Source organism: Anarhichas minor, unplaced genomic scaffold, assembly GCF_050575085.1.
Source record: "Anarhichas minor isolate MPS153535 unplaced genomic scaffold, ASM5057508v1 ptg000073l, whole genome shotgun sequence".
NCBI classification, from domain to species: domain Eukaryota; kingdom Metazoa; phylum Chordata; class Actinopteri; order Perciformes; family Anarhichadidae; genus Anarhichas; species Anarhichas minor.
In genome coordinates, this window is record NW_027466519.1 from 6,347,026 (window position 1) to 6,407,973 (window position 60,948).

At 41.7% G+C, this 60,948-nt stretch overlaps 1 protein-coding gene across 1 annotated transcript; it reads left to right on the forward strand.

Moving 5' to 3' along the window:
- The first annotated feature begins 27,022 nt into the window (after window positions 1-27,022).
- lpar1 (lysophosphatidic acid receptor 1) lies at window positions 27,023-60,603 on the forward strand. The gene is made up of 3 exons (XM_076079678.1): window positions 27,023-27,355; window positions 43,404-44,159; window positions 55,858-60,603. The coding sequence occupies exons 2-3, from the start codon at window positions 43,421-43,423 to the stop codon at window positions 56,184-56,186; spliced, it is 1,068 nt and encodes a 355-aa protein (XP_075935793.1). The 5' UTR covers window positions 27,023-27,355; window positions 43,404-43,420; the 3' UTR covers window positions 56,187-60,603.
- The last annotated feature ends 345 nt before the right edge of the window (window positions 60,604-60,948 follow it).

Below are 60,948 nucleotides of genomic sequence, written 5' to 3' on the forward strand. Positions count from 1 at the left end.
GTGTAGTTACTTCAGACCTGCAATCACTGTGCGGCCAAAAGGAGACACTGTGCAAACATTCCGATCCGATCACTTGCAGATGAAATATCCCAGATCTCTGTGATGTGTGCAAACAAGTTGACATGTGAAATCAAAGCGGAGCTCACTGCAGCGTATAATGGGCGGCTGGTGTATCATAGCGGTGCTCGGATGATGTCCGGACATCATCCGTGTGATGGAGGAGCTGTGAGTGAGAGAGAGCCGGTGGCAGCAGGAAAATTAAAGGACCAGAGGAAAGGAGGGAGGCCAGCGGTTGCTTTCCATTCAGCTAACTATGCTGCCCCCCCCGTCCTTCATCCTCGAGCTCCCGACCCGGAGACGGATCAAAGTTTGCCATCAACGAGGAAGTTCTGCTCCGTAAATGTATCTCGGAGGAGACTCGTACGAGAGCTTGGATCGAGGCGTCCTTTGTGGATGTTGTTGAAAGGACAGTAAACACCCATGTGTCTGATGGGACAGTAAACACCCATGTGTCTGATCGGACAGTAAAAGGAACGACTAGGCCGCTGTGGGAATTTAAACATTTTTGAATGACTGCAATACTATATACAGTATTAGAAAAACATGGCAGCACCAACAGCAATTCATGTTTATTTCATAAACAAATTTAGATTTTTTCAAACAATTTTCATCAACTGACAATGTAACAGATTGCATATGGAGGTACAGAGTGATACGCCGAAGTCTCTGGCAGAGCAGCAGAATGAATCCAAGTCAGGAACAGAAGGCTGGCGAGTTTACCGGGAGTCAGCCGAGACGGGCAGATCAGGGGCAGGAAGGGTCGACAACAGGAAATCAGTCCGGGATGTAGCGCTGGAAAGCCTGGCATTCAATAGCAAAGCACAATCTGGCAATGAGTGTTTGAGAGGCAGGAGTCTCTATAGCTGCTTGATTAGTGATCAGAGGCAGGTGAGCGAACATGTGAAGGGAGTTAGACTGATGAGGAGGAAGTGGCTGACATTTAGAGTGAGGAGGGTTTGGAGCTGAACTGTGACAGACAACAGTTCTTCCCCCTTATCCACCAAGTCTTTTTCATTTATCTTTAAGAAATGGTCAGAATACTGTATTTCTCCAATACAGCCACGCAATTGCAGTTATCTTTCGTCCTATAACATCATCCTAATTTAAAAGGACAGACTTAATGTACTTGTTGCCCCACAAACAAATCATATATTTTATTTAGAGCATGCACATTTGTTTTTTTGCTCCGTTACATCTGTACGACACATCTGTGTCATTTCAGTCTCGTCGGTCGTAGAACAGGAGTCATCGTATGGTTACCGAATTATTTCTACACTTACTGTAATAGGTGTAGCCTCTCTCTCTCTTTTGGGAGGAGCTAAGACCTGAGGAAGAGGTGGGGGGGGTGAGGGAAGTGAGGCAAAACAAAAAGCACCCAGGATATAGGAGAAAAGAAGCGGGAATGGGTTAAAAATGAAGATAAATTCAGGTGTGGTATCCAGCTGTTGCATCTCCTGCCAACCCGAACAACAAGCTATACAAACTCTGAGCACGCTTCTCACCATGATTGTGACTTTTACCCAAACGTGAGTAAGGCACTATTACACTGTCCATTACAAGGGTCTAATATTTGGATAAAACTGATACAATTTAATACATTTCACTTACATATATATTCATTCATATTTATTTCTGATCGCCGGATCACAAGTCTGATTGAGCCTTCTTGGTTTTCCCTGATAACATGCACACGTGTATTGGGCACACTCGGGCAGGTGATAATGCACCTGAAGCTGTTTGATAACTGACAAAAGAAGAAGTACAATTTTGGCTCTTTAGCAGTTTAGTGACAACTATTTAGCTGGGGTTCTAACTAAACTAACACAAACACACGGATGACTCTCACGGGTGGACTATGATCGAGACAAAGGTTTTTCTGGGTACGTTCTATCACTTTAATATCACCTTAACATGAAACAGTGGCGAGAAGCAGGTTTCTCTAAGAGGAATGTTGGAATCATCCACCTACAGCTCATAGCCTACTCATGTTATTTGTCTTGAGACCTACGCCCTCAAATTCACAGGCAAGACAGTTTTCTTTTTGATTTCTTTAGACATTGATACCTCCACAGTGGCTGAACGGATATTTACTATTCAAACTGCATTTTAAAGGTAAATCTCCCTTCATTTGTTTTCTCAACTGCAAAGACAGCCCTTACCAATCTCTTACAATGTAAGTTTATATCAGGAACGTTGGACCCTAGGAGCATATGACACTGAGAGCAGATATGATCCTGTTTTTCTTGTCTCTATAGACTCTCACCGCATCGGTCGCACCGATCAGGGAACAGATAATCGCCACAACAGCCCGGTGTGCCCTCTGAATGACCGTACTACGCGTTGAAAGTAGCGAGAGAAAGGTTGCTTATTTTAGTGTAACTTCAGCTGCCACTATACAAGCCACATGACTCTCTGCTGAACAGAAAATGTTGACCGTGTGTGTTTCTCTTGTGTCTAAAATTTAAAGAACAAAAGAACAATTTCCTCATGGCAGAAACTGTTAGCCAGAATATTCAACTGTCTACAGAATGACTGAACATTTTTTTACGACAGAGATCTTTTTGGCGGATAACACTCAGACATGGAGGCAAGCTTGGAGACAGGGCGAGAAAAACAGACATGAGACGACTTTGACAGAAGGGAACGCAGTGTGTGTTTTCCCCCTGACCTCAGACTGAACCAGTGATGAAACCAGTGGTGAAGACCAGCGCGCCAAAGCATTGCACATGACTATGACTGTTTCAAAAAAGGGATTCTAGGACATAAAAAATATTACCTTCAAATCGAAGGCCAGCTGTTGCTGTGGAAATCAAAATTCATCCACTCAAATTGTCTTCTCAGAGACATACGTTTTGGTGTTTCCTTGCATTTATTTTCTCTGATCGCTTTTCGTGTGGTGGACACACAAATTAAACGCATCCTTGTGATTATGCAACGGTCAGCGCCAGTGATGTCCGAATAAATATTGTGAAAGACCACCTATGGTGGACGGATGGGGACATGGTGCAACTCTGACATGCAACATTTCATTATTAACACATTTTGAATAAACAAGCGAACAAGCTCTTTGCAGCAGCAGAGTCAAGCATGTCTTCCACAGTGGGACTTTACAGGCCCATAAGCAGCACTTCGAGGTTCCAAGAAACCAGTGAATGGAAGTAGTGACCATAATTGGACTGTGGGGGAATGACGTAGAGATGTTGTATACAGTTCAAGCAACCTGTCAATAACAAGGTAGCCCTGCCCTAAAGCATCCCCTGCTTTATGGTCTGTTTAACTCTAAATGGACCATAATTTACTAAATGAACATCATGCTGTATTGAAGAAGACTTGAAACTAGAGATTGAGACCATAAACTGACGTTTACAATGTTTACTGAGGTGATAAATCAAGAGAGAAGTAGAGTTATTTTCTCAGAGACTTTTTTTTTTATTGTGTAGAAGTGAGTACAAAACAAGTGCAGACAAGTACATGTACGACCTAAGAATGTATACAAAGTAAGACAGTGACAAAAACAAAGGGGACAAAAGCAAACTGAGGAGAATAACATCGTTTTAGACTGAAGATTATAAAATTGAGAAGCGGAGGTCCAGCAAAATGTATATAGATGGATGTGTGTGTATATGTTTGTGTGTGTATGTGTGTGTGTGTGTGTGTGTGTGTGTGCATCAATATTATGTGTGATTTGATTAATGGGTGAGTGAGGGTTGTCGATTGAGGTTAGGTAGTAATATGGGACACATTTAAATCTACACATAAACATACAAATACTGTACATATACACAAATATCCCTTTAAATTTATACATATATACACAAAAATACATCTAAGGGGGGGGGGGCAAGAGAGTAAGTAGGAGGGAAGAGGTGAAAAAAAAATTAAGAGAAGTGTAATAATAAAACATGAATTCCATACAATGCCACTTCTTTTTCCAACGAGAGAAGTCGCCCCCTGATGGCCATTAGAGAGAATGCAAGTTTAAGGCACTTCAGTATTGGAGGTTGTGTACACATGCATCGCATGCATCTGTATCCCACCTTTTTTCTGTGGTAACTGCTTTTGCTTTACTTTGTCTTCGTATTTTCAACTCCTGCTACTTTATATTCTCGTTGTTTCCCTTTTCTCCCAGGCCCTTGACACAAACATTATTTATTTGAAATAGTGCGATGTATATTTTCATATCACTTCAATACAAAAGGCAGTCCCTAATACTCTGAACACATTTCAATGGTAATGTACACAATGTCAATAGTGTGCAGTGACTTTCAGTATGTTTTCACAAGGAATAATGTACATTCCATGCTTAGTTTAGACCACTGATATTCCTTGCATTGTGCACATGTTTAAAATGTAATACAGTTATTTTAAACAGACATGCAGTGGTATCATTCAAACAAGACAAACATATGGCTCTAAAGAAAAACAATACCATTTTGGAAGAGTTCCAAGGAATTCATGAATACGTATACACTCAAAGACACGTACGTACAGCACACACACACACACACACACACACACACACACACACACACACACATGCAGACCAACAGACAGCTACACAATCAATCACAATCCAAACAAACAAGTGCGCATGCAGAAACTAAAACTGCGCAGTAAACAAGTATTTTCCTCTGGAAATAATGACATACATAAATCTATTATGGTATAGTTTGGGCTAAACAGACTTCCAGGCCAAACGCTCTTCCCAAACACTGAGCTTTGCTGCCCTAAAACAACTTAATCAATTAAACTAACTTTTTGTGTTGGTTAGGAATGAGATGTTTGGGGACAAATGCTCACAGTGGGCTTTTACGGTGTGCCAATGTTTCAATCGTGTAGCTGGGGCCTTTCAAGTGTAAGCAAATATTCAATTCCTAGGTCGACTACAATAACCACTGCTTTTGTGAAAAAGTAGCTTTTCTCCATTTTCACTAGACCCGTTTCCTATCATTAAAAGTGTTTTTTTTTCTGTCTACTTAACTATTAATTTCACTTCAATGTTTCAGTATATGTGATACATTATCAGTTGTTGTTTTATAGGATTATGATGTGCTGAAAGCTGCTCAATCAGCTGCTCAATCAGGGAGAGTGAAAACAGGTGTGCCTCGTTATGTCCCCTCAGCAGGGAGAGGCTGGGCACTGTTAACATGTAGGAAGGTAGGTGAGATGGTTTCTGCGGTAGATGGGATTCTTTCACATGTATTCATTACTCGTTGGTATGTTTGAGTGCCCGTAGGTAAGTAGTGACGTCAGCTGTAACTCAAACCCCATACGTTGATGTTTAACCTCCTCCGCTACCGGGGTTTCTGACGACTCATTTGAAAGTTATTTGCGATACGTAAAAAGCAAACACAAAATACGTTTTCCTCCACACGTAACTCCCACTGGGAGACAGGGCTGCTCTCCACAGGACTATATGGCAGTGCGTCATTGGTAATCAGACACTGATAATGTTTGTTTGAGTTCTGCTCCATTATTTTTTTGATAAATCAGCAGTTACAAAAGTGTGTAAACTATGTCGTTAAGGTAGACAAGCATTATATGGGAATTTATTTCCAGAATTATGAAAACTGAATTGTGTTGAATCATGTTCACATATGAAATCGTAAATTATGTTGTAGAAGGAGTAGATGTTTATTGTCCAGCTCCGTTGAAATTGAACAATGTGTTAATGGAGGTTTGTTTTAGGAAACAGTTGAAGACTCAATAATATAAATGTAAATTAGCTTATCAAACAGACATTTTACAAATAACTTGGTTCTTCTGATAAAGCAGAACTCTTGGTTTAACACACACACACACACACACACACACACACACACACACACACACACACACACACCTCTGTACAGAAGTAGCAGCCGTTGCTCCACAAAAAGCCATAATTGAAAATGTATCTCCTCATCATCAAATTCGCTGACATCAACTTTTTCATAAGTGAAACCATAAACGCTGACTTCAGTGGCCTCCATGTTTACTTCTGTATGACAGCATGCTGTGTGTGTTTAGGACTGTGACCAGTTCACACTGGAATCTGATATCTGCCACATTTCAATGTGAACAACCAAACAAAATCAATATGAAATCTGGACAATGACTCCAAACTGAGCTTTAATCTCTGTAAAGTGCCTACAAGGGTTGTCTTGGATTTTATATTATACATAATACATAGATTATATATTATTATTTTGTGTGTATTTAGAATCCTGTGGATTTGGAGCTTAAGTACACGATTTGGAACCAAGAGACACTTCTTGCAGATATCCAGATGTGTCATGTCCTTAAAGCCTTCAGTGAGTGTGTTTCTTTATATGTAACTGGTAACAGTTGGTATTCCCTCAGGCTAAACTTTTTACAGACAAAATTGATCAAAATGATATGAAATGTTTTGCATGATATATGACATGAGATAGTCGATGTAATTTAAGAGATAAAGAAATGTAACTATTCTATTTCATTGTATATACTGTGTATTTTTGTTATTTCATTTTCTTATATTCTTATATTTAATATGTTCTGCTCTGTTGTTTTATTGTATATATTGTGCATTTTTCATACTTAATATTTTTATTCTGTTACTTTGCTGCTGTAACATACAAATTCCCCCCTGGGGATGAATAAAGTATATATATCTATCTATATATCTACAATTAGATGTGTGATGAGATATGTAAGAAATATTGAATGAAAAATAAGATAAATTGACAAAAGAATTTGAGGTAAGATATAGATGAGATAATACATGGAAAACATGAAACGAGATGGGTAGAAGAAGAGTGATAAAATAAATCAGATGACATTTAGATTAGATGAGAGATGATGTGAAATATGAAAAAAATGTGGGATCCGAAATGTCACAATGATATGAAACACGAGACGAGATATGAGGGAAATATAATTCATATGGGATGAGTTTGAGAGATAAAGTATATGAGATTATATACTCTGCTAAATGACTGTAATGTAATGTAATTATAGAATTTTGATATTAGATAAAATGGTATTAAAAAGGATGAGATGGAGATGAGATGCAAGAAATATGAGAACAGGATGAGAGACAAGCTCTATGAGATTATAAAATACGTGCAATGTTAGATCAGATGATGTATTATGATAATATATATATATATATATATATATATATATATATATATATATATATATATATATATATATATATATATATATGTGTATTAAAATTTACAGAGAAAATTTAAAAGTGTTGAAACCTGCTATGACTCGTTTCTGTACATGAATGCTCATATTAATCTGTAAGTAAAACTCTTCAATTCCACGTGTCTCTCCTGTTCCTTTAATTTAAATGGCAGAAAAAACATGGTAGAGCTCCAGTGAGGAAACATTGTATCACTCTGTGTGTTGCTAATAATGATCATATTGAATTGAACACACAGACAGATTAGTGTGTGTGTTGTGGTACTGGACTTTTGGGGGGTGGCCTTAACATATGGCTGACACAGGAGGGGTCATGTCTGTAACTCTGTGTGACAATCTTTGTGGCATGTTAGGAATGTGTGATAGCACACACACACACACACACACACACACACACACACACACACACAGGAGCTGTTGTGCTTTTACATCAAAGTGGTGACATTTAGCACCCGACTTCAATAAGAGGTCAACCACAGCAGATCACCCACCGCTAAAGCAGCCATGAGAATATCACTCAGTCTTCTGTGTATGTGTGTGTGTGTGTGAGAGAGAAAGGGAGAGTTTGAATGTCAGAGAGAGAATGAAAGAGAGGAACAGAGAGAGCATATGTCTCAGTGTTTGTGGGTCACGGGGTCATGTGAGCCTGTTAGACCCTTCTTTCAATGAGTTGTCCCGACACACTTTGAGGCCTCACCTGCTGCCCCCCGTTCACCCACACACAGACTCAGGCTACATCCACACGAATACATTTGAAGACATCAGTCTCAACGTGTCCTTTTCTTGATTCGTAAGGCCCCTATCACGTCACCCATTTTCCCGAAGAAAACCAACCAAATCGGCCTTGACTACTAGTGGTTAATTCAACATGGGACAACTGGTTCCAGGTGTTGCCGACCCTTTTTCAATGCTAGATGCTGCCGTGCAGTTAAATTCTGCATTTTATAAGTAGTAGTAGTAGTAGTAGAAGTAGCATTTTGCCATTGGGGCGCCTTGGCTTTACAATGACCTGCCTGAGGAGATAAGGAAACAGTAATCTCTTTTAAAATCACTTCTTAAAACCTAATAAAGACTGGCTTTCATGTGATGTTGTCTTTTTACTGTTTTATTTTATTATTGGTGTTTTTTTTTAAATTAAGTGTATTTCTTAATTCTTATCGTATTGATTGGTTTTATTGTTTCATCTATTATACTGTTTTATCAGGGTTTTAAATTTTAAATTATGTTGTGCCTCACTGTGGAGCTTTCTTTTGTTTTATTGCTTTGCTTTGTCTGTCACAGCCCTTTGCAAACTCTGTTTTTAAAAAGGTACTATATATATATAAAGCTATTGTTATTTGATGTGCAGGAAGCGAGCTATCATTGAAGCAACTAGCGACTATTCTCGTGTCCATCCGTGTTACATGCAGCAGAGTACGGGAATGACCATGTGATCTGTGTTTTCAGGCGTGTTGGCGTGGACGGAGATTACATCTGAAATGGTGCTAACGATGTGGAAGCAGCTAAGGAGAAGGATCGCCAAGACTCGCAGCAGCACAACGCGATGGAAGTTTCTGAAATTTTCCCGAGCAAACACGACGGCTCAAGCACAGATTCAGGAGTTATGGGATGTGCAATGTGTTTGTGAGCAAGTTAGTGGAGCTTTATTTGCTACACTTTAATAGAAAAATAAAAAAACAACAGGTCTACTCAACCAGATGTGGGCATATTCTGCACTACTTGATCAGCGGATTACTTTTCTGGAAGCTCTGAAGCTCTTCTGTGGGAAAACACTTCCTCGACTGCTCGCGGCTGTTTGCGGCGTCCCGTCAGTTCATTTGTTTGAGGCCACATCTCGTATTCTCAAAAAGTGAAGGTACAGCACAGAAAATGTCAGAGCAATGGAATGCAGCAGGAAGAAATTCTGCAACACTAACAGATCGTTCATTGGAAATGAATTATCCAGGATTGGCAAGTCACCCATCATGTTCTTCGGCTATGTCATGCCTTTTTGGAACGGTTTATAACTACAGTTTAGATTGCTTGCACAGTTGTTATATCAGGCTGTCTGTCAGGTATCTTGTTCTGCATGAGACGTTCTGTTTCAAATAAGTCTTCTAAGTCTTTGGTGGGGAAGATTTTTTTAAACCCCATTTAAAAAGGGGCTACTCGAGCAATCATTGATGATACTTCCAGAAAGTTGGGGGATTTGTGAGGCTGATGAAAAAACCTCAACAGCACAACATCTCTGTGAACTTTTTTACGCATTTCAAGCTTTTTGCGTGTTGCACTGTTATATTTAGGCAACAACGCTACGGTGACGGCCGCAGTTGGGTTTAGGAAGAACATGCAAATGTAAAGCACGTAACAGTAGAATACGTGACAAATGTCACTAATGTAACTTCAGAAAACAAAACAAAAACACTATTATTATATATATATATATATATATATATATATATATATATATATATATATATATATATATATATATATATATATATATATATATATATATATATATATATATATATATATATATATATAAAGAAATGGCTTTAAAAATATGACACGTCTGGTATCCGCAAGAAATGATAAGCAGGACTGAACTAAAGCGAGCTGAAATGTGACTTTGTTGAAACAGACAAGGGGTTCTTTTACCTCTATGGGCAGGGACCATTTCCTCTCCCTCCCTCCCTCCCTCCCTCCTTTTTAGGGTTTTTATATCTTTCCTCTCCTTCCTCCCGTACTTCTCTATGCCATCTGTCTCTCGCTCGCTCGCTGTCTCTGTGTGACACATCTCTCCCGCGCTGACTCCCTCTTTAGGATTCTGGCAAAGGAACTGACAGTGTGTGTTTAATCCACAGGTCCTCTCTCTCTTTGTGTGTGTGTGTGTGTGTGTGTGTGTGTGTGTGTCTGTGTGTGTGTGTGTGTGTGTGTTAGCCAGAGGTCCTGTGGTCGCTGTGACTTCAAAGCTGAAACCAGAGTCTCTCCACAGTCTGCAGCTTCCCTATAAATCAGACTAACCGTACTGCAGGGGAGACGCACATACACATATACACAGCCACAACAGAGAGCGGGGGAGAGACAAATGAGAGTGAAAGCAATAACAAAAGAAGTGAGTAATAAAAACACTGACAGGTACACATGGAAGATGTGGAGAGAAAGGAAGATGAACTGAATGTGACATTTCAATTTAGGGGTCACAGTGGACTGTAATGAAATAAAGTTCAGATTTTGGACGAGACGGTTTTGAAAGAGTTGAGTAACAGCAGAGGAGGGCCAGCCTTTCATTGGATTTGCCATAGAATAAACAGGGTGTTGCCAGCCGAGCACTAAGTGAATTTATTTTTGTAACTAGATTCTTTCTCCTGTTATATATGCAACTATGCAGTTGAATCCAATTATTTCTCTTGTGTACAGTAACCAAAGACTGAATCGTGATGTCTGGAAGGGGTTTTGCTTCATTTTTGTTTCCTTCGATTTTATTATTTTTCTCGTAAAAGGTGATTCATGTCTTTTTCACAGCAGCTCCCTGCATCACGCTGTAGTTCAGACCCCATATATGGCCTTTGGACCTGGAGATGCCGTCACATGGTGTACATCTCATCAAGCATGAAACCCACGCAGAACGTTCGGCAAACCCCCAAGTAGAAAAAAAAGAACCCCTCCGAAATTGGCTTTTGCCCTTTGCCCAGTAGTTCTAGACGGAGGTGCACCACCATCCGAATATAATGAAGGCATATCATTCAAATGATGGTTAGGTAGTTGGTACAAAGTTAGAGTGGAGTTAGGATTCTGTCTATTAGAGTCTTACATAGAAGAAAGATGACGCTACCATCATCGGACGGAAGTTCTTGATAACTTTTACAAAGGAGCAATAGAAAGCATCCTGACTGGAAACATTACTCACTGGCATGGGTTGTGTATGGCCCAGGACAGGAGGGCTCTACAACGGGTGATTAAAACCGAACAGAACATCTTCGGTACCCATCCATTGAGCATCAGTGATATTGGTGACAAGAGGTGCCTGCAAAGAGCTGAAAGGATATTCATCGACACTCTTCCACCCTGCACATATATTTTTTATTTTTTTAGTTATGTTGCAAAATGAGACCACAATCTGCATTTCCGTGTGCAACCCTGTTGTACAATGACAATAAAATAACCTCGTAACCTTGTCTTCATATTGAAATTGTTCTACTTTTGTAGTTGGAGTTCGTCGGATCTCAACTTTTATCTGTTTTTGCCTAACAACCTTTTAAAACTCAAACACGTTGGACAAAATCTTACTCAAAATTCTCCAGTTGTAACACCTTTGACACTTAAAAGATAACCTCGGTGACCTAAACTAGCCCCAAACTAACATGCAGTAGTTCAGTCTTTTTGAAGCGGATTAACAATTGTTAAACTAGACGTTAGTCAGGAATAGGTTTTTCCAAATAATCTAGTCATTCTGCCCTGCTATCCTGCTCAAGGGCAAACAGTGATGGTGTAGCATCTGGTTTTCGAGTCCTCTCCAAATTTATTTTAAAAGAAGAAGTTCATGCTTGTTTTTGTAGTTTGTAGATAAGACCTAAGCTTGTTTATTTGTAACAAATGTATGGCCATGAGCACAGAAGGTAGTCATTTGTGTAATTGGTGACCAGATCTTGAGAGTGGGGTGAACATTAAACACAGGCACAGCCTCTCCTTTCATAATATTATATAAATAATAAAAGCTTCCCTTTTTTTTTTAAAGAGTTGTCCCTTGGCATCTGGATCATTATTCTTACTCTGTAATAACACATTTGGGAACGGTCCAGCACATGGCTCTGAAGGAGCCGGTAGCATTTCAGTTGGCTCCTGTAAATGATGTCAGCTTGTCCAACAACCACAAAAGGGATTTTGACAGAAAAGCAGGTAAAATACTCTAATAAACTGAAGAACGTACACATTCCAGCCAGTTTTGTAAACTTTAAATTGGACAAGCATTCAGTGCATTTTGAAGAATATATGTATTGAATTTGTATTTCTGCCATCAAGGCAGTAAGCCTACACAGCTGACAACTTGACTGTGGAGATTTGGCTCAATAGGCCATCCGTTATTTAAATTTCTAACGACCTGACCTGGAATTTGGTTTGGACAACCTTGTCTTGGACTTGTGCAGACCAGCGGACCTCCAGCTGCCACCGTGGCTCGAACATGCAGCTCTTTAGAGTCGATTGTCTCTAACGTGGAGTTTTAAGGGCTCATTTTCTTCACACAATGCCTGAGAACCGCCGCTGTCAGCACAGCGTCACAATGGGTGGTAGATCCACATCCTCCCCTCAGCCATTAAAACAAATAGCTCTTTATCCAAGAATGTGTGTGTGTGTGTGTGAGAGCCTACAGGGGAGTGTGTGTCTAAGAGCAGACATGCATGTGTTTACTACTTACCTGATGATACGAGTGCACACACTCAACTGACAACATACTAATACTTAAAATGACTAAAGAGCTAACTGACATTGTTACGCCATGTCAGCGGCAAATGTTGGGATGGATGTTGGTCTGTTTACCAGTTTGGTCCAGACTTAGCCCTCTCAGCAGGCGTCCATGGTCAACAATTATGCTTCAATGCTTCACTATTATTTGGGTTTCTGAGGAAGGATCACTACAACAGTGTGTTACGATTAAAAACACAATACGCAGAAAGTAACACTCCGTAAGTTGGAAATGAATAGTAAACTAAATCTGGGCAAATAAAGCCACATTGAATATCTTTTACAGTCACTCACTGTGTTTCCATTCCGTTGTCAAGCAAATTGGAAGAAAACTTTTAAACTGGAGCTAAAAAAGAAATGCTAAGAGGGCGCGTTTCCATCAACTGGTTTGGAGTGAATGAACTCTGCTATAGCGTTGTTAGGTCAGAACATATAGCCAAAGTACAGGTTTTTAAACTGGGAACAATACAAGTGTCTCTATGTCACTCCTCGGCCAGCCAAATACGGACGTTCATGGGTTGCAAAAAAACCAACCCAGCGATGGTTGTAATCCAAGATTGCCAACTTGAGGCTTCAAAACATCAGTCCACAAACCAGCGGATGACATCACGATGACTACATCCACTTCTTATATACAGTCAATGGTTTACACCCAATAAGGCTACTTTTGATTAAAATGGGCCGGGTAAAGAGTTGGGCTGGTAGATGCAATTTGTGCTGCTTTTGTTTGGCTGGGTCTGAAAGTACTGAGAAAACAATATTACCAAACAAGCAATCACTTTATGGTTAAGATTTATATTTTTGACATATTTCATTCAATCGTTGTTACCTTGACGTCATCATCCCTGACATGGGAATTTTTATTTGGTTGTCTAACTGCACCCTTTGTGGGTTGCGATAGCCTATTTATCTGACATTTTATCTTCAGTTATTGGATGCAGATATGAAACTTTGTAGCTTATGATGTTTTCTATTGCACATGTAATGCTTTTATGTTTTCACACAGCGTTCTGGCAAGGTTGTCATTGGGGCTGTCTTTTATTGAATTGGGCAGCTTTAAGGTTGTGGTTGGGCTGGACTGCTGTGGGACCTACTTGTTAAGGGTTAGGAAGAGATCATGGCTTGGGTTAAACTTCCTTTAAAGTTGAAGCCATAATCCATTTAAAGCAACAACTCTTTTTCCACAAAGGCAAAAAAAACACTTCAAGTGAATGTAAAAACTTTGTTTCTCACAATTGAGGAAGTTTAGATGAATTTTGCTGTTTTATGTACAGGTTTTTTTCAATGCGATGCTTCAAAATGCAAATAAAAAGATGGGAATGGAAATCCAGCTCATGAGACTATATTCTCATGGTATATTACTTCTGTTTATAACGCTACATGTGATACATCCAATACTGTAAATACACTACATTGTGTGGAACTATATTCATACAGATGCAGGCATGGACAGAAATAAACGCGTCGCAGATGAACCTAGACGACAAAGCGAATACAGACTTGGATGTTGACGAACATCTGCAAAATCAAATTGACATGTGCAGATACGATCGCTTGCAAGGAAGAAGCGGACACAGAGATACAGGAAGCAGAAGGAGACAGCGTGACAGAGAGAGAGGGATGCAGAGCAGGAATGAAGAAAAACAGAAAGACAGAGAGAGGAGAGGAAGAGAAACAGAGGGAGGGAGAGAGTGTGTGAGGGTTACCACAACCATGCCACTGAGTGGTGTGTTTACATGGTACCACACCACTGGGCTTTGAACCGCAGACGTGGCACCGCTCAGTGTGTGTGTGTGTGTGTGTGGCTGCAAGCGTATTCTCAGTTACTGAAACGCCAACCGCATGCATGCCTGTGGGACGAGATTCAATATGTAAACCTGTGATTTTACGATGCAAACTTAGTTTCAATGAAATCCCCGACTAATTCAGTTTAGCTGTCAGGTGAAATGTGAACCAAAATCCTTTGTACTCCCGTGCCAATACCCATTGAATTACACAATTATGGATTCCTTTACTTTTTTTTTACAGTATTTACTTATAGGTTGTAATTTTTACTGCCTCAGTAAACGTTAAGCTCACATCCGTACACTCCACGCAGCAGGATAGCTGATCGTGTTTCAAAACTGTACATGTCAGAGTTAAGAGGTATTCTAGCTGAAAGCTTTATAACAAACAAAACAAAGAGACAAAAAATACAACCCTGGACACTGTGATAATTGGTGTTCTTGCAGGCTAGTTGCATGTTGCAAAGGGTCTGGATGCATGAGGTTTGCGCGTACGAGTGCTCAAAGTCGGATTCACCGAGCTCTCTTAACTGCACAGGCTTCACGAGAAGGCTCTTTTTAACTTGATGAATGCCACCTGTTCATGAGGAGGTGCACATTTGGCGAGAATTCAGCATAAATATTGTCCTGCATTGGGCTACCTGATCCACTTTTTGTTTGTGGCCAAGTTACTTTCACGAACGGGAGTAAAAAGAAGACATTCCTGTCGTAAATCAGCAGATGAAAACGGAACAGATTTAGCAGTGTCAGCAGTGGTCTGTACATGACTCGTCAAACGGTTCTGGTCCACTCATCTTATGGAAAAATGCTGAAATAAAAGAAAATCTGCTAATGCCACGAATTCTTCTAAGTCACTCTTATGTACCACTTAGAAACAAATCCGTTCACTAGAGTTGTTCTTGCATGAATCTGTGTGACGCTGCGTGGCATTCATTTTCCGACATGTCAAATTGTGCAATGCATGGTGAATCATAGTGCCACCATTGTCAATAATTGCAAGTACAGAGCCTCTTCTTTGCCAACGTTCATGATGCCTTCTAGCGCCACTGTTATAGACTGACGACCACATTTCATCGTATTGTAGCACCCCGTTACCACAGAAACCCGGTTCAAACACCGTAAAGGCACGTACACACAGGAAGCAGTGCTATAAAAATATAACTCTTTTATTGGTACAAATCTAACTGTGTGGAGCAACCAGTGACAGCTGGTTTAGCGGGCAGGAGGAGTTCACAGACCATGCGCTCAGATCGGCATCACAAACAATTTAAAGCAACAGAAACAAAACAAAAGACCAAGGCAGCGTCTCACTAACTAGAAAAGAAATGAAAACGAAAACATAAGTAATCACAAACAACTGCCAATAAACAGAAAACAAACCCAAAAAGATTGTAATTCAACCCACCGAATGTTCAGCGACCCAGCCACCCCCACTTGGATTCCCCCCCAGCTACCATTGGGTGCACTGCTCAGGAAGCTCTAAAAAACACACATACAACATTACATCTTTCTGAATTGATACCCAATTCCCCCAGCATACGACATACATAAAGAAAAACCCTTCCACTCTAAATATATTTACCCGAATCAGCCATCCCCCAATCACACGCTGTTCCCTCCGTAACGGATGCCTCCCAGACACTGCGCTACCGACGCACCTTCTCATGCGGCCTCACGCTATGTCTCTGCTTGTTGCGGGAGAGCAAGTAGTTGGACTCGGCACCCCCCACTCGTGGCGGCGAAGACCGCGAGCGGACTCGGCACACCCGCTCGTGACACCAGAGAGAACGACAAAGCCCCCGATTTGCCAGCAGGTGCATCTTTTTAGCTAATCAGGGCCCGTGCACCCCATTACCGGTCCGGCGGACCCAATAGTTTCACCCCGTCAGTTCCACTTGGTTACAGTATATTTCTGTTATACAGTTGTGTGAAAAAGTGTTTGCCCCCTTCCTGATTTCTTATTTTTTTGCATGTTTGTCACACTTAAATGTTTCAGATCATCAAACAAATTTAAATATTAGACAAAGATAACACAAGTAAACACAAAATGCAGTTTTTAAATGAAGGTTTTTATTATTAAGGGGGAAAAAAATCCAAACCTACATGGCCCTGTGTGAAGAAGTGATTGCCCCCCCCTGTTAAAACATAAATTAACTGTGGTTTATCACATCTTTGGAAAGCTGAGTTCAATTTCTCTAGCCACACCCAGGCCTGATTACTGCCACACCTGTTCTCAAACAAGAAATCACTTAAATAGGACCTGCCTGACAAAGTGAGGTAGACCAAAAGATCCTCAAAAGCTAGACATTATGCTGCGATCCAAAGAAATTCAGGAACAAATGAGAAACAAAGTAATTGAGATCTATCAGTCTGGAAAAGGTTACAAAGTCATTTCTAAAGCTTTGGGACTCCAGCGAACCACAGTGAGAGCCATTATCCACAAATGGCCGGCCGACCAAAATTACCCCAAGAGCGCAGCGACGACTCATCCAAGAGGTCACAAAAGACCCCAGAACAACATCCAAAGAACTGCAGGCCTCACTTGCCTCAATTAAGGTCAGTGTTCATGACCCCACCATAAGAAAGAGACTGGGCAAAAATGGCCTGCATGGCAGAGTTCCAAGACCAAAACCACTGCTGAGCAAAAAGAACATAAAGGCTCATCTCAGTTTTGCCAGAAAACATCTTGATGATCCCCAAGACTTTTGGGAAAATACTCTGTGGACTGACGAGACTAAAGTTGAACTTTTTGGAAGGTGTATGTCCCATTACATCTGGCGTAAAAGTAACACGGCATTTCAGAAAAGGAACATCATACCAACAGTAAAATATGGTGGTGGTAGTGTGATGGTCTGGGGCTGTTTTGCTGCTTCAGGACCTGGAAGACTTGCTGTGGTAAATGGAACCATGAATTCTGCTGTCTACCAAAAAATCCTGAAGGAGAATGTCCGGCCATCTGTTCGTGACCTCAAGCTGAAGCGCACTTGGGTTCTGCAGCAGGACAATGATCCAAAACACACCAGCAAGTCCACCTCTGAATGGCTTAAGAAAAACATAATGAAGACTTTGGAGTGGCCTAGTCAAAGTCCCGACCTGAATCCGATTGAGATGCTGTGGCATGACCTTAAAAAGGCGGTTCATGCTCGAAAACCCTCCAATGTGGCTGAATTACAACAATTCTGCAAAGATGAGTGGGCCAAAATTCCTCTACAGCGCTGTAAAAGACTCATTGCCAGTTATCGCAAACGCTTGATTGCAGTTGTTGCTGCTAAGGGTGGCCCAACCAGTTATTAGGTTTAGGGGGTAATCACTTCTTCACACAGGGCCATGTAGGTTTGGATTTTTTTTCCCCCTTAATAATAAAAACCTTCATTTAAAAACTGCATTTTGTGTTTACTTGTGTTATCTTTGTCTAATATTTAAATTTGTTTGATGATCTGAAACATTTAAGTGTGACAAACATGCAAAAAAATAAGAAATCAGGAAGGGGGCAAACACTTTTTCACACAACTGTATGTCCTTATTTGCCTATTTGAGATGAAAATATCTTCTCTGCTGCAGATGTAGTTACTGATTTAAATACTCAGTGAAATAAAAAATTACATTTTCCTAATTTTAAATCATGTGGCTCTATGTTGGTAGTTAATTTATCTCTCAAATACATGTCAGTATTGGAGTATTTTTACATTTTCTCTTGTGTAAAACAGATTCAAATGACTCGTCCTGCACTCAGGGGCGTTTGAAAAACAATCGTCCAATCAAATGAGACTTTTTGGGCGACTAGCTAGCGACACTGGTCATATAAAACCGGACTGTTTGTGGCTCTAAATAGCCGACAAAGCAATATGGAGAGAGACAGGAAGAGACGTGTGATTGGATATCCGCGGGCAAAAACATATTTATTAACTTATTTCCAAATCAATGTAGCTGAGTTCTCATTCATTCAATTGAAACTTTGCCGATTTCATCTGCATGTACTGCAGTGACAGAGAGTCACATTTTCCTTTTCATTTCTCACTCGTGCTCCTCCTGATCTGACAACAGGTGAGGGAGGTGTGTGTGTGTGTGTGTGTGTGTGTGTGTGGAGCCAACAGTCCTCTATCCATATCGCACTAAACTCTAAGCCCGCCCACGTTTTAGCGGTCCAATCAAATTCGAAGGATTTGATTGAAAACCTTCCTATAACAGCTCAAATATTCCATTTACACAGCGCACATAATGCTCTGACTTCCGTTCCACTGGGACTTAACTTCTCCATAGTTTGGAGTGTAACTGTAAGGAGAGAGAGAAAGGATAAAGGGGAGACAAAGGGACATTGGTGAAAGGCAGAGGGAGCAAGAGTTTGAGGTTGGAGGGGGGTGGAGGGATGCTAACAAGGGACGGGGATTGGAAAGAGAAACATAAGTGTGGTGCAGAAAGAGCCGGGCACAGGGGCAAGAAAAGAAAAAAAAAAAGTTAGAGAGAGACCATATGAAAGTAAGGTTAGTAGGCAGGAAAAGGGTGGAGGAGAGAAGAGTGAAACCAGATAGAGAGCGAGACAGGAAGGAAAAGGAGGGTTAGCTGAAGAGTGAGCTGCCAGCGAGCGGGAGAAGGAGAAAGAGAGGGAGGAATAAAGGAAGAGAGGAAGGTGCTGTCTTTGGAGGGGAGGGGGGGCACCGAAGAAGGTAGAGGCGGTGGGGGGGTCTTCAGCTGCTTTTTTTTTTTTAGGAAAGCAGTTGAAAGTAATTGGTTCCTGATGTGAAGCTGAGCTTAGTTCTCCAAATAAAAGGCCTTTCTGTCAGCTGTAATGGCTTTTTCATGCTCCGGTGGGGGGGGGGGGGGGGGGGGGGTGACTAGCTCAGTCACGACCTGCTTTGAATTACTAGGTACGCAAAAGAAAAATCCAAATGCACCAGCTGAGTCGGGCCCCGATCGGCATCAGAGGTCAGAGACAGGTTTGAAAGAGAAGTTTCTGCCACAGCACAATCTAATCTACTGGAGGCAGGATAAGAACCCTGTAAGCTGTGCAACAGTGTGCATGACTGCTGAGCATTTTCACTTCACAGCAGCATCCAAGCATATAGCTAATAGACAACCAAGTCTTAACTGACAGCATGTTGTCACATTACTGCACACTTCATCACTAATTAGAGGTGGTGTGTAATTTGTTGGGAGATTAGCTTCCTCACTTTCTCGCAGAGAGTTGGGTGCACAGATGGATAACACTCTGAGAAAGGCTAAAGGTAATAAGAGCACTTCCCAAAACTATTCCTTTAAAAAGGCTGGAAACTGCTGACTTTGTGCTGATGCAAGTTCAAGGAAGAGGAAAAAGATACAGTTTTAAGTTCAACTACGTTACCGGGGACAATCACACACACAGACACACACAGACACACACACACACACACACACACACACACACACACACACACACACACACACACACACACACACACACACACACACACACACACACAGACCCTGATGCCACACTGGGAGTCTGAGCCACTACAAACACCAGACCTCACTGACCTCACTGACTCAATAACAAACAGCTGTCACATAAGAGCCCTATGGTGTGTGTGTGTGTGTGTGTGTGTGTGTGTGTGTGTGCATGTACGTACGTACTTACTTGCCTGATTGCTTCTTTTTTCTATGTGAGTGACTGTGTGACTGTGTGTTTGCTTACCTGGTTGCATGACAGCATTAATTTGAGTGTGTGTGTGTGTGTGTGTGTGTGTGTATGTGTGTGCGTACACAAGTTACACACGTGATGGAGTAGGGCCTCAAAGTCTGCGCATGTGTGCGTGGTTTCTTTAAACACGGGGAAAACCCGCTAAAAATAAGCGATAGACTCTTTTCCCGTTGGCAGTGAACCAGCAGTAGACTGTTAGAGGCCTCGTGGTATGCATGACTTTGTAAGCGGAAATAATCTGAAAGCTTCAAGGTCACGAGCTGCGACGTGTTTACTGATGTTTCCAGGAATGGCGGAGTCCGCGGAAGTTAATTTTCGTTGCACGATAAGATAATATATATAATTTTATTAATATTAGCTGAATTTTTCTTTGTAATCTTATAATAGGTGTGCAGAAAATATTGATATTCCCCAATGACCTTATCTTTTTTCCTCTGTCATCGAGCCTTTTGTATTTCCCACGGGACGTTACACGCTCGCTAGCTCGCTACATTGTAAGCCTCTGTGACTTGCAGCGTGGACGTTGACGGCAGAGTCCATGTTGCGGCGATGTTCTCGCGACTTGAACCACTTCAACGCCGACCACATTACGTACATGACTTCACACTTTGTAACCATGAGCTCCATTGAGTCTCTTTTAAACTCTCAAACCAGAGTTTGTGATTGCTGTAACAGTGGAGAGACGAACCAAGACAGCTTTGACGAGATTTATTTTGGCTCCGTCGCCTTCGAATGAAGTGTGTTTCGGTGATCGGCGAGGTGAAATGATTGACCGGAGACTGGCGGCTTTGAGAACTACATATGGATTGTATGTTTTGTATGTTAATAAATGATATAAATTATCCTCACATAGCATCACGCTGTGAAAAGGGGCCGCTGGATTCCGTTGCTGTTGGACAGTGAAAAGCTAGCTGCGTAACTGCCAAACATCTTAATAAACTGTTATGTTACGTGGCTAAGTGAAGGCTGTGAGTTACCTTAAGAGCTCTCTAGGAAACAGTGTTCCAGTGTATGTGTCTTGGGCTTTTATTGTGAAGGCTAAAACGGAAGGAGAGGAAGAGAAAAAAAAAGGTTCTACGCACGTGTGTGAAAAATAAATAAAGTAGTTGCCATCTTGGTGCAGACTACGGAGCCCTGTGTGATTATTTTATTAGTATTATAATAGGCGCAACATAAGTCTTGGCTACATTAACATTATATTTGAATCTGACTCAACTCAACCGGACATTGCGAAATTCCTTTTTTTCACAATGACAGCCTGGCAATGATGTCAACAACGTGTCCTTTTAAGACCCAGTGATTGCAGCGGAGGCTGTAAACCAGTACACAATTAAGAGTCCATTACAAAAAGGATACTTCATCACTAGAAGCCCATTAGGCTGCGTCACCAGCTGAGACAAAGGAGGTCACCATGGCCAATCTGTCATCTCCATCTCATAGGTCTTCCCCGCTCTGACAACAACTGAGAGAGATGCTGACTGGAACACACGCACGCACTGTGACAAAGTCAGTCTTACTGTCATCGCATGCATCTGGTCCGCGTAATCTGAGACCGTCGGATAGTAACAGTGACAAAAAAAAGTCTCTGAGCCAGAGGAGCAACGTGAGGAAGAGGAGAGGAAAGGTCGAAGTTCAGAGAGGTTTACTACATTTGGCAAAAAGGGGTTTCAAATATTTTTGATATACTTTTATTCATCAATAAAAAGGGGCAAAGTCTCCTCCTATGGACAGGAAGTCCTCTCTGTCAACACTTGTAAACTATCCATTTTGTTGCTTAGCACCAAAATGAATAAAGAACAATAAAGTTCTGCGGAAACTGCGCATTGAGCAATAGGCCGTAGTTCATTTTGGTCTGTTACTTTCTTTCTCATCATTGTCGTGTTGCATTCATATGGAGGTTTTGTTCTTTGGTATCCAAGCTTATATCTACATCAACAAGATCTCATAATCACCTCTTTTCACGCACCTCGCTAAGAGTTTTGTTTATTTTGTGATGTAATTCGTCTCCCTGCCCCCAGGCTGTTTATGTAGCCTTTTCTCCCCACCCCCCCACCCCCCTTTCTATTTTTTCTTCCATTTCCTCTATCTCACCCGACCTAACCCCTCGGCCCCTTTCACTCTCTGGCTCCACTGCTGAAATTGAGCTGTGCTTTCGAAAAAGCCCTGTGCCTCCCTATCCCTTCTCTCTAGCTGTCATACGTCCAAAACCTCTATCGAATTCAAACCTCCGATCGTGTGATCCTCTCTCACCACTGACATGGTGGCGATTGTCTGTCGGGCTGATCCTTACCTCCTTTGAAAACGCTGACAGATCTAAAAGGAGTTTTGTATTGAGAGACAGAGCTGGGGTTGTGGCACTGCAGTCCGTGCTCAAGAATTGGTCCTTTGTTTGCTTAAATACACAAATTCAAAGCTTCAAGCCTCCCTTATCTACATGACTAAATCTCACATAGAGATGGAGTTTGCTCCAGGCAAATACAACATTTCTCTCCCAGCGGCTTACAGTGTTGAACAGCTCTGCCAAATTATCATATATTTTTTTTAATTTGTCATATTTAATAAAACAGGCTGTACTTACAATGCTAATGCGAGCATGCTAACATGCTCACAATACTAACAGGCTGTTAAGCGGGTATACTATTAGTTTAGCATGTTAGCATGCTAATGTGCTAATTAGCACTAAACACAAAAGTACGTCGGATTGAAATATCATTCGTTTTGCAGGTATTTGGTCGAAACCGCTAGCATTTTCTTTTTAGCCTTTCTGTGTAAAATATCTTTAAAAAACTACTTCAAACAACCTTGCAGGTAGTTAGGGTGTAGAGAAAACACCCAGGCCGGATATTTACTAGTTTTGACTGGAACAGTTTCCAAACTGATTTTGAAAAGTTTTTCTTTCTTACTATATAACATCCTCATCAAAGAGCAACTGGGCAAATGCTGAGCAAATGGTACGTGAATTTCCCTTAACAGACTCCTGATTAACATACAAATGTTTTATTATGCGTTTGCTTTCTATAGCACTATTTATTTTTACTGCATATCATTTGATGGTTAGATGCAGAAAAAAATGTCCATCAAGTAAAAAAACTGGAAAAAGTGATCAGAATACAAGCCTGGAGATACACACAGTTTTGTAGTCTCTGGTCTTCCCTTCCCTTCCTACAATTAAGTTGGTTTGTTTACTATGAACACTTCAGTAAATGCTACCAGATGGAGCACAAGCCTGGGGGTGTGACCCATTAAAAACAAGATTTGTGGATTGTGCTTACTTAAACTACCTGGTGAAGCAAAAATAAATGTTTTCTGAGTTTGTCACACCACAAAAATAACTGTGTTATTAATCACCCAGCTAAATTGGAATGATTGAAAAATTGGTAGTATATAAAATTAGGTTTCAAAATTGTAAAAAAAAAATCTCTGCTTAGAAATGCTGGGGGGCGTGTCCTCTGCAGGCTCTGAAACCACAGCCAATCATGGGTGAGGGTTGATTCCAAATGTGCACGGTTTAGCCCTTGAATGGGCATAAAAGGAGACAGACAGGTAAAAAACCTGCCCACTGATGCGGTGGCCAACTGGGATTTGTAACTGTAGGCCAGATGGCCAGTACACAACTGCTCGTTAGCAAACAGTAGGCTGTGTCAAGTAAGTGTTGTACCTGGTGATTGAGTAGAACCACTGATGCCATGTCTTCTAGTTTGTCGAATTGGCGCCAGTGTGTCGCCACAATTGACCTACACAGCACAGTATTGACCCAATCCTAGCTCAGTTACAACAAAAGATACGGTCCAAACCTCACCAAGGCCCAAAAAACAGTGACGGGAACCACGTGCAAGGACCTTGCCTATAACCCTCTGAGCTTTTACCCTCCCGCACAGATATTTTGACGGGCACGAGTGAAATGACATGAAGAGAAAAGTCTTGTGCTTGTGTCAAAACAATTCTACAACGAACACTTTGTGCATCATAGTGACATGAAAAAGGCAACAGGAGACGCACATGGCAGAGAGATTATATCAAAAAGGTGATGCAGTAATGTCTAATATGGTAAGTGGCTGTGCCTGGAAAGTGGTTGCTTAAAAGTATGTTTTGGTTGAAGTCACACTATAAGATCTTCAAAGTAGATCATTATATACAAACAGCATATACAGTATACGGTACAAACAAACAGCCGTCTGCCAGCGGCCATGTAAGCCTGAGTCTCCCCTTTGTTCAGTAGGTGGGATTCTCCTTTGGCCAACCGGTAGATGTTTGCTTTCCATTGTGGGACACCACGGTTTTAATTTGGTCTGTCAGACTCCTGTGAACCAGAGGAGCTTATATCACAACAAGAGCACAAATGCATCATGGCGGTCGTGCAAGTATTTTGGACTAACTCAAAGCAAACAGATTTCCCCATTGCTGGTTTTCTGTGTGGTTCCTCTCATTCCTGTCCCGTTTTGGAGTCTGCCCGCCTCCACAAGTGAAGACGAACCACGAGGTTGTGTGGGAATCAGCCCCTATGAATATCAGTGTGGGTGGCAGAGAAACCAGATACTGAAGTCTGGCTAAATTCTATGGTTGTAATAGAGATGTGAGTGATTTTTAGATATACCATCAAGCGCAACATTTGTCATGGCCACTTTACATGTCAGACTCTGCGTTGAATACCCACCAATCCAACTCGCCGCTTGGTCAGTGCCCCTGAGGCCTCTGATACCGAGCTACCGAGGGTCCCTTTAGTGTCTGTATGAGACGCGCCAGGCTTTCAACTAACTACAATGTAAACCCATCAGACCAACTGATGTAGTATGAACAGAGAAAAAGACTGTGTATGGACGGGTCAAACAAACACAGGACTTTCAACCAGGTGACCGCTGTGTGTGTCCCGTGTGAAACCAAGTCAACGTAATAATAAAGTATTTTACCTTACTTCTGTCACATAACGTCATACTTAACTTGCACCAGTTCCGTGACAAGCGTACTTGTTTTACGTAACAAATGCACATATTTAAAGTCATACAATGATCTTTTCCTAAATCTAACCGTCATTTTGTTGTGTAATAAAACCTACATTGGAAATTTACTTTGAACATAGTCTGCATGTACTGTAACAAACAGAAACTGTATGTTTCCTGTGAACATGGAATTTCTTTTTTTAATGCATGTACGAGCAGAAACTTGACACGCCGTCCGTGACGCTAGAGGGGTACCTAGAGCATCATAGTTTGAAGCATAGGGCCACTGACCAAGCGTCGGTATTTGATGAGTAGGGAGTGAGAATGTGTTGACGAGTCATAGTTTAAAGTCTTTCGAGACTCGATTACGAGATTATTGGTTGTTTTCAAATGCCTCAAAGAACCTAAGTTCACATAAACCTGACAAGGGGGTTGCAGAGGGTTGGCTAAACCTCTTAGTGGAGGTGGATGGTTGGTCCCAAAAAGCATGTGACCACTATTTGAATCCCGTGTTCGATTGGTTTGGACCCGATCACATTGGTTTATTTTGAAAGGAAATGACGAAAAATAATCAGACATGCTAGGCGTTCAGTCAGTTCGTCTGAAGGCTTTAACCATCTATTTTTTGTTTAGTAAATTTATCGTTTGGTCTAATAAATGTCAGAAAATAGTCAAATTACCTGTCACAATATCTTAAAGCCCTCATCAAATATCTTGTTTTGTCCGACCAACACTCAAAAAACCTAAAGATATTCAGTTTTGTATCTCACAAGACAAAGAAAACAAGCAAATCTTCGAAATTTAGAAGCTGGAAGCGAGGAATGTTTGGGTTTTTTACACGTCTAACCCTTACTGTAAATCCTTGGGCTCGACCCTTCCACATATATATGCTCGATCGGGCCTTTTAAGGGCAAATATTGTGCCGTCTCATCCCATTTTCATAAGATGGCGCCTGCTCGTGGGTGTCTGGGTGATGTCTTGAGGACACAGAGGCAACATTATTGTGCCTCACCTGGAAAATTGGTCCTAAATAACGTTCAACGTAACATATTCATCTAATTGAGACAAATGAGGAAATGTTGTTGGACATATCGTGGCTTTGACACTTCATTTCATTCCTCAGCCGCGACGGTTAGTTTTTACGACAAACACCTCGCTAAGTGTTCGCAGATGGTGTAAAGTTGGCAGACATAGCGGTCCTTACCGAACACTTCCTCATAACCCGAGAAGCTCCAAAGCTTCACTTGGACACCAGCACCGGCAGAAGGGAGGAAATATTTCCAGCATGCTGTGTGGTGGGTTAATTGGTGAGGAATACAATATGTCTTTGAGTCCCTCAGTGTCGGGTCGCTCTCTCTTTTTTTTTTACTCTGCTTCACTCCACCCCTCTCTCTCTCTCTCTCTCTCTTTCTCTCTCTCTCTCTCTCTCTCTCTCTCTCTCTCTTTCTCTCCCTTCCTGTCTCTCTCTTAACAAGTTGCTGAAAAAAAAAATGTGTTTCCAATTAGGCACTGAGGGGAAAAAGAACAACTCTCGACTACAAACGCTTAAAGAAATGTCTCGGGGAAAGAGGGCATATACATCATGAGATGTCATTTATTTCCTACAAGATGAGTGGGAGGAAACGTGAATGGGTGGACTAAATGCACTTGTAAGTTTCACCTGTCTTCTATGTTGGGAACTTAAAAATCCACCAGTTTTAGGAAAGCATCTGGTGTTTTTTATTATTAGTTTGCAGTGAAATGCTGTAACATCTTTTGAAAAAAAGGTTTCTAGGAGCAAAATAAGATGCCACTCTTCATTTATTATTATTATTTGCTGTGTGTTTGTGTGCATGTGTGTGACAGAGTGAGAGAGTGACGTCACGTGCAGACAAAGGTCTTCTCCTGTAGAGTGTGTGAGAGAGAGAGAGAGAGAGAGAGAGAGAGAGAGAGAGAGAGAGCTTGGCGGACCCGCCGAGCCAGCGCAGAGAGGCACGGAGACGCAGCAGAGAGCATCAAGGCGACTTCATCTGGGAACGAATCAATAAAACAAGTTGGAAAAACAGGGTTACACGGAGGAAAAAAACAACAAAAAAGCACATCGGAAGAGGTATTTTCTGCACGGACATAAAATGAAAGGGTTACCTGGCTGCATTTTGGATTTGGAGTCTTTTATTGCACCGCTGCGACTTTGACACAAGAGTTGCGCAGTCTCTCTCGGAGTTGTCTGTTCGGCAGGAATTTCAGGCAACACTAAATCAAACTTGAGTTGGACCTCCAGGAACATTGGAAAGGAAGACACAGTAAGTATTTCCCCGCATAATCCTCATTGAACGAATCTTTATAAATTCGCAAAAAAACGTTTTTTCTTTTTTCTCTGGCTCACTTGAAGCGCGTCTTCTCATGCACGCACGGACGTGTGGGCATCTTTACATAATCAAAAGTATACCTGCCACGTAGACGCGGCTAGAAAGCGATCGGTTGAGATAAAAAAAAGGCTTCGATGGCATTAGCAGATGACTGAAAATGCGCCGTGCGCACCGTTATATCGACGGGGAGACGCTCGGTTGTGCGCGCGTCTGGAAAGAAGGACTTGATTGCGCCAGAGCTGGGCGCCTTTATTAAACAATATTTGTAGAAGGGAGTGAGCGGATAAAAAAAAAAGAAATGAAAAAAACAAGAGTTAAAGTTAGGACATCTGTGTGGATTTTCCACGCTGATCTGATGTCAAGCGAATGCGTGTGTTTTCTTCATTGAACGTTTTCATCTCTCCTTTTTTTTCCTAAAAAAGTTATCCATAAGCCAGCACCAGTAGTCCTCCAACAGGAACTGCACGTCAGCACGTGTAGGTGTAGGTAATTGCTCAAACATGATGAAGAGGCCAGCAGCGGACTGATGGTCCTTCATTTCTTGTGGGCGTTGGCATCTTCCCAAAGTATACGCCTTGATGCTGTCTACCACCGGCAGGAGTCGATGCACCGCGCTGTGCTCTGGCCTCGTAACACAACGACACTTTCATGAACTGCATTGACTTCACTTCTCGTTGAACTCTGTCAAAAGATGGCAAAATGTGATTAAGGGTTTCGTTCCTGACACTAAAATCACATCAGGTCTTCCGGAGGTCTGACTCTCAGGCAGACAGGCAACGTTAACCCGCCTCACCTGCCACCAGGATGGAGGTGAACAATGTGTGTGGCTGTGTGCTCATTCTTCTGCAGTGACAGATTATATCAAGACATCATATAGTCAGAATGTTAATATTTCAACGACTACCATTACTGATCATTCCTGCCTTCTCTGGCCGGGTGCTTCCTGTTGTTCTTGCAGGAGTAGAGTCACAGAATCTCATGCATATAGTATTTATTCATTCACACATGGTACATATGAAGGGGATTATCAACAGAGTGCAGCAGGAATACAGGAATGTGCATTGCTGCAGAGTGCAGGGTGTGAAATGAGATCGAAGCTGTGCATCCTGGATAATGAAGCATATTCAGAGGCCAGACTCTTAACTGAAGATCGGCATTGTTATGGTCCCGCTTTAACACTTTTTTTTTTTTTGCCCAACAAGTAATAGTCGATGAAGCTGTCCCAACATTTTGTCCCAAAGCAGAATATCTCAATAACTGCCGGCCAGGCTGCTGTGAAACTCTGTATCTGTGTCCCCAGAGGATGATTGTTTAACTTCTCGTGCGACTCTTGACATTTCATTTAGAGCCGGTCAGAATCATGACTCGGCCAGCGACGTAGTCTGTTAGAACACAACAAATGATTGCTATGCAGTTTGTGTTAATTTGTCACGTTCAGAGGACGGATTTGAATACTTTTGGTGACTCCTTGACCTTTTCCCTCCAGTTCCATCAGCGTTTATAGCGAGATAAGAGAAGGTCTCTGTACACTACATGAGCTTTCATTTGCTCCTGCTTTTAAGACAAATTATTGCGTTTATGAAAAACAAATTGATGGATCACGCAAAATTTTCTCTGGACGGTCTTTATCTCCGTATATTTGGTGGTCCTGTAGCTTTTCCTTTTCACCTACATTACAACACACACCCATGAAGCAATGTTTCTAATTCATTAGTTTTTCTTAACTGACTGTAAAAAAACAAAAACTAAAGCGGCCATATGCTCCCTGCATGTTGTCCTTGCCCTTTGATGTAACCCAATTAAGGCTGATCTGAGGCTCAAATGGTTCGCGTTAGTGTGTGTCTGTGAGTGTGTTTATTTGTGTATTCCCAAGAGATGGTGAGAAGACTGTTTACCTCCCACCCACCGCCACAGACCTCAGGGGGTCTTTGATGGTAAAGTGGAGGGTGAGAACCATTTACACTTCTGTAGATTGGCTTTGAAGCTGTTTTTAATTATGGAACCCACATTCTCCAATTAATGTTTCACAACGAGTCACATTTGTTGACTTAATACTTTGCGATACTTTCCTGGTAAAAATATGGGAACTTTTTTGAACTTTCACCCTTACTGTACGAGCCTCTGAGGAATCTGCTGTATATGCTGACTTTAAACCAGCCGGTGACACATCCAACAGCTACAGTCAGGAGGTGAGATAAGGCCACTGGAGCAAAGGGTCTTCAGCATTTCCAGCCCTATGCTGAAAATAAGACAATTTGGCCTTTGGACATGAGGAAGAATTATTACTTGTTATCGCTAAATTGCTCAGAAATAGGGCTGCAGCACTCTAGTGTCCTCACCTATTTGTTTATTGAACCGAGGCCAGTTCTGTTGCTTGCGGATCTCAATTTAGTCATTCTTGGTTGAAAAAAAGAAAAGAGAAGAAAATCTTGTGCGATTTAAAGAGAATGTGGAGTCATCAAACGTTCTTTAGATGGATGGGGTTTGGACACGTGACAAATAAGCTTCCATTCTCTTAGCAAAATAAGCTAAAAACATTACCTTTATAACTATATCCTAATACAAAATAATACATATGAGAAGATACAAGATGGAGATGACAGGAAAAGATTTACACAGAAAAACAGTTTGGAAAAGCTTTCAGATAGAAAAATGAAAATAAAAAGGTTTGTGTTGTGTGAATGCCTTTGCATAGAGAGTAATCTGCAAGAGATGATGGCGTGGTATAAGAAAGGTTAAGCTCCTGTCCTCCTAAAGACCTCTCACTGGTTAATCATACTATGTCACCCTGGATATGACACACCAGCCCTCCAAATATGGGGACGGGATGGTTCTCGGGAGCTCAGTGGTTTCCTTAGTAACCAGGGAGGCAGCGCCGGCTATTAGTCCCGGTCGATAGATTTGACAGGATTGCAAAAACACACTCATCCGTAAGTCGTTCCGCAACTTGTGAGATGCTGAAAAGCTTAAAAAAAAAAGGGATAAGCTGATGCTTCTGACATCTGACCTTCTCGTTCAAACTAAACAAACCCCCCCCCCCCCCCCCCCCCCCCTACTGCAAAGATGACTGTTTTATGTTTCCCCGCATGAGCTCTGACATCCGTCAAAAAGAGAGGGTCCTCAAAACATCTGTGTTGTGATTACCAAAGGCACGATCCCTCCTCCCCCCTCCTCGTCCACGGACCTGCATTCCACCCATTCTTTCTCCCAACGTCCAGATTGTTTCCACATTCATGCAGGTAACAAGAGTCACCATTTTTTTTTTGAGCCACTGTGGCAGAAAGGAAATTTCCCTCAAGTTCGTGTGAGCAAGGAAATGATTTGAGAGAATGAGAGTTCCAACAGCTAAAAGAATATTCAAGATCCAGAGACGAGTTACACAGATTTGATGAGCGTCCTTCTACATGTTGTTGTGGAGCTTCTCAGTGCAACCATTCTAATTCTAACCTTCTAATCTATTAAGCCCATTAAGCACCTTTTTTATGGGAATTGTGGGAAGGAGGTTGCAGATGTTTCTTCGTCAGTTTCTCCTCCAGCTCGTGTGTGACTCTGTGGTCAGACCGCCACTTCTTCTTCAACTGCTGATCACGATCGAGACAGCGATCACACTTGCGGTTGCACCCAAAGCTCTGGTCCTGATCACGCCTTTGGGTCTGCAGTGACATGGGGACTTGTTGGGGAAACACACAACGGTCAGTCCATCAGCTGCATTCAAAAACAGTAAGAACAGTGAAGCTAAAAAGCTACTTCGAACTTCCGAGTGTGTCCCACTCATGCTTGACACTTTTTGTTTACATTATTGCAAAATGTTCTGTGGTGTCAAATAGCTCTGGGTGGTCAGCGGCAACTAATGCGTGGCTGTCTTTGTTTTTGTTTTTAATAATTCACATTGGGAGGTCCACATTTGCGCCCTTTAGATTGGACAGAAGAGGAAGAGATAGCTTCAAACTCATTGCAATGAACTAAAAAGTAGTGGCCTCCACTCCGAAAATTGTTGTTTGAATATCAGATCAGAGCAGACATTGTTGTGGATTAAAAAGTGAAATACTTGCATTAATGTGTGTATAGTGCTGAGACGTTCAGTCAAGTACCTAATAAAATATGGCTCTGTGGGTGAGCAGAGTGGCTTCCAAGTACTAGAGAGCGTCCTGGCCATCAGAGACTTGCTGCTTCTGCTTATTAAAAAGGAGATGTAAATGTTTTCTTCAAACTCATCTGTTATTTCCCCCTTTTATCACCTAAAACTGTGGTTTTCACAGGAAGCCATACTTATCAGTTTGAAGCCGTCACTGCCATTGTGTGACACCCGAAGAATGCAGTTTATGACAGTAGACCTTTTTGACAACGTTATCTCATAATGTGGTCATATTTTGGGACAATAACATGTTGGGAGCCCTAATGGTAATCGTTATTCATGTCCTCCAGTGGTTTTCTAACTATTTACCTCACATGCTACATCTGGTGTTGACTATTCCCATCAAAAATAATCAACCTTGTCATGGTTGCTTCATTTCAATAATCCTTAGAGAATGGACCAAAGAGTCAAGTAGCTGGCCAGTAAGGGTGAGCGCTGAAAGATAATCGAAAAGTTGTCTTATCTTTGAATGCCCTGCAGGAAGCTCGTCTCACCGCCCTGCAGCAACGTGGTCTCATTCCTACTTTTCAAATTTTGCCACTTGGGCAGAAGCAGCTTTTTTTAAACCCGTTCTCACTCCCAGCTCTTTAAATACCGACACACAGAGGCATCTTTCAGTGTCTGTATGCAACGCACCGGGCTTTCGTCTAACTCTGATGTGAACCCACCCGTGTCATTATTAGAGGCTCAGTGGACATGGTAATGAGTGTGTGACAGTCTGCTTAAGGAGGGTCAAACAAACACAGGACTTTCACCCATGAGACCACTGTCCGTGTCCCATGTGAAACAAAAAGTCAACACTGTCTTATTTGTTCAGGTCAGTCACGTGACTCGTTAATCATTCGTCTGGTGGTTTTACTTCCTAAGTCTAATTTCCTGTGAAGACGGGAATTTATTTTTTACATAACGTCATGTGACATAACGGCTCAACCACTACCACCCACCAGTGGACTTTCTTGCTTTTTAAACGTTTTTAAACGCTTTTTATGGCCCACGGAATCTTCAAGATTTGAAGTCTGTTTGTTTGGAAGAATGGGCCAAAACCACACCTGAGCAATGCATGCGACTAGTTTCTCCATACAGGAGGCATCATTACCAGCAAAGGCTTTTGTACGAAGTATTAAATCAATTTCAGTAAGCGTGTTCAATACTTTTTCCCTGTGTCATTCCATTTTTTTTACACATAACTTAATTTCTGAACTAATTTGTTTGGATTTCTTTGTATGTATGGATTAGTTCGGTTGTTACCGACATCTGGTGAAAAGTTCATGTCAATAGCACCTTTAGAAATATATTTACTGAGAAAAATGGTGACGCGTTCAATACTTATTTTACCCGCTGTACCTACTTGCCCACAGGCTAGTAGTCGTACACAAGTTTGTTTCTAAGGTCTCAGCGTACCTGTCGAGTACCTGATCTGAAAGATATTCCTGTAAAGTAACCTAAGAGATGAACTTGTTTCAGTTTTTAAAAGGGACTCCTAAAGCGCATTTAAAAAACACTAACACGGAGAACAGCTACTGACAGCTACCATTATTTGCAGAACCATTAGGTTCTGCAAATCACCTTGCCAGCGCAGACTCGACTGATCGCAGCTGCTTACGGCATGGCTCTTTTCAAAGTATAATAAAGAAAAGCTTGCTCTCTGTCTTCAGTCTGGTCTTCAGTGACACATGTACAGTTGGACTGAGGTCAGGTGGCTGGCTTGGCCGGTCAAGAACATTCCACTGCTTGGCCATAGAAACTCCTTGGCTGTCTTTGTCTGTGTGTTTGAAACAACTCTCCTGCTGCTGCTTTGTTCCATGTTTAAAAGGGCCACAAGTCACTCAACATGGGAATGAAGGCCCAGCACTTAAACCTTGTAATCATTGGTTGATTCAAAATGCAACGTGCTGAAATGGAGCCCAAACAATAGGAATACAGTATGTCACTTTCCAAATGCCTATACAGATCGCCCTGTGTTTCTTCCCTGCCGTGTCACTGTTTTACAGTCTTTGCATGGAAGATTGAAGTAATAATCATTCGATCACTTCAGAGAACTCAGCGATGAATTCGAAGAACGCTGAAATCCCTGCAGACTGCACTGACGCAATCCCATATTGCATCTGAGCTGCGGGTGATGTCATCCGTGGAATCTGTCTCCAATAGTGTGATTTCATAAGAGGATGACTGAACACACCCAACAATAAACTACAGAGAAACCTAACACACATGGTAGAGGCTGTCTCTCGTGAGGCAGGCATTGCTTAATATCTGGAGATGTTTGGTTATCGTATTAAAACCAATACAACTGTAAATGCATTAATGTCTCGTACAATATCTTTCTGTATCAGAGTAAGTGTTGGAACTACAGATTGCACTGCGTGTTTGTGTGTTAGAAATGCAGTTCAGAGCTTCATAAGCTGTCTGTACACCACTTCACACCTAAACTGAGAGCTTTTCAAGGATTAATGTTATGCTTGTATGTTTTTTGTTTTTCTTTCCTGTTCCTGCCATTTAGCTGCTTTACCGTAACATGTGGAACAGATCTTAGCAGAAAGACCTTTAAGCAAAGAAGCTTATTAGATGGACATCTACAATATGAATGGTTGTGCTACATACTGCTGCCCCACAGATAATAACCCATGAGTTGGATTTCGGTTGTCACTAGGCTTTCCCAAGCTATGATCCCTGGAAGAATTTATAGGCAAATTAAAAAGGCATTTTTAGATGTTATTTATGATTCTGGCCGTTATCTAGAAATAAAATATTGCTTTCAGACAAACCAGAAGCCAATGTGAAAGCCACTCAGCCTGTCTCTACGGAGCTGTGTGTAATTTTGCACGTTAACTGCTTCTCCCTGGGGAATAAAACTTTTATTTTATCAGAGTACATCCCAGTATTGAGTGCTTCTGTGTGTGGTGTGATGAAATGCCACTCAACCTCCGGCAGTGTGGCTTCCTTAGTAGGCCTACCATCATTTGAAGTGCACAACTTTTTTAATGGTAGCTGTCAAGTTCAAATATGTTTTCTTCTTAATTTATTTGCCGTTTCTGTGTAAATATTCTCGATGGATTCCTCTAATTATCTTCAAATCATGCTGAGTCAGGTCAAACGTGGCGTAGGCTGTGTCTGAAAGGACTCACTGCTCCCTGTATAGTGGACTCTATGGTCAGTTCAGTCTGAATGTAAAGTGAGAATTATTATAACCTGTATAGCCGACTGAATGTATCCCACAATGCATCGTGAAAAGCAGTGGACAACTAACCAGGCACTATACCATCATGCATTGCGCTAAATGAAAAATGGCAGACAGACCGGAAAATTATTTATTTAATGTGAGCAGAGCATCACAACATTGTTTTACGGTCACAAAGTACTTTGTACTTATTCATTTGGGAAAGTACATTTATTGCAGAGACATTGACAATTAGCACGGCAATTCCATCTTGACCTTTCACAATAAAAGCCCCAGACAGACAGGATGCGCTGCATCGCTGCTTACTAGGAGGAACTCAGATTCACTCCGAGAATTTCGCTGAGAGGCGACTCAATAAAATAGCTTACGATATGTATTAATTTACAAAAATGCATATCAGCATTTATTACGGTTGCCCCACCAGCCGATCTTGATCTGGCACGTTTTAATTGCGCGAAAGCAATGAAGCAATTAATGACGCAGATTGAGTAGTGTCTAAAATGAAGAATCACTTTAAGAGTATTGAATGAATGAATGATTTCAGACGCAGCCCCCACCCAGCTTGTAGTACAAGACTCTCTCACAAATCAAGTAAATTGTAGTCTAGTTGGTCTTGTTTGTGAGTCAATTCATGTTTTATTCCAGTCAAATATGGTCTCATTCGGAACACTGATCTCATTCTTTTTTATTTTAGTCCTCGTCATCACATTTAACGAGCGTGTGCCAGTTTGGGGCCCCGTGAGCTGAGATGGAAGTGCTTGAGTGGTCGGAGGGGTATCATCCACTGACGAGCCGTGAATCAGCCCGTCACACATGACTCAACACCAGCTCTCAATCCGGCCCTTGTCCCGAGCCCCGCCGCTCCACAGCAAATGTTTGAGACTATGTGCGAGCGTGAGGGTGTGCGTGGTTTGTGTGCACTCGCCCATAATGTTAAAGAGACAGTTGGAGAATGAAAGCCCGTGTATGGTGTGTGTTCGTGAGGGTTTGTGAGCATTCTGGGTAGTATAAGTCCTGTTTCTCTGCTTTCTCTGGTGGGAGTGTGGAAACAATGGGAACATTGTGTGGATAGTTGGCAGAGGGGGGATGTTGAGGAGGAGGAGTGAGGTAGAGAGGAGGAGTGAGGTAGAGAGGAGGAGACAGGAGAGGAAAGCTGAGCAAAAGAGAGGTGATAGTGGATGAGTTGGAGGGAGGTAGGGAGGAGAAATAAAGAGGAAAAGAGTTAAGAGGAGAGGAAAGGAAGGAGGAGGAGAGGTGAGGGAAAACGAGGAAAATTATGAGCAGCTAGGAAAGGGAGAGAATAGAAGCGTTGAGAGGTGAGGGCTGAGGTGCAAGGATTTCAGATGAAACAGTGAGAGGAGAAAAGGAATGGGAAGGGAGAAAAAGGAGGAAATCGCCAGTGTGAAGATGTTGAAGCAGAGCTTATTTGGAATGGACAAGTGAGGGAGATGGAAGAAGTATGGAACGTTTTAAGTCCTCTCAGTTTCACTTGTCATTCGTATAATACCCATGTTGCCACAACAGCGCCAAGTGGGATCAGCAACTCGTACCAAATTACAGTGTTGATATTTTATATAAATTTGCTTTACAATACTAAAATACAGATACACTAATATATAACTTTGGCCTACTTTAAGACATACTTTGATCTGAAGCCTACAATAAACGACACATACTTAATATCTCTGAGAAGTTGCATGCGAGAGACTTACTTTTAGCTGAGAAGCTAACCGTTTAGCCGGTGCGATCATATCCCTTTCAGGTGCTTTGTCATCCAGACTTTAACTGCTGTGGTCCTAACTTGTCGACCAATCAGAGGCTGTGGTCCTAACTTGTCGACCAATCAGAGGCTGTACTCCTTAGTTGTCGACCAATCAGAGGCTGTGTTCCTTAATTGTCGACCAATCAGAGGCTGTGTTCCTTAGTTGTCGACCAATCAGCGGCTGTGTTCCTTAGTTGTCGACCAATCAGAGGCTGTGCTCCTTAATTGTCGACCAATCAGAGGCTGTGCTCCTTAGTTGTCGACCAATCAGAGGCTGCGTTCCTTACTTGTCGACCAATCAGCGGCTGTGTTCCTTAGTTGTTGACCAATCAGAGGCTGCGTTCCTTACTTGTCGACCAATCAGCGGCTGTGTTCCTTAGTTGTCGACCAATCAGAGGCTGCGTTCCTTACTTGTCGACCAATCAGCAGCTGTGTTCCTTAGTTGTCGACCAATCAGAGGCTGCTCTGATCTCAAAAACATTGCCGTATGGAATAACATTAGAGATAAAAAAATGACTTTATGTGGTAATAATGTATAATATGGTTACTGCGGTCTATTTGAAAAAGGTGGCGGTCAGAGGAATTAATGCTCAGAAATGTGTGTTTTATTTTATTACCTTCAGAGAACATCAAAAGACACATTTAGGAAAAGTTGTGGGCTGAAAGGCTTGTAGTTTTAAACAGATGTATTTGCATTATAAAAACGTTCTGTCATACCGTCTGGGGGGTCCTGGTGTTAACCTTATGTATTGGCAAATAAGCTAAACTTCACTTTCAGATCAAACCTCCATCATTCATAACTCATTCACATCAAAGTCTGGTTTGAAAAATACTGCACAGCTGAACTCTGCAGTTTGATTGATTTATTTTATACGCTAGAAATAGTTTTACATGTTTAAAAATCACCATCATTATGCCCCAGATGTGAACACTGGAATCATTATTCAATATGATAATTTATGCATATCTGTAATAACTCTTAGACGGTTCATGACTTTTTTATGTAAATGAATAATTCAGACAGAGCCGGAAACCCCAGAGCCAATAATGCCTTCTGATGAACTGCAGGGATCATTCCTGGGTTATAAAACATTAGCATTTTTTGCCTGAACTTTAACATCTAAATCAGCTTCATATGAGCATATTTTCTAAACTTTCTCTCTGCACAGGAATAATCTGCCAAACATATAATTCAGCCGTGTTCCCCATAAAGCTTTATTCCTCTCAGGACTGTATTAACAACAGCAACCAGAAGGTTGGATGATGGATTGTTGAGAAACTGGAAGCAGACTTGGGTTTGGTTACTGACTTGACCCAGCCAGCTTATCTCAGTACGTGTTAGACCAACGATAACTCAAACTCAAAGATAAACTCACATGCGGAGTACCCACCACGCTTATTATATTGACCAATGACGCCAGAGGAGGGTCGCTCACAACGGTGAGAAATCTTAATTCAAGACAAAACGTTGTTGGCCACCTGGCCTTCATCATTGTCACAACTGTACAGTGCAGATGCCTCTTTTAAAAAGCAAGAACACAGGTGATCCTGCTTTAGGTAATTCACGTTGCACCTACTGCAGCAAGGTAATCAGATATTTACATGACAACCGACCGGCATCAAACACGGGACCAGGGTGGAAGTTGGAACTTGCTAATCCATGACTTCTCCTCACATATCTAATAAATACCAATTCATATAACATCGTCAAATGTTTAGAGCAATATCTCAAAAAAGGTCTTACAACCTACAAAACACAAAGGACATTCAGACCCACAGTACAGTCACTATTAAAACATATTTTTAAGTGGCAGTAAGTATAAACTAAATGAAAAGAAAAATAGATACAATTGAAGATGCTTGATAACAATGTTTGCAATAGTGAGATCAATGGCTTGAGTGATGGGGCACGGGCCACTGTTGATCTTAGATTGAGGCTCAATGGAAAATAATATGGAAAAGTATTGAATGCTGGATCAACAATGGAGATTTTTGCCTCAGGCTGTAAGCATGTGCGTGATGCAACAATTCCTCCACATTAGAGCAAATTGTAAGACATGTATAACTGCCTTTTGGAACAAAACATAGAGTCACTTTCTGATCTGGCGCCACTATCGGCAGGATGACATTGCTTGTCTGTGCCTTCCAAAAAAACGCTACAAATGTGTTTTATGACGTGACCGTATCTCTGCGGTCAAGGGTTGGTTAGGTCTAAGCACAAACACTTGGTTAGGGTTTAGGGAGAGATCATAGTTTGGGTTAAAATAGATATTTGTTAGCAGTTTGTCATTTGTTTGCGGCACCTAGCAGTGAGGTTACAGGTTTAGCCAAGTCTGTAGGAGAGCTATGGTAGCTGACACAAAATCGCAAATGACTTTCTCAGGAGTGAGTGTTTGGTTCGTCCGTTCTGGGCTGCTGTATAAAAATGGCGGCCGGTTCCGTAAAGAGGACCCGCTCTGTATAAACAGCTCTTTCTAAGGTAACGAAAACGCAACGATTCTTACTTTCAGGTGATTATACATGTAAGAAAACATACTTAATGTTATGTTTCATTTATGCCAATAGATCCCTTTAAAAGCTGCACACTGTTCCTTCAGTATATTGGTGGCCTCCTGTAGCCGTTCCATTTCTGTGCCCTAAAATCAAAATGTCAAGTTTGCCCACAAGTTGCCTCATATTTAATTGAGAAGATTTCCATAAAATGAACATCAACTTTTTGATTTCAATGAGACTGCTATCTCATCTTCACGATTTGCTCATTTCAAGGAGCATTGTGAGCACAGTTTTAGGGACTTTAAAAATATTTCAATATCAAGTGTTTCATTAAGCTGCAGTTAAAACATGAGAATAAAAACTGTATTACATATTTATTTAGTAGCACATCTAACAGTGGCTGTATGAGTTTGCTCATTTGCAAGGAACAGACAAAGTGTGTATGATTGTAACAGTAAAAGAGAGACTTTGATAATTAAGTGTGTGTGTGTAGATTGGGGGCACGTTATGAATATACAGATGCAGCCCTGATGCTTGAGTTATGACCTCACTTGTGTGGATTGCAGGGTGGTCCTTTCATAGCCAGTTAGACACACCTACACACACACACACTTTCTTTTCTCTCTCCGTCCACAGAGCCAGACTTTATCACACATTACTAACAAGCATGAAAAGAGTGTGTCGACACACACTCAGGAACAGCGAGCGTTTTGTTCTCTATCTTTAACACCCGGGGTTCAACACATTGTACACACACACTCCCGAACTTTCCTCTCCCGCTCAAACATACACACACACACAAACACACGAAAATGCTTCAACAACTTAGTCATTCAAACTCTCTCTTTTATAGTGCACATATACGTACACACCCAGGTGCAGGAACACAGAAATCCAAAATCCCCTCTTTCCATGTCCTCTTTCTTGCTCAATATTTCCCTTTTTCACGACCCACCCAGCGTCTGTTGCAACACACACACACACACACACACACACACACACACACACACACACACACACACACACACACACACACACACACAATGACAGGATCTTTCTCTGCAGGGTCAGAGGGTCTGATGAAAGTGTTGGGAATGTGTACTGAGAGGCCACTGACACTTCCTCCACTTTCTAGTACTGACGGCTGGCCTCAAGCACCTAAGCCCCGGAGGCTGCTCCCTCCAGATGTCCAACGGCCATAAACCGCAGATGACAAGCAGAATGAATGGGCTTTCATCCGTGGGGGGGGGGGGGGGGGGGTTATTGTCAAAGAGACTCCCTCGCCGTGGATCTATCCTGTCACTCAGCGCCTCTTAGTGCTTGGCTTTCTCTGGATAAAAAGCGACGATTAAAAAGCTGAGAATTACATAATAAGGAAATCACAAACTCACCTCAGACACCAAAGGGGAACAACGGACCCGTCACAAACAGGGTAGAGGCTGCTTTCAGCGCACCATCAACAAGTTCAGTAGTTGGTTTCTAGAGCGTTGACCTTGAGCTACTTTCCGACCCCGCCACGACACGCTTAATACACAGTAAGTCATGCAGTGTGCATAAAGATACCATTTTTTATGTGTTATCTGATCTGATTTGTCTGTCTAAAAGCAATACTCGTGTTCTGACAGAGTTTTTGCTTCCTCCTGTTCATACCTCCCATTAAAAGATCCACCGTCCTCGTTCCATGGACAAGTATACTCATAACTGAAGTAAATGAAGCTTTGTTTATCCTCGCGCTTGGCGCCGTAGGGCGAGCCTCCGCGGACGGCGCTCGAGCTCGGAGCATGAACGGAGGCGTTTATACTCTATATACGTTTGTGTTGCATTATTCACTGAAATGCCAGAGGGTGTAGAAACATAATGGAACTGTGAAGAATAAAAAGACACAAACCAACCCCCACAATGCCGAAGAGGGATTGAAATGATCTATCAACTTATATCTCATGGACTACTTTATTGCCTCTGTACAAGCCCTATAAAGAAAGAAGTTCGGTATTGCATGCATTATCAGGCCGGTTAGAATCGAGGGAATGTTAACAGCAAACAAAAAACACTTTCAATGTACATATGAGCACTGGGAAACTATCCTTTAAATGAGTCTTAATCCTGTTGAATGGTCCAGAATAAAAAAATTATAATTTCAAGCAAAAGATACAGTAAAACATGAAGTGAAAAAAGGTCGCCCTATTACAATGATTAATGGCCAGTGTTTATTTCTTTATGCCTCCTCAGAACCCAACGAGCAGAGAAGAAACAGATACATCCCGCTTGCCTGGAGCAGTACTGTATCGTGATGATTCAGTGAATGAAATAACATTTTACAGCCACTCCAAGCAAACATGGCTGCAGACGGAGTCCCTTATCGGCCCCGCCGCAGGAAATTGGACATATAAACAGCGTCCAGAAAACCGTTTATTTAATTGATTAGGACTTCCTTTATACTGTTTCTGGTGCACGGCCATGCCTAACACACGCCCGCGTTGTTGCGCTGCCAACATTCTGAGCCGGTCTACTGTATAGTTGATGTACAGTATTGCTTTTGGCTCGGATTATGGTGAAAAGGAATGGGCTATATTTAGAATGTATAGCATAGGGTTCTACAGAACAAAAGCACAGTCAGGAACTGAGTTATGGGTTATTGCTACTGGCAAAACTCACCCATCACCTTATGTATGTCCTGTATATCATGACCGTTAAAACAGCAGGCTGCAGTACCGATGAGATTTAGAGCTGAGCAGGAGTTGAAAAATATTTTTGGCCAAACTTCAGCTTTGATAACTTTCAACACTGCCTCATTCTCCAGGAGTTTCCCTTATTTTTCATTTGAATTTTTCGAGAGGTGAAGGTTGTGATTGCGAGTCCAAGGGTTGAAGAAATCCCTCATGTTTGCAATTTGGCTTTGGCAGAGCTGAGATGTTCTTTGCTGTGTCACTGCAGAGAGAAAAAGAGGGCTTCGGGGATGTGGTCGGTCTCACAGGAAGGTAAATGAAGAGAGACGTGTTTCCAAACACCGGCCTTTGATGCAGAACTTCTAATACTCGTCCTTTCATTAGTCGTCCCCTAGCCTCCTTTCCATTCGTCTCCGTCTTACTTCCACACACACACACACACACGCTCACACACTCACACACTCACACACTCTCCCCTACTATAGCCCTGAGGTCCTGTTTCCGGTCAGGGGTGCATGAGACAGACTAGCCAGCATCTGTGTGGGACTGGAGCTTATTACACACACACACACACACACACACACACACACACACACACACACACACACACACACAGACACATGTTCCTGTGAGCATTGCTTATGTGCGTGTGAGTCGACTCTAAGCGTCATGTTGCCGCTCAGTTTTCTAAGTTTCCTCTGATGTGCTTTGTCTTTTCTTTTTTTAAAGCAGGAACACTTGTAAAAGTCAACCAGATGGGAAAAAAACAAAAAAAATAAATGGCAGCTTCATATCACACAGGGGTTTATTCACATAGCAAACATAAACACTCACAGCTGCACACACATAGCGGGCAAGCACGCAGACGCACACACATCACACTTGCGACTGCAGACAATAGGAGTTTTGTTTCTGACAATAGTTTTTTTGCTCTTATAAAGCTGCTGTTGACCTCTTAACAATGGCTGTTTTTCTGTATGTGAAACGCTCATAACACACACACCACACACACACGACCACTAATCATGTCGAGTCTAAATCCAAGGGGGGGGGGGGTTCTTTTTCCATGTTTCAGGAAGCAGTTTAAGTCCACATGTTTCCTAAAGCGCTGCTTTGTGTTGAGTGTTATGAAAGAGGAATATATGCATTTTTGGAACAACTCATTCTTGACAGAAGCATAAAAAAGGACACGTTCTGTTTAGTGTAGACAGATGATGTTTTGGTGTCCTAAACCCATGTGAATATATAGTTTGAATGTTATTTCTGAAAAACCTTTATCCTGCTTTAAATGGTAGCTAAAGAACACTTTTTTTTACCATATTATGGCGATTTGGATGTATTGGTTGATGATTCCGACATGTGATCAAGAATAAAAATGCAAATTATTGAGCGGACGTGACCTTTGCAATTAAGATGCACAAATGTTGTCACGTCATTTATCTTTCTTCTTCTTTTTTTAAAGTCATTTTGGAATAATAAGACTCACACTCTAACACACAAACGGTCCCGTTGCTCACTTCAATCTATCTTTTGTGATCTTCAAACGAGCAGAAAGAAATCTAGAAATCTAGCCCTTCCGTGGTGTTTTTAATCCGTGGGTATTGTCTTGAGATGGTGAGCAGTGTTACAGAACAGTGCATGTGAAAAATAAACTTTTTTAAAATAAAATGATCAGTGCCTCTACATATATACCAACAGATACACACATACATCATTCCTAACATATCTAATTTATTTTCTCCCTTCAGAAAGCAGCACTGCCACCATGGACAATGAACAGTGCTACTACAACGAGACCATCACCTTCTTCTACAACCACAGCGGCAAGTATCTTGCCACCGACTGGGACACCGTCAGCAGGCTGGTGATGGGCCTGGGCATCACCGTGTGCATCTTCATCATGCTCGCCAACCTCCTGGTGATGATCGCCATCTACGTCAACAGGAGATTCCACTTCCCCATCTACTACCTGATGGCCAACCTGGCGGCTGCTGATTTCTTTGCCGGACTGGCCTACTTCTACTTGATGTTCAACACGGGGCCGAACACCAGGCGCCTGACCGTGTCCACGTGGCTGCTGCGCCAGGGCTTGATCGACACCAGCCTGACGGCGTCCGTGGCCAACCTGCTCGCCATCGCCATCGAGCGCCACATCACCGTGTTCCGCATGCAGCTGCACACGCGCATGAGCAACCGCCGCGTGGTGGTGGTGATCGTCATAATCTGGACCATGTCCATAGTCATGGGGGCCATCCCCAGCGTGGGCTGGAACTGCATCTGTAGTCTCGAGCACTGCTCCAACATGGCGCCGCTTTACAGCAACTCCTACCTGACCTTCTGGGCGGTGTTTAACCTTGTGACGTTCGTTGTCATGGTGACGCTCTATGCCCACATCTTTGTCTATGTGCGCCAGAGGACCATGAGGATGTCGCGGCACAGCTCCGGGCCACGGCGCAACCGAGATACCATGATGTCTCTGCTGAAAACCGTGGTGATTGTGTTGGGTAAGGAAGAGATACAGTCTGTCTTTCTGTCTGTCTATCCATTTATCTCCATGTATCTAGTTATCTGCTCCATTCATACTGTATCAATTTATATCTAGCAAGCTACATCTACTGTGTATATCCAGTACTATATCTCTGTCGCAGTGAATGCAACATTTGAAGTCATCAGCTACACAGTAGCAGAACAATGAATCTGTTGATAGCTCTATCTGTGAGGCTGCATCATTCAGCACAAACACAAGTGTCTGCCTTGCACGACTGTAGGCCTCAAATACATCATCTCAGCCAACCCGGTCCACTTACGAATCCCGTCCATGTGCTGTGATTGTAAACAAGCAGTTTTACGAAAAACGGTTGATGCGTTTCATTTTGCTGAGACCAAAGGCGACCGTGAGCATCTGTAGCTGAGTAGCTTGATGCAGTATTATCTCAGGTGCAAGAGGTGAAACATTGCTGCCGTAGCACGTTGACAGATGTGGTTTGTTGACTGTGACATTGTACACGATATGGTTTTGCTCTGTTTTTTCACCATCAGCAAAATCACTTTCTTTGTTTCACGACGAAAGTGAAAGTGGAGATGAAACAGATGCCCACTTCTGCAAATTGGGTGGGGAAATACTTACAAACATTTAGGAAAGGTTTAGAGGAAGGTGAGAAAAGAGCCTCCAGATCATCTTCATGACATCCCCATACAAGCCTTTAAATGTCTTGGCTTTACCCCAGACTACACAACAGTGCACTGAACATGTCTAATGTATACAGTACAGTTAAACTTAATGCAAAATTGAAATCTTAGATGTGACGACTGACAATGACTATATCCTGTTTTCTTTTTAGGTCACTAAAAGTCAGGGCATTTTAGTTTTATCTCAGTCAAAGAAAATGTAACCATTTTAGTATAGTTTTAGTGAATGAAAACTGTTGGCGTTTTCATCTTTGTTAATCATCAGATTATATTGAACATTTCACTCAATGTAGAAAATATCAGCGCCAAAATGTGCCAAACTATCACCTACTTTCTATCCCCCAAGCCCTATTGTTGACATAGATACGTTTAATTTAGGTAAGTTAGCATTACTAATTTAATAGTAGACAGTGCTCCGAGTCCTCCTGTGCTCATCGTCTGCTGTCGGTAGCCAACTGCAGCTCCGGAGACTGACCTTCAGTTAGCGGCTAACTTCATTTTGGTAACGTTTTATTTTTCAAACTACAATTTTTTCACAGTTTGTGTTTAATGATGTTGGTGTCGTCTTGTCATCGTCTCGGCTTAGTCATGGAAAATAAGATACTTGCGTCGACAAAATATATACGACTAAATATGTCCGTCAACAAACACTAATTGAGAAGGTTTGTCATTAACTGGGACAGATGCGATGCTGTGATAAATGGGGTATATCAGGAAAAACTTTTTGCACAAACATTTGTCTATCTGGAGTGCCTACCACCCCACAAACTGTGAAATAAGACAATCCATTCCGTTTATTTATGGGCATCCAATCAGGAAACATGTGATTCAACAAGCCATTCACATTTTGTTCCCCTTCCTATGTCACATGCAGGCTCATTAGAATATACCGGCCCTCATATGAATATTTTCACCCACAACTTGAAAACTATACCTATGCACCATTTATTTTTTTCTCGCAAGCCAATCAGAGCACACTAGGCTTTTTCATGAAGGGTTCTTAAAGAGACAGGCACTCAAACGGAGCGTTTCAGACAGAGGGTGAATGCGGATATATTAAGATAGACAGTTTGAGACAAATCAAGTGTTTTTCTTGAATGTTCAAGCATGTAAACATGTTCTAGTAGAAACCCCAAATACAAGTATGCACCTGAAGATGAGCATGACATGTCCCCTTTAAGGTTACTATCAGATTTCTGCTGAATGCAAACTGATAACTAAAAAAAACTGATGCTCATCCGCCTGCTAGTATCTTGCATCATTTACAGATATTATGAGGGCATTTTTACGAGCCTGCCAATGCATGTCAGCAATTGTGAAATATTCACAGCTAATCCGCCCGTCTACAGCTGATAAGAACAGTTAGATTCACTGTTGTGGGGCAATATAAGGGCGCACTGGGAAACTATGCTTTATAATCAGGCATCAGCACAACTCCCTCAGATTAAAAAAAAAAATACTTCTGAAAATAAGAAGCAAATTGTAATAATCTGGAATTGTCCTTCAATGTAATACTGTCTGATCCAGTTGTGTGGTGGTTGTAAACACACACATGCAGTGCATGCTCTCTTCTGACGCAGCAGCGCCTGTTTTACTTTCGAGCTAAGCTGTGCATGCAGTCTGACAGTTTTATGTCTACCCAATCAGTCCAGGAACTTATCCAACTTTGCAAGTCTTTAGGCCTCTTCAGTGGTGTGTAATGAATAGAGGCATTGCTGGTTGTTTTTTATTATTTTTTTACGTTGCAGCACAGAAGCACACTAGCTCAGTCGTTGAAGAGTGAATTGTGGGAAAGAGACGTCTTACTGCCTGGAAGCCAGGATGTGTTGGTCCCAGACAAAACAAACCAAAGGATTCTGTGTGATTTGTCTCTTATGTGCTGTGTTATCTCATCATGTTGCCTCTGTTGTCTTTAATTCAAAGCAGTGGACAGCAGCAGTCTGCAGTATGTTTAAAATGGGAGGACATACATTTTCTGCTGCGTGGAGATGCTTTGTTTGTTTCTGCTTGTTTAACCTGCCGCACAGTTTCTGTGTCTCATCTGCAGACATTTCCATGCCTTCCAATGGCTATAAGGTATAAGGTGCTAGATATGAGTCAATTACTGTAATTAGGATGTTAGTGGATTACGTTCATCGGTTTGAAAGCCATCCTGTCATTGCAGCTGCTCCTCACTTATGTAGTCAGTTTTTTATTCACCACTACAGAGAGAAGTCTGAGTCCAATAACACTTAATAATACCCCCCCCCCCCCAAAAAAAAGAAACTATAAATAGATAACATGTTCAAGGTAACTACATCTTGAAACAGCAGTGAATTCCTTTGAAATTAAACTAAATATGTAAGGCCCTCTTTCTGGAGTTGCTCAATACGAGGTTCTACCAGTAAAGGGCCGGCCTGGGGTCAAGATGTGACTGTCGAAGCTTTGATCTCGAGGTGGATCTGGAATCGGCAGGATGCAACATACTGAAGGAGAAGTGAAATCACATGTTCTGCTACTATTTGGCCCTGAAAGGTTAAAGCCGACTGCTGCGATTAAAGGAAAGTTCAACTAAACTAAGTAAAACAAATAATAGGTAGGGAAAACACGTAATTTCAAAATAAATTCCCTCACTGGGAAAGTAAGTCTTTTGAGCAAGGGTGTGATGTGTTTTGGTTCAGTCTGAAATCCACTGCTGTTTCTGAGTGAGGTCATTTTTGAGCACAGAGGAGGAGAGAAAATAACAGTTTTTCTTTTTTGTTGTACAGATAGAAGGGTACATTTGAACAAAAGAACATGTCTTACACTGTCCAAAGTTAATCAAAAAAAAGGTAACTATGTGTCCAGCGGGGTTAAAGTTGCCTGTGAGTACTGGGTTCAGCCTTTGCTGCTTGATGAGGAAGTAAAACCCCACAGCAATTCCCCGTCCAGTGTCTCCCAGCTTCCCAGCTGCCGACCACATGATGATAAGTGCTCCCCTGCTGCCTGCTGTCCTCTGTCCACTTGTCCCTTTCAAGATGCTGCAAAACCAGCCATGGGTGATTTATTTTCCTGGAAAGACAGGAAAGTTGGTTACACGCACTTGCACGCATTCATAAGCGCAGCACAAGCATGTATACACAGAGACTCTCTCACACTCACATAAACCCCACAGGCTCGATAAAGAACAGTGGGACACAGGGATGGCTCCATTCACATAAAGTCAAATGATGGGAAAACTAAACCAGAATCTGGCTTGTTGACAAAAAAAGGTTGTTTTTCCAAAGACAATAGAGATAGTGACACACACTCACTGAAATAAAATATATACACACATGTACAAACACAAAGTGAAGGTGCTTTTTCAAGAAAACTCCACAGGGTACCTTTAAAGGATTTTTTTTTTTCAGAAAGAGAATTCCGCTACAAAATCACATTGTAGATAGAGCGTTTTCGTCATGTAACGTAACTTACACACACGAAAGCCACACAAAGGTGAGATTCATGCTTTTAAATGTTTCCGTTTTATGATGGAAAAGGCTATGAGGATATTTAGTTAATACGTTTTAAATTGGCCAGGCCAATATATCGGCAGACATCAGCTTTATTACAGATGTACTATACCTTTAATTTAAACAATAACCAAATGTCGTCAAATGATACTGATCTGGTTACAGGCAGTCTTGCTGGTCCATTCAGCTACTGGCGCTTCTCTGCTTGAAATAAAAAATAAAATGTTTGAATGACACCAGCAGAGATTCTCCACATCACTCATCAATGAGTCGACTGCATTGTCGAATCAACCGTGACCCTTGTTCCCTGTGTGTCAGGTGCTGGCTCACACAGTCTGTCTGTGAATGATTTGATTATGTCAAAGCCCATGGTGCTGTACACGCCCGCATCGTCAGACAGCGCGGAGCGCCAACACATACCATCATCCCAACACATGCACACAGATGCCACATCGCTGACTGAAACCCACAATGTATAACCAATCAATGTTATATAGAGCACACAGATTTTTCATGGCTAGATTTCAAAATTGACACCCACACACATTTCATGCAGAGCTGACGGCGACCCTCCAATCCGCCGTCAGTGTGGAAAACGTGACTGGCTCGCGATGTCACCTGTTTTCTGTGGTTTTGTGTGAAGCACTTAAGGCAAGAATGCAAGCTTTTCTAGTCGCTCACAACGGCAGCATCTGTCCGCATGAGTCCTCTTCCTGCAGAGCCAGTTGTTCATTTCTGGCAAGTTCCGCTCAAATATCTATACAGTGTCCTCAAACGACTACCACACACCAAGTTTGCTTGGATTTGTAGGCCTGCAATTAACAACTGAAAGATCTCAAGTATAGTCGACTGTTAGCCAGATTAACAGACCATTAACCAATAGCAGCAATGGGAAGGAATTTGTTTTGGAGGCAAAATAGAGTCGATTGGAAAATAAGAAAAACATCTGCGTTCATAGACTGAAGCCACAATTTCGTATTAGCTAAGCTAAAACGCTAAAACAGTTATAGGACCGGACTGGTATCATTTTATATATTCAAGTACTGAAGGTGACGCTTTAAATCAGATGCTATTTTTGAAAATTAGACTCAGAATTTGGTGGCTGTGGCTAGTCACTGCTGCTGACCAACAGCTCTGCAAATATGTCCCAGTCTGTTTGTGCCAGCTGAGCAGAAAAGCCCTCATTATTGCCGTTTCAAAGACCTCACTGTACTTCCAGTCAAAAGCGCGTTTCTCGACCCATTAGATCACCGAGACAACACCATCACCAGACTCCCATCTCTAGTGTCCACCACAAGCCTCTTTATCAATAATTGTAAACACCCAGCTACTGAATGGGAACATCTACTGTATCTATTCCCCAGTGTGTGTGTGTGTGTGTGTGTGGAAGTTGGTGATGTGGGAAAGAGTGGAGAGGAAAAATAAATCCCTTCGTGGACAAATGGAAAGCCACCGGGCCATTTCAGAATAATGGCTCCGATCTTATTTTTTTAAATATTGGTCGGGGTGGGGAAATATGATCGAGGGATGAACAGAAATTGAAACGGACATGGATGGGCGTAGAGAGGAAGACAGGTTGGAGAAAGAAAGGAGTGAAGTGCTTAAGAAAGGAGAGAAGTTAATGAAAGAGAGAGAGAGAGAGAGTGGGGGAGGAGAGGAGAGGGACAGGAAACCAGCGAGAGAATTAATGGGAAGAAAGGCGATGAGACACACAGAGAGCAGTAATTCAATATTGGAGGTTTATCCATATTTGAACATTAGTGGAAACTTAAGCCGACGTGAAGACGTGTGATAGGAAGGCATGAGGATCCCAGATAGCAGAATTTAAAGCCGCACGAATGCATCAGCACAATGTAGAGGATTTTTAGCAATGCTGTGTTCACACTACACGCGACACAGCAACAGGCCAGTAGTCATTTTCAATGGAAGCCAATGACATCGTCGCACAAGGGCGTGGCGTGACGCGCTACAAAGCCAGTCCCAACCTTTTTTTCCAATGCTCCTATGACGTGATGAAGCGTCAATCATTCAATTCAATTTCATTTCTCCCTATTCCATTATCCAGTTTTGGGTGCAACGATGCCTCGTGAAGTTCTGACAAAACGACTTGCAAGACTAGCACCTCCCCCTTTGATCACCTATGATGTACGTCGCTCAAATCATCAAAGTTTGCAAGCTACGATTGGAGGAGGTTCCAGAACATTTAGTCTCCCCAACAAGTCCTAAATTGTGTGTTTGCTCATGCGTGTTGGGGTTAAAATGACTACTTTGTTAAAGTTAGGGAAACATTGTGGTACAGGTTTAGATACGACTACTTGATTATGATAGTACATACTTAGTTAAGTTAACGGAACAACTGTGGTCATGCTTTAAAAATAACCAATGTATGTCAGCTGTCAACAGTGTGTTCTGTGGAAACCACCCCACCGATACTCAACCCCCACCTCACCCCCAAATAGAATAGAAGACAGAACATATTTTAGATCACCCTAAAAAGACTCTTATTAAAGCAAGTGTAGTTGGCTAATGTAACTTTGACAAAGCTGGACAACATAATGTTCATTACCTCTCTTGTTTCTGTTTGTTTTTAAATTGATGGCAGCAATAAACCAAAAACGTGTAATTTCTCGTTAAAGGACCAAACATGCAAAAGCACCAGAATGATCCTTTAAGCCATTTGACCTTGTGTTTATGGAATTCTGCAGCGCATTACATGTGACTGAGGACAGCAGAACAAGCTGCCGCAGACAGTAACGCTGGTGAGCAACATCATAAACCTCTTAATGAGGCATTTCTCCCCGCCAGAAACACGACACGTCAGCCATTAGAGCTAAGCCTCTCGTAACAAACACCAAGTTAGATGTGGAAAGAGATCCACATCTCCTAATCTGCAGGAGGAAGTGTTGTGCAGGGACAGGAAAATACCAATATCATCGTTCGGAAAAAACAACAACTTTGTAATTCGCTGAGCATTACAATCACTGAGTGCTTTCTCAACACCGTCATAACGTTTTCAGGTCATGTTTGAGAGCTCCTCCGTCCGTCTTTGAGCCATGTGTAGTTATGTAAGTGTGTGTGTGTGTGTGTGTGTGTGTGTGTGTGTGTGTGTGTGTGTGTGTGTGTGTGTGTGTGTGTGTGTGTGTGTTGTAGGAGTGTGGAGTTCATTGCCGTAGTCTGGTCTCCATTATTTCCTTATTTGTGTTCCCATAGCCCTCAGTTCTCTCTCTTATGGAAGCCTATTTCTGCCAGAAAAAAAGCAAGGAAAAAAAAAGCATGACAGCTTTAATAATTCCTGGTATTCCTGGTAAAAAAGAAAGAAGAAAACCAGGAGGTCGAAATAAGAAAATAAGGACATGGCTTTCAACAAGGTTTCAACAGGGCTGAAGATGATCCTTCAAATGTCACATACGGCCTCAGGCAGGAAGCGATACAAGAACAAATTTAATCTTAATTTTGTTCTCATTTTGTAAGCAGCCATTGATTTCTGGATCTTCTGAGTGGTTGAGACCATCCATCTCAAGGAAACACAAGTTTTAAATTTGAAAAATGTAAAAAAAAAAAAACATGCGTATCATACAATCAAATTCAGATTATTATATGTTTTAGAGTAATTATAATGATTGGATTATTAAAGAAAGACCATTGATCCCATTTAAAGACTATAAAACATGTGGATGATATTGGTTGTGTTCAGCTTCTGTATGGAGTGTTTACTCCGCTTCATTTTATTTCACCGTACAGCAACTGCTACAGTTCTTCTTCTCACAGGCTTTTTTTTTTTAATTCTTGGGCATGTGTCAAACGTGGCATAAGGGATGCCCTTATATGGTGTTTAGGGGGCGTTACCTATGCTAACGATACGCAAACGGCCCCGTGTGTGATCAAGGGGGATTCATCATTCACACCTGGGGAAGAGCCGATACGAACTTTTGGTGCGTCTGGAGTTGAGTTCTCTTATTTTGTCTCTAATTAAGAGAAAATATGTGAGAAATTGAAGAGGATGTTGCTGCATGAGGCCCAATATGTCACATCAAACACTGTTGCGACGGTAACACCCATACACGCCTTGGGAAGTGTCAAAGTAGTTTTCCATACATTTCCAAATCTTTCCAGGCCTGCGTCGGAGCCGTGTTTATTTACTCTCCTCCACTGACTTTCCATTTCTCTCGTCTCTTTTCCCTCCATGTGGCATTTCCAAGTACTGGATGACTTGGGCCAAAATATCTGTTTGTTCCTACCGTCAACAAAAACTACCCTCTGTGGGGTAACCCTGCCCTATGTGGTAAACCGTGCACGTTTTTTGTTTGGGCATAAGTAAAAGGGGCAGTTCTTGAGATGAAGGGTGTAACACAAGCAACCGTATACCCCTGGATCCAGAGAGGAAATGAAAGGATTCGAGGGGTGAAACCTCTCCGGTCACACAAAGACTGTTTTCTTTCTCACTCTACGGGGGGGGGGGGGGAACAAATATCCTGTAAATATATATGTGTCACTCTCCATTTAAAACAGAACAACTCATGTGAAAGAAGCAGCAGGTTTTTTCACTCGGTCAACAATATAGGATGTGGTTAGGGTCGATTTCATAAGCAGGCTGTGTGTTTCCATCTGCACCAAATCAAACTGAGACAGTGATGCTAGAAGCCGGAAACGTTGTCTAGTAATAAACCATCATCGTGCTTGTCAGAAGTATTTGTCTTGTTTTTTTTTTACTTGAAGTTCTGTGCTGTTTTTATTTTTTTTATTTTCTGTGCGAATCCCGTTCACAGAAAGATGTTTCACTTTCTGACAACTAGCTCAGATAGTTTCTCTGCCGAAACGTTTGAGAAACTTATCAAACTCTGGAGAGTCTGCCTGCATAGCTGAGAAGTGAGGTCAATCCTTCGCTGCAGCTGCCGCCTACAAAACACTAACAGATAACAGGCCTGCCTGTCAATATCGTCTCTGTCCCCCCCCCACCACCCCGTCTCTGCTCGCCCTATTTCTCATCAAGACTTTTTGCCTTACTGGTTCAAGAGTGTAATGCCCTACAGTTGTTCTATAGTTGTGACAAATAGCATCTGTCGACTGGATTCACAATACTTGAACTCCACATTCATGAGTAATGCGTCAGTGACACCCCCCCCCCCCTCGACTTTGCGAAACCCGTCTCATCAGAGGAATGATGATGCATTGTGCTCACCCAAATGAGGTGAGGAGGTTGTAGATTTGGTGATGGGATACTGGAGATCTGGTTGCAACAATGAGGTCGAGGTCAGACATTTATGTTTCTGTAGATGTTTTAGATTAAGAGAGGGATAATGGCGGCTGATTTCCTGAGAAATTACGAATCCCCCCCCCCCCCCATCTTTTTACTACGAACCTGACATTTTATTTGCCTAAACGTTACCGAACTTAAACCATTATATGATTTTTTTTTATGATGTTTGAAAAGCCCTTACAAATGATGTCTGATGCCTATTTACTGTCTTTGACCTCTGGGCTTTTATTTTGAAAGCTTGGCCTTTTTCAATGTCAGTGACCAATTGTCTCAATATTAAATAGAGGAGCAAGTTAAATGATGGAAATTCTTTGTGAAATATAGTTTAAAAATAATACCCCCCCCCCCATCCATGACCACCATGCATTTGAGTACAATTATGTCTTAGAAATCTGGCTTTTAGTGTTATTGTTTTGCTTTTGAGGCTCCATAACCGGTAACCTAATGTACCCGCAAAAGCAAAGTAATTGAAAACACTGTACAACAAAAGTACTTTGTAGTCAAAAAGTGTTGTTAAAAAGTTTTAGATGTGGTTACAAAGTGACATGGGTGGTTTCCTCCTCTAGACTGATGGTGCGGTTCCTAAGTGATGGTGATGTGGTTGTAGAGTGGTTGTCAACACTATAGCTCCCAGGCAGAGTGGCTTCAGCTCCTATACTGTAAATGTTAAGATCCCATCAGTGGTCGTGTTGTGGGATACATTTTCAAAATCTTCTGCTTCTTTACTTTTTGGTGGTTCAGTAGAGGGAGAGGAAAGACAAGGAGTTGCCTGGTTCACACCCAGAATGTGACATTACCATAATATATATAAGGTGGAGGTGGCTGGAAGCCTCCCGTGTGCGACGTAACACGGTATAAATTTCAAGGTGACACTGAAAAGACCTGCCATTTTGATCAAGTAATCAGTATTCCAGTTTAAGTCCCAGTGAATCATTGTCTCTCATTGTGAGTCAGACCAAACCAAGTCATCACTGTTCAAATGCATGATTTACATTTAAAACTCATTAATAAGAGTCATTCAAATTCAAACTGCGAAAAATACAAATCCATAAAATCCATATACTGGTGAAATACAGTGCTGTGTGCTCTCTTGGTAAAAGAAAGTCAGGCCAACATCACATTTTTGTGGCATTAGATGCACATTCAGTTCAAGTGATTCGTCGGGCTCATTAAAAGGCAGAGGAAACCAGGAATTAGTATAGTTCAGAACATGTGCTTAATCACTTGTTAGTAATAGTGACTCACGACCAAAACATAGCCAAAAAACTCACAACAGCCAAAAACTGTGTTTTTGTGCTACTTTAATTTGTGTGCCTGTCAAATTCTGTTATTAGCTTCAAATACAGATATATTGCACTTTTTCCTTTTCAGGATACAGACACATGTGATGTGAGTAATCGCCTTTGAGATTTATGACGGATTATACACAAGTAGGCCCGAGAAAAGTCCTGTTACAAAATACGATTACATCATCAGTGAAATCTGTGTCTTGGTGTAACTGGATGAAACCATGGGCCCAGAACAGCCTCACTGCTAATAAATTACATGAAAAATTGGTGAAACAACATTTACTAAACTTTTTCTCCAGTCAAACCATGCCATGCGACTTCATGGGAGTCAAGGATCAACAACTAGAATGGCAATAGACTTCATATAAGACTTTTTGAAGCCTCAAATTTGACATTTTGGCCGTTGCTGTCTTGGTTTTTGGCCGTCGCCATTTTTTGTTTTTGGTCCTCGCCATCTTCCTTTTTTGCAACCAGAAATGACATCTGAGAGTGGAGCAAAGTACAGCCGAACGCTGACTACTGGATGAGACATTTTTAGGTGACCACAAAGGTTTCAATTAACTTTCATGAAGTGAAAACACACGGTGAAAGGGTTAAAGTTCTATAAAGAATACTCTGCTTTATGGTCTATTTTACTCTAAATGGACCATCATTTAATTAACGAACAACATGCTGTATTGAAGAAAACCTAAACTATAGATAAAGAATATAAACTCATGTTTACAATGTTTACTGAGGTAATAAATCAAGAGAGAAGTATAGTCATTTTCTCATATACTTCTATACAATCAGAGGAGTCGCCCCCTGATGGACACTAGTAAGAATGCAGGTTTAAGACACTTCAGCATTGACTTCACTTTTCAGAACTGGAGATTGCTGCCTGTTTTCCCATTTAAAGTAACAAAAGCAACCTTCAGAACAGAGCTGTCTTTTATATATATATTCCTGAACAGTTTTCCTCAGCACCAATTCCAACCTCTGCTTTGTGTTTCCTCAGGTGCGTTCATCGTCTGCTGGACTCCCGGCCTGGTCATCCTCCTCCTCGACGTCTTCTGCGTCAACTGCAATGTCCTCACCTATGAGAAGTTCTTCCTGCTGCTCGCCGAGTTCAACTCGGCCATGAACCCCATCATCTACTCCTACCGCGACAAGGAGATGAGCGCCACCTTCAGGCAGATCCTGTGCTGCCAGCGGCAGGAGAACGTCAACGGGACGGTGGCGGAGGGGTCCGACCGGTCGGCGTCGTCCACCAACCACACGGTGCTGAGCGGCGGAGCGCACCACCACCACCACCACCACCACAACAACGAACACTCGGTGGTATAAAAAGGAAGGGCTGGACATCGCGGGGATTAATCCAGCCACTTGAAGGAGGTTAATCTGTGTTGGAGATACTGACTGAGAGAAGGTGAATGGGAAGGCTTGAGGGGGACTGCGAACATGATACGAACTAAAGACAGTAAGGTGATGACTCGGAGAATGAAGATTAGATAGATGAGTTGATGACGAGCTGGATGAGATCGCAGCGAAGAAGAGGATGGCGTCTACGAGGACTCTGATAGGCTGTTAGTATTTCTGCTTAGTTGTTTATTAATTGTTTTGAATATGTTGTCACGGACAATGCTGGTATGAACTATTTAAAAGTAATCTGTGAAATGAAGGTAATGCCAGTACTCCAGTGTTCTTTAACTTTGTATCCTGTAATTTCAGACTTCTTCCCCTCGATCCCCATTCTTAAGAAAGATCTTCTTACATCATACAGACCTTTTACATTCAGATAGCATTACACTACCATTGGGGTGTTACTCCACATCCATTGGAGGACTCTTTTCCAACACTATTCTTTCGTTTTTCCTTTATGTTTGGGAGGAAAGACCTTACATTTTGAGAAACACAAAAGGCTGATTTTTTTCTCTCGATAGTATTTGGATCCATTTCCAGGGTTTTGACCTTTCCAAAATGCAGGCGTCAAAGTGAACCATTTATGTGACATCCTGCTGATGCTCATAAGATAAATGAATATATCAATACTGACATGTTTGATATGTTTAGCGACTTACCAAAAATGACCATTATGGAGTTTTTAAGTCACCAGAGCTGTTATTTATTTCTGCAGCAGATTCCTCAATCATCTTTCAATGACAAGTGACCTTAGACCAAAACTCATCATTCCACTGATCCCCATCTCCCACTGATAAGGCTTTAGTGAATCCAGTTTCTTCCTTCAGTCCAACTTAAATACAAGAGGCGTCCAGGATCTGTTGTTTGTTCCCTCTGAGGAATTAGAGACAAGTTGTTCCAGGGATCTCACTAAAAAGGGGGAGGATGTTTGCGGTTTTAGAACAGGCTCTGTGCCACGGTGTTATGTGGAGACACGGTGAAGGTCATCTCTGCCGAGTGTTAGCAGACTTCGGGTCATGACATGAAATGCGCTGAGTTGTCTGCCTCTCGTGGTTTTACGAGGCGTCTCCACGAGGCTGACTGAGGAAAAAGTGAATGTGAAAGTAGAGTTTGATGTTTACTCGTTGTGAGAGGTGGCAAGATGGGCCGTCACGTCTTCTTATAGCAGGGACATGAAGTTAAAATTGGTGCCTGCCTGAATTTGTACTTGACAAACTCAACTTTGCCACGAATGAGACAGAAGTAACAGTTTTGACTGCAAACACTGACCCGCGAGTGTCACGACAGTCCATATAGTTATATATGACAGTTACATTTCAGGCTGGACCAAAGAGGTCGACTGACCCACAGATCAATTTCATTGCCACACATAAAGCCACAGTGCTAGCTTGGCCAATAAAAATCCAGTTTGCAATCATGAAAAATTTCCGTTTGTGAATTTCCTCATTTTCACGAAGTTCTCTCCTACAGTACCACAGTACCCTGCTTTAAAAACATTCAAAGGAAAGTGTGTAAATATTGTTCCTGTTACCAGAAACTGAATGACATGTACACATTTGTTTTTTCTGCGACAGTGTTATTGGTGATATGAAGTAATACAGATGTCCATCCAAAATAATATGACGTTTTGTTTATGTCACTATATAAGATGGTTGAAGGTATGATGTTTTTTAGATTTTTTTGTGAACCAGTCCTTATTTGGAAATGCTGCAGATACAAATAATCCAAACCTTTTTCTGTACCCCTGCCTCTGTCTCCTCACTGTCCCTCCTCGTGGCATCTTAAACAGAGGGACATGCCATGCGTTTAAAGCGTCCCATTGATTTAAAGGTGCAGTGTGTAGGATTTAGCTCCACCTAGCGGTGACGTTGCAGACTGTAACTGACTGAAACTTCTCCCCTTGTGCCAAGCGTGTAGGGGAAATTCAGTGGCTAAATGACTTTATCTAGAGCCAGTGATTGGTTTGTCCACTCTGGGCTACTGTAGAAACACGGCAGCTTACAAAGGGCCCGTTCCGGCTCATTCTAAGGTCAACAAAACCCTCAGATACACTTCCGTAGATCCTCCAAATGCTACACGCTGTAACTGTAAGGTGGCACATATTATAGATTGGACTCATGCGTATCCGGGTGACAGGCATAAAGTGGGGTTCTGATCATGTTGGTGTTTATCGCAACAACTTTATGGACTTTTATACCACAACACAACATTTAGCATATTTAGTAGTCTTATTCTTTTTAAAGGGGCACTGACAACAATGACGTCTCACAGTTTACTCTTAAGATAATACGCTTGTTAAATGATATCTTATTGCCTCAAGTGCACTCCTCCACTGTCTGCTATTAACTTGAGATTCAACTGAAGTCAGCCAGCCTAGTGATGCTGTGATCTACGTTGTTAAAAATTACCAGCTGAATTTCGTCGTGACTCGACTCAAAACACATTTTGGCCAAAATACACAGACAAAGGTCCAAACAAGCGAACAGCCAGATGTTTTCCAGGAAGCAAGATGTTTGTCAGGGATTTAAGCTGCAGCTGAAATGAAGTCAGCTGGTATTTGTGTGCCTGTCAGAGTTGGTCAAAATGTCGCCCTGTTTATGAGGCAACTTAAGTTCTTTTATCCAGAATTATGATTCTATTGTTCACTGTAGGCCTTTTTTATCTACAAGTTGTGCCTTTCCACTTAAAAAAAAAAAAAAAGAAACAAACTCAAAAATTCTAAGGCAACAATGTTAGATATTTTCTTCTTAGACAATTCAACCGAATTCCTTTAGTTTTGCCTTTGAGCTGGTGCATCCTTTACTTCTTTTAACTTCACAACAGGCCTCAATAGACTAACAGCAGCAGGTGCAGTGCCACTCATTGTATCGTTGACCAAACTTTGGCAGTCTTCGGCTCTGGACCCAACCCTGCATATTTGACATTAACTGTAACCATTTTTCTAACAAAGTAATGCTTCAGGTTATATCGCAAACCAACTAAACTGTCTGTCTTCGTATGCCTCTGTTTACCAGTGTGTCATTATTTTGTACACTGTTGTAAGTATATGTGTACAGTATGTATGTATATAAAATATATTATTCAAAGTTAATCACCAAAGGGAAAGCGTTTTTGTGTTTGTAAATTTAAATGTGTTATAATCTGTCCAAACGTACTGTAGGATTTTGTTTATGGTTATAATGTCATGAGCTCTATTGTGTTGTGAGCCTAATTAATGCATTTCCTGTTGACTATTACGGTTATTAACTTGTTTGTGACCCAGAACTAGATATCTATGTGTGCAGTGCCTTCCAGTCCTCCTCCAGAAAGAGTAACTTAAAACCAGGCTCAGAAGCAGTGTTTCACAGCCCTCTCTGGTTTAAAATTAAAGTTTAAACCTCTTTGCACCTGTAACCACACCCATAAGTGATGTCACAGTGTCCTAGAGTACGCTTGTACATCACCGCAGCAATGTGGGAAGTTGAACCAGTGGCGGTGAGCGAATACAAGATCTTCCGGTGGTTTTAACCTACTCTTTAATTGCGTGTTGTTTTACAATTGCCTTAAAGTACAACAAAGATTAATGTCAGTGTTACTTTTACAGAAAGTATAGTGCACGGTTTCTACTTTTATTTTCAGAGCATGACTACAAACTGAATACAGATGGTTTTGTTTTTAGTGTGGTATGATAAAAAAAAAAAATCCAATGTGGAGACACGGATTGAAAATTTAAATTGATCAATTTTAATTTTTTTGTCTTTTCGTTTAACATCATTCTTTAGGGCAACGTTCCCTGGCGGCATATGTCGCATGTCAAAACAGTTTCACCCATTGATTTCCATGTAAGTCCACAGCCTATTATGCATGTCAGGGTAGGACAATGTCCTTTTCCCAGCTTCAACATGCGTGACCTTTCCTGAAAAAGAGTTTTATCACATTAGCTCCCCAGGTTAGCACATTCCTGCCATCATATCCTGACTACTTCTGTCTGAATGTCCAATGTTTGCTATGGGCGGTGTGTGTTGCACTCGATAAATGTTGTCATTTTCATACCAAAAACTGTTCACCCCAAAGTGTATTCAAAGAATGGCGATATGTACGTTATCAGGAGCAACCGTCGGGGTCTTCCTAACTGTCTAAAAGTCTGTTCTTCCAAAGTGACACGTTGCTTTTAAATGTTTTTTTGTTGCCAAGCCTCAGATTAAACAAACCGTGTACCAGTAGTTTGTAGAAAGTAAGTGTGACACAGACGTAAACGTGATTTCCATACTAGCTATACTGTACGGGCCAATATCAATGAATGTCCACCCAGAGTCATAGTGTTGATATCCCAGCAACAATAAAAACATGAGAAAAGTCTGAATTATTGTCTTGTGTTGTTTTAAGGCTTTTCTGAAATCAATATTTGCAAAAACCGAGTTTCAAAAATCCCTACGACAATGCCACTCATGTCATTGACATTATACGAATGTTTTTTAAAGGTTGTACTTTATCTTACACGTTTAGCCTTGCTATCGTTGCTACTCTCTGTTAACCACTGGTGTTTTTGTTTCTATGACATCCGGAAAGTCAGTAAACGGGGGAGCATGCAGAGTCACAGACAGACAGACTGATAATGTATGCTTCACGGCATGCGGTTACTTTTTGGGCTAGACCTAATAATCCATAGACCTCGAGGCTGTTCACACGTTTTAGACAGCCCTGACTG

Coding starts and splice junctions, on each gene's coding strand:
- lpar1 (XM_076079678.1), top strand. CDS start 43,421: ATGGACAATGAACAGTGCTACTACAACGAGACCATCACCTTCTTCTAC. Junction 44,160..55,857: donor AACCGTGGTGATTGTGTTGG/GTAAGGAAGAGA, acceptor GTGTTTCCTCAG/GTGCGTTCATCGTCTGCTGG.